The sequence below is a fragment of the Macaca thibetana genome, chromosome 16 (genome assembly GCF_024542745.1).
Source record: "Macaca thibetana thibetana isolate TM-01 chromosome 16, ASM2454274v1, whole genome shotgun sequence".
Classification (NCBI taxonomy): domain Eukaryota; kingdom Metazoa; phylum Chordata; class Mammalia; order Primates; family Cercopithecidae; genus Macaca; species Macaca thibetana.
In genome coordinates this window covers 28,581,608-28,653,696 of record NC_065593.1, presented here as the reverse complement: position 1 = coordinate 28,653,696, position 72,089 = coordinate 28,581,608, and positions in this window count along the sequence as shown.

Sequence of the window (72,089 nt, the reverse complement as noted above, 5' to 3'; positions counted from 1 at the left end):
ATTTCATGTCCTCTCTTATTTCATGTTCCATCAGATTTCCAAACCTTTGGTTCTCCTCTATTACTCAGTGGAACTCAGAACTTTATAATAATAATCTCAGTGGGTGCAGGTGCAGGGAAGGGCAGATCAGGGATGTGGATGGAGAGGACATATATGCCCCATCTCCTCCACTTCACCCCATCCTGCCACACTAACATCCTCCCACATCCTTCTGGGAGCTCCCCAATCTTAGTTCAAGTCTGGTTTCCTGGCCCTGTCTCTGCTACTCTTTCCTATATGTATGCCGATCTATGTCAGCTTTATCCATGGACCTTGTCCCCTGGCCCCACCTTCCCAATGGCCCCACATGGAACTGCCTATTCCTAGTGTTGCTTCCCTTCATTTTCACTCTGGGTTTAGTCTCTCTGAATAGGACAGCCTTCTCTATCTCTCTTTGCTCCCTCCCTTGCCAGCTGCAGTGAGCCCCACTAGCCTATGAGTCCTAGAGGGCAGTGAACATGTCTCATTCATTTCTGTATGAACACACAGCAGTGAGCACTGTGCCTACACACAGAGGATATTCACTGATTGTTAAATGAATCAATGAATGCACAAGTGAACAAATGAATAAGTCTTGATGACCATGCATTTAATAGGTCTTTATTTGTTCAGAAGAGGTCTGATTCAAGGCCAAGCTAAACACTTTCCACCTTTTTTTAGCATTCAAAGAAACGTTGGCACTTTTGCCACAGCAGAGGGCACTGTGACTTCCCTCCAGCCTCGGGCCCCTCAGAACCCCAACCTGTCCCAATCGTCTTTCACCCATAGTGAGATGACAAGAGAAGGATTCTCAAAAGATGGACAGATGGCAATATCACCAGCCTTCTGACTATCTCCAAATAAGAGATTTCATATACTTATACAGGTCTATGTGCAGGATCTTGAGCTGCAGTGGCCGCCTTGAATGTGACATGGAGATCAAAGCGATCAGTAATAGGATCTGGTCCCCTCCTCCAATTCACCACTTAGGAGGTGCATAGTGCCTTAATCACAGTTAATGATCCACCTGCCTAGTGGCATGTCATATGCTAAGGTCTGATGGTCTCTGACTTCCTTCTTGCCTGCTGGGGGATGCTTCCCAAGCACCATGAATGGGATTTCCCTGTCAGAATCTAATTATGGATCTTTATGCTTTAATCTCATTGTCTTGTCCACTTTGAGACTTGTGGCCAGTGGGGCATGAATTCCACTTATCGGGGCCTGCTTTATTGTTTCCGAGACTGCCTGCTGCTCTGGCCAGAAGCTGGCTCTGGATGCAAGCAAATCGTTGGAAAGTGGATTGATGTAACTTTGTGGGGAGCTGAGTCAGATCACGGAGCTTCTTGTTGCCAAATTTTCAGGGAGACCTAAACAGACCTGGCAAAGCTTTGCGAGATTCATTTAGGTCACCATGGTGTCCCCTGCCACAGAAGCCATATGCAGCCTAAATCAGGAGGCTCAAGGCTCAGAAGGCATTCTCAATCTGAACTCTGAACTGCCCTCTTAATCTGCTTGCCACGTCTAAGCCTGCTGATTTGGGCCTTCTTTGTTAGCAATATTGTTGCCCATTCTCCCATTTTTATTTCTCTTGTCCTTTGTATTTGTCCTCTAGTACCATTTTCCTGGCTCTAAACTTATTTTCTGCTAAACCAATTGTGCCTCCTTCTTGCATCTGAGTTAACAGCCCTCCTGGTTATGACCCTAGTGCTGCTCTGTATCAGTGAGCCCACCAGTCCTGAGACCACCAGAAAAAAAGAAAAAGGTAAGCCTTTATGCCTGTGCTGAGCTTTGAGGTTGTGAATGTGTTACCCATTTCACTCCTCTGGCAAGCAATTCTATGAAATCGACATTATAAACCCCTTTCTAAGATGGGAAAACTGAGGTTCGGAATGTTAAGTGACTGCGGATCAAGACTTCACATTGGAAAAGCAGCACCTTGAGCTTTCAAGCCAAGCTGTTGCCCCTGGCATCAGCCTCTGTCTTCTACAGAGTTGCCCTACAGCAGGCAGCAGCAATCACATGAGATCATACTTAATTTAGGCATCTGCTCAGCCCTTAAGAGCTGGTACACAGTTTCCAGTGGATCCTCAGCAACCCTTGGCAGGACAATGCTCTTTTTCTATTGATAAACAAATGTTCAACTTCAGGAGAGACTCAGAGAGGTGTGAGGGAAGCAGAAAGGATGGTGTCCCAGCCAGTCCATTTTACACAGTGGTGGAGATTACCATCAGATCTACCTCCATCACACTCCTCCATCACATGGCCAAGAGGGATGGAGCCACCACAACTGCAGCCTTGAGTCTGGTAGCACTTTGCAGTGTGCAATGGACTTTCAGCATGATTAGCTCATCTCATTCTCAGGACATCTCTCTGGCAGGGCAACCCTGAGGAGCAGGCAGGGCAGAAATGTTTTACTTTGGCACGGAAAGAAAGCATAGCTCAGCGACTAGCCCACATCACAAGCTCCTGGAACCCTGTTTTCTGGGTTTCTGACTCACCTTCCTCTCCCCACAGGTTCTCCTCTCTATACAGCCCTACTCGATTGCCTCAGCCTCACCTCCTTTCTCCCCTTCTTCCTACTTTTGTCTGCTTGCTTCTCCCTCTGAGCACCTGTGTCCTCTCTGAACCACTACAGATGCTTTGGTACATTCCTAATCATCAAGGCTCCTTCTTGAGGCTAATGAGATAGAGATATGAAAGTTCATGCTAAGCTGGCACTGTTTTTTCTGCTGTTGCTGCCCAGGGCTGGGTAATCTCATAGGAGTTCTCCTCCACACAAAGCTCAGACCCTATCGGGTCACACCCTCAAGATACAGGTGAATCAGATATTATCTGTCCATGGAAGTGCAAGGAAAATAAACAATCTTAAACGTAGGTATTGAGTGGAAGTGGTTGATAAATTGCTGCTGAAAATTCAGAAACATCAGCAAGTTCTTATACAGGTTTTCAGACAGAACTTGTGATACCACCTGAGTGATCTGAAAACCTCAAGACAAGAAGTTCTTTTAGAGTAACTCAGGTTGTCAAAAACTGACACAAATCCTATCTAGGATCCGCCTTCATCCTGAGACGCAAGTGGTTTCCACAAATAAACCTCTAAGAATTTTTATAGTTAAAAATAACTGAATTACAAGGAAACAAAACACTCTGAGGGTGAATCAGAAGCAGCAACTGCAAGCACTGAACTGCCTGAATCTCAGCTTCCTCACCAATAAAACGGGGATAACAATACTCACCCTACCAAGGTGGTGCGTGGATTAAGAGATCAGGTGCATGTAACGTATTTAGCACAAGGCCTGGTGTGTACAGCGGATGCACAATGAGAGCTAGCAGCTGTGGTTATTTTCTCCATTTTTTTTTTTTTTTTTTTTTACTATTATCTTTCAATGAATGTTGGCTTCTTTCTCCTATATTTTCACTCATGCAAAGGCAAAAGAAAGTCAATATAAATGGAAAAATTGCAGGATTTGGTGTCAGGAGGTTTAAATTTGAATCCAAGTCTCTTAACCTCCTAGGGTCTGCAGCCTCAACTGTAAATTGGGACGGAGTTACTTGCACCTGCTCTTACTGGGCAAGGTTGTTTTGAGGATGAAATGCAGGGAGGGCTGTAGAAGCACTCTGCAAACTATAAAGTGCCGTGCAAATGTCGCCTGATCATAGTCTTAATTTCTTCCATTGTCTCCCATTTTGTGTCTCTCCTGAAACATGTGGTGTAGGGAGTTTTCAAAGATGAAGTGGGGACATAAGGGCAGGTGGGGAATGGGTTCTCATTCTGTGGTTTCTCCATTACAATATCAACCTTCTTCCCTGGGCTTCTACTCTTTCTCCCTTGCAGGGGCAAAGACAGATAGACCAATACCTTATATTTTTACTGTACTGGATGATAAAAGAATAAAAGGCTGATCCAGAATTCAGAAATTCCATTCTATCATTTCCTCATTGTGTGACCTTAGATCATTTCTTTTTCTGGCCTTACCTTTCACATATATAGAATAGATACAATAGTACCTACCTCATAATTGCATGAAATTAAATGAGATTTTGTTTGGAAGATAAAAGGTTGAACTTACACCTTCTAAGATCTTTTGCGAAGTTAACATCCTGAGACTTTGGGAGGGAGAAATGCTTCCGGAATGGTGATGCCCAACTATTACTGGAGAGAGCCTAGGTCTGAAAGCCATAAAGGTGAGTTCCTCCTTGGGACTTTGGGGTCAGCCCTGTGACACAGAGCACATTTTCTAAAACTGGGATGGTAGTTGGCCTTCATTGCTCTGCTGATGAAGTTAAGTACAGCCCTTGCCTCCAGAGCTGTTCAACTTGAACTATGTCTTTGCAACACACACCATCTTCCTCTAGCAAAATGTGAAGTTGGAAATGAAAAAACTTGACCCCTGACTTCAGGGCCCCAATTTGTCTCTGCCACTTGTTTCCATAGTGATTATCACTGAGAGATGATCCACCACTCATTAATCTGTGACTTCGTGTTCCCTGTCCAATTCCTGCCTCCCTCACACTCTCAGGTCACCCAACCAGAAAAAGGGCAGCTTCTGTAAAGGAGAAAAGGAGCTGGAAGGCAGAGGGTCTGAGTTCTGGCCTTGGCTGTTCCACTGGCTATTGTATGAACTTGAGTTAGACCCTGTACTTCTCTGGGTCTCAATTTCTTCATCTGTGAAAAAAGGGCTCCATCCATAGGTGACTTCCGCAGGTTCTAAGACATTCTAGGATAGAGGGCACATCCCTATTTGGGCCTAGGAGGGACTGAGTTCCCCTCTTCAGCATGAGAAGGAGGTGAACAGTGATGATGCTGCCGCAGGAACCCACTTATCGAGTTGTGACTGACACTTGGATTCCCCAGCTCCCCAAGGGCTTTCAGGCATTGCTCAAGTTACTCCTCCCAGCTTTGGTACCTTTTCTGCCTTCTCCCTTCTTCCCCAACTGGCGACCTCTCATCTGTCCTTGGAAACTTCGCCCAACTGTTGTCTCTTCCTGCAGCCTACTCAAAACCCCTAGCTTCCTGCCAGTCTTGTCCAGACACGTCATTTATTTGTTCCTGGTAGACGTATATTCTAGCTCTTAAAATGCTCTGTGGGAATGTTGTGTCCATATATCTCCCCAACAACACCTGCCTTCCTAGCCTGAGTTGCCCGGGGTGGTAGTAACTGCAGCCAAACAGCCTTTCTCTGGCTCAATGTGGAAGCTGCAGGCTCACAGCTGCATCCTGCCCTGTCCCCGTGCAAGTGCCTTCTGATTTCGGACTCCAGCTATGAGCAAACCTCTCTCTTATGCCCCAGGCAGAAGTAGTACAGGGGATCCCCTCCCAAACTCCCTTTGGCCTCCTTTTTATTCCTTTATTATTCCATTGCTCCACTCTGAGCCAACATAGATAGAAATAGCCACTGCTATGTGGGCTGGCCTCTCTCTGGACCACTGCTGCTGTCCCAGTTTCTTTGCCCCCAGTGGAGAAGATGCTGAGCCAGAGACCCCCAGCTCCCTCTATCCACTTCCAATGGATGTAGCTGCATCTCTAAGTCTGGGGCTGAGAGCAGATGAGGTCTCTATTGGCCTTTCTCTTGGGGTCCCACTTGGGATGAGCCATCCGGGCTCCGAGATGCTGCTTTGAATAGGGTGGGATTCCTTTTCAACCCCAGGGAAGCCCCTGGTTGTGCAGTAGGGCTTCCTCCCTTGCAGTGTCTGCACCCTTTTTGCCACCACTCTGGGTTCATCCTGCATGATCCCATCTGGGATGGGGCAGATCCACTGCTTTTTCTCTTAGCGCGTCTGGGAGAGGGATGATCTGAAAGACTCTCCTATCAGCATGCCCTGCAACTGTCCTTCCTGCTCATCCCTGAACTGCTCACTAGGACTCCCTGGCAGGGTTGGAGGCTCATCTGGCCCCTCATGAGGTTCCATCACAGTTGAGCTCCCCCAGACTCCTGCACTTAGACTCCTAACTGGTAATGCTGCATCAGCTCTTGGCCCCACATTCTCCACTCTGCCCGACATCCAGGAAGATCTTTTCCTGCTGCTCATCTGACACTGCCAGTAGCTGCCCGAGCACTCAGATAGCTCTTTGCTGCATTTAGAATGGAATCCAAACACCTTAGCCTGGCCCTGGAGGGTGTGCTTGGCTTCAAGCCCACTCCTTCTGGACTATAGCTGCCTGGGCTTTCTTTCTGTTTTCTAGGGAGCAGGCCACGGGGCGGTCATATGCTCTACAGTGCACAACCACCCACCATCCTTTGAGTCTCAGGTCAAACACCAAGCTTTTCTTGGCACTCAAAGACTAGATCAGATCCCCCATTGTGTTCTTTAAAATACTCTGTGTTTTGCTTAACAGTCTTGTCTCAATTTGCAAAGATTTGTGTATTGTGATTATGTGAGAGATAACTATGTCCCCTGCTAGGATCCAAGCTCTGGGAAGCCAGGAACTATATTTTTGTCAACCGTTTTATCTCCAGCACTGCACCTACTACAGTGCATTGTTGTGTTCAATTTAATGTGGAAGGAAGGAAGGAAGGCAGGAAGGAAGGAAGGAAGGAAGGAAGGAAGGAAGGAAGGAAGGAAGGAAGGAAGGAAGGGAGGGAGGGAGGGAGGGAGGGAGGGAGGGAGGGAGGAAGGCAGGCCCTGCCCTTCCTTTGGGCAAATAAGAACTCTGATCTCCTCTGTGGTGACCAGCAGCACCAGCCACTCCCAAATGCCCTATTTACAACCTATGTTTAAAGGGAGCTACTGCAGGAGGGACAGAACTCATGGGTCCCATGAGGCAGATTCAGAGGAAAGCATTGCTGACCACAGCCCTGCTCTGCCACGGGCAACAGTGAATGGACACCTCGTTGAGCCACAGCGCTGTGGTTCCAGCTGCCTGCTTACCATCCTGTGGTGCTTCATCCCAGCCCTGGAGTCCACAGTGGGTCACACCAGCTCTGTGGAATTGACTCCACTGTGGAAATCCAGTACAGTCAGTTTGTCTCCAGGATTCGGAAGAGCCCACACTCTGTAGTGTGCATTTTCTTGATTCATTCACGCTCTGTTTGCTTTTTATGCAGGGGATCCAGGGAATTAGAGGAGTCTAGTTCCAGGCTTTCTCAGCTGACATGCTTTGTGACCTTAGATAGCCTCTTTCCTTCTCTGAACTTCAGCTCTCTTCTAAAAAACAAGAGAATGAATAAAAGAAAAATCACCAGGCCTAGAGCCAAGAGATATTGTTTCCAGTTCTGATTCAATTTCCAATGGGCTGTACTGCCTTGAGAATGTTACTTGACCTCTCTGATTCCTTTTCTCTACTGCACAGGGCAATTGGGAGGCTTCATGAGATAATCATGGCCTGACTCTATATTGAATATGAGGCGAATGGGAGATGTCCTCATGATATTTAAGGCAGCTTGTAGTTCTACTATCTTGTGACAACAGCTATGGAGAATAACAGAAAGTTCCGCTCCATCCCATGCCTGAGCAGTAAGAAGGGGTGAGGCCCCAACAGTGGGCTGGCAGGGACCATGAAGAGTAAGTCTTCAAAGGAGGACCAAGGCCAGCAGGAACTGCCTGGGTGGGAGGGCTGGCCCCAGGCAATACCCACAGAAGTTATAATAAGCACGGTCTGTACTGCATGGTTATTGACCCCGGTCAATGAGGAGAGAGCAGAGGCCAGAGTCTGAGCACAGAGGCACTTTCCAGCAGGGATGGCCCAACGATCAGGTTGCCACCTGGCATGGTGGGTAAAGACCCCAGCCTCCCAGAGTCACTGAGGCAGGGAGAGAGCCATGCAGGAGGCCTCTAGCTGTCCCCTCTCAGGCTTGGTGGAGGTGAGTGGAGGGTGGGAATTCACTGAGATTGCCAGCTCTTAGGCTGAGCACTTTCCAGGCACTACATACACAGTAGCCTGCCTGGATTCAAATCCCACTTCCAACCTATGATCATTGTTTGCCTTGGGCAAATAACTCTCCATCTCTGAGTCTTCCATTTCTCCCTTGGCAGATAGAGCTCATCTGGAGAAAGTTGTGAGGATGACTGGAGATGATACAAGGGACGTTTACCATAGCATTAAGGACAAGGGAGTGCTTTATAAATCTCAGATATTATTACTGAGAATATGGGGAACACGACACCTTTTCCAGAAGAAGGGAGCTAGTAGGAGCTGGTGAGGGTTCAGGACCCTCACCAGCTAAGTGGACTGTCACCAGGGTCTAGCCATGGTGGAAACAGCCTCTGGGGCTGGTGGGAGGGGATATCAGGGGCATTGGGTGTGGTAAGGGGCAGTGAACTTGAAGGTAGATAAGGAGGGAGCCCCCAGCTGAAGAAATCAGAGGCTCTGGTGCTGGCCGAGCTTCCTACTCCCTGATCCCCAGCGCCTTTTTGTCCCATTTTAGGGCATCCCTCCAAACTCCCACACCTTGACAGAACACAGGGAGGAAAATATAAGATTTAGTAAAGGAAGCCCCAGGCGGGTATTTAAAGTTCAGATAGCTCAGAAAAACCCTCCTGCCCTGGGGCTCTATTCAAACTAGGCCAGAAAAGGAGAAAATAAATGTTAAAGGCTCTCACTGATTCTTCCCAGGAGATATGGGCTTGTTCCCTAGGAAACTCTTTTCTTCTTTGTCCAGGACTCTGGAAACCCCAAGTCATCAGTAAGTTAATGGTGATGTTGCCCAGAAAGGACAGAAATTGCCAGCCCTAAAAGTCATCATCTGCTTTGTACCAAAAGCCTACTTCTGGCAGTCTGTGTTAAGAGAAAAAAAATTTTCTAAAAGCAGTGGAGGAAAAAAAAAAAAAAAAGCTCTCAATGAATTAAATATCCATGGCTCTTTGCTTCTAGAAGAGTGGGCATTTGGAAACTTCACAAATACCTGGCAAAGTGGACAGAGTTGACTAGGGAAATCTCAGGACAGCCATTAAAAATATGTTTATACCAACATGGGCAAGTTTGTGATAGCCTTAAGTAGAAAAAAGCAGGAAATGACATTGGATATTGAGAATGACCTCACCCACTTAAGGAGTACTCTGCATAGAAAAAGCACGGCATGCTCTGAAATGTTAGTAGAATCACAAGTGATTTATTTTTCTTCTTTTCTCCAATATGCTCCAACTTCTCTGTAATGAGTGTATGTTACATTCTGATGTAAAAAAAAAAAAAAAAATGCTCTGATTTAAAAGAGGCATTTTCAGCTGGGCACGGTGGCTCACACCTGTAATCCCAGCACTTTGGGAGGCCAAGGTGGGCAGATCACCTGAGGTCAGGAGTTTGGGACCAGCCTGACCAACATGGCGAAAACGCATCTCTACCAAAAATACAAAAATTAGCTGGGTGTGGTGGCACGTGCCTGTAATCCTAGCTACTTGGGAGGCTGAGGCAGGAGAGTCACTTGAACCCAGGAGGCAGTGAGCCGAGATTGCACCACTGCACTCCAGCCTGGGTGACAGAGTGAGACTTCATCTCAAAAAAAAAAGAGACATTTCCCAGCAGGGATGGTCCAGGTGCCAGTTGCCAGGCTGGCATAGTGGGTGAAAACCCCAGCCTCCCAGAGTCACTGAGGAAGAGAGAGAGACAGACAGGAGACCTCTAGCTCTCTCAGCTTGGGCTTGGTGGAGGTGGAGGGTGGGAATTAATTGAGTACCTACTGTGTGCCACAGACGGCCATTTCTAGTTCTGTTGTACACATGAGGAAATGGAGGCTCAGAGGGATGTGTTCATATTTGTCTCTTCAGGTCGTGTGGAATGATGGTGATCAGTATCGATGTGATCTCAGAGTTCACTCCCTTATCATACAGTGTAGGAAATGAGGCCCAGGGAGGGGCAGAACATTTTTCAGAGTCACACAGCAAGAACTCAGAGGCCTCTTGGTTCCTGCTCTTACCTTGAGGCAGTTCTGCGGGGCTCTCCAGAGCTCCAAAAAATTCTTCTGAAATTCGGTTCTCCACAGGACGCCCGGGCTCCTCCTCTGTCTGTCCTCCCAGCTCCTCGCAGAGGGCTAGTTTCCCTTCTGGCCTGCCTAAGTCTGTCTTTTCTTCTGGACTTCAATGGCCACCATGGACTTCCCAAGCTTTCTCTTGGGCTCTTCCAGTGCCGACCTCAGCTTGGCTGCCTCACACCCTGTCTGGTAGGCATTCACAGGGGCCATGTCCATGGACCACCTCGCCTGGGCTGTGGAGGCCCCATTCTGAGACCACGTGCAGCTCCAAGCAGGAAGTCAAAAGGGGTCGGGGGAGAATATCTTCACGTAGGTTGAGGGTGAGCTCAGTCTCCCTGTCCACTCTCTTTATCCTGACGTCCAGAGTTCCGGACCTTTGTGGGCACTGATCCCTGAGACTGGGCTCTTTAAGCCCTTTCACTGATCCCTGGGGTCTGAAACTTTCGACTTGCACTTTGGCTTGGTAAACCACTGACTGTCCCACCAAACACCCCTGCACCCCCCAAGCTCAGCCTGTGCTCTTCATGTGCCATCTCCTGTTTGATCCACACACTGACCCTCTGGGTTAGGGACTCGCATGTCCCCATTTTATAGATGAGGAGCCTGAGGCCCAGGGAGGTGAGTCACCTGCCCAGTATCACACAGCCTGAGATTGGCAGAGCCGGGTCTCATGGAATGAAAGCCCTGTCTCACTTCCCTAGAGACAGGGCTTCATTGATAACTTTGAGTTGATACTGAAAGGTCAAGGGAAGTGTGGCAGATAAGGGCTTCTGAGGAACTGGCTCTCTGGCACCTGTGGGTTAATTAATTCAGTATCCCTTTTTGGGTCCCAGAGAAGCACAGTGGCTAAAGAGCACAGCACAAGCTTGGAAATCAGATGAAACCATCTCTGCTGTTTACAAAAAGTATGACCCCAGGAGAGGGATTTATATCCTCTAAACTGAGGTTTCCTCATCCGCAGGAGTAGGATTTTAGTAAAATCCGTAGGAGTAGGATTTTAGAGGATACCGAGAGATTAAATGAGATCTTGCTTAGAGAGTGCTTAGCAAGGGGCTTGGCACCATGGATAGTAATATCATCATGATGATGCTGGTTATTTTCATTGCTATTCCTTATTATTCATCACTATTTTTATTCATTGCTATTGCTGGTTGTATTCATTATTAATAAATAATGGCATTGTTTATTAATGCTATTACTAAGTTCTCTGCTATGTTCTGGGGCTCACTGATGAATTACACACTGTCTTTGCTCTCTGAGAGGCCCAGCCTGGAAGTGGGGAGAAGCCCCCTGGCTAGTGGGCTGATGATAATGGCTACCATCACACAGCATTCTTTTCTCAGTAAGAGCAACTGACTGCCCAAGGGAAGTTATACAAAGGAGGTGACATTCGAGCGGGTTTAAAGGATGACTAGCAGGTTTGGGGGCTGAGAAGAAAGGGCAGGGTGTTCCAGACGTAGGGGGCAGCATGTGTAAAGGAGTACAGAGGTGGGAACAAGTGTGACACAATGGTTTGGGGCAGGGCAGGCATGCCAGCGTGGGTGGCCCTTGAGGCTTGCAGGCAGGGCTCACAGGGATGGTGCTGGACAGGCCGCCCAGAGCCCTAGACAGCCAGCCTCTGGGGAGTCTTGCCTGCTGGAAATAGAGATCCATGGTCATTTGCAGGTCAGTACGTATGAGGACCTTTCCAGCACAGTGGAGCATGGGGTGGCGGAGGGATGGAGCGGCGGGGAGTATGGTGCTCCAGGCCTGTGAGAATTGATAGGAGTTGGAAAGCTTGAGGGGGAGGGACAGGTTTGAGAAAGATTAGGCAAGGAGACAGAAGTGACTCTGTTTGCATATATGGGCACCCATGTGGGTGTATGCAAGTGTGTGAAAGATAGGTTAAGGTGCAAAGAAAGCATGAGATGATGATTTTGAAGTTTCTTGATTAAGATGGCAAATGGGTTTCACTAGAAGCATCTGTGAGACTTAAAGACTGAACTCCCCAGTAAGCAATGGGAAATTGGCAGCATTGGCCTTGCCTCCTCCAGGGTGTCCTCCCTGCGTCCCATGGGGTGGATCAGGTCCTTCTCTGTGCCCAGGGCCTGTGTCCTTGAGATCTGCCTTCATTCCAGCCTGGATCCTGCTGGGTTTTAATACCTCGCGGACTTGTCAGCCTTTCCACTAAGACTGTGAGCTCCCCGAGACCAGGGACTGTGTCTTGTTCATTATTCTGTCCTCAAGGTGTAGCATTGTACCTGGCACACACGAGCGCTTGAATTGATGTTGCTAAAGTAACAAGAAAAAGTAAGTTTGAGTTTGGAAGTCAGAAGAGAAGTCAGGCTGGCTGTTGTGAACTGGCATTACTCTGGGTGAGCAAGGAGAAGGCTGTGGCCTCAGAGAACCAGCCCCCGAATGGCTAAGCCATAATACTTGATTTCCAAATTGTCGCCTTGCAGGTCAGATCACAGGGCAGCCCTGCTGAGAGTGTGCTTCCTGGGAGGTTCAGCTTCTCAGCCACCATGACCTTCTATCTCAGAAGGGCTGATCTGGGGAATAGGAATTAGTCTGTTCAATGTGCCCCCAGAAGTCCAAAACTAGAACAAGTGTCTGAAAAGCATCAACTACAAGAAGGTCACTGCTGACCCGAAAGAATCAAATACGTTTTGTTGATTAAAATGAACAGAAAAACTAACAGCTCAGCTGCCTTGGAAGGAGTGAGCTTCTGATCTTGGGATGTGCCCAAGGAGCAGGCATGAAAACCTCCTGCAGCTCTGAGGCTCTAAGGCCTGTTTCGCACATCTAGAAGGACCTTGATTATTGATAGCCTATCTAGGTTGGCCCCATGTGCCTCTTCTCAAAGGATGCTGTGATGCAAGAGTATGAACGAGTGAGACCTCACACCTGCTCTTTCCTTTCAATCCCGACACCTGTTTCCCACAGGAAATCTCCAGAGCAAGTCAGAGTGGCCTTTTTCACTTTGCTTTATTTTCTTCCCTGCTAAGTTGGTCCTCATCCTCTGGATTAGGGCACATTCCCAGTGCATGAGGTCCCAGAACAGGTGACTTCCCAGGTCACCCAGCCACTGCCCCTCACAGCTCGGTGCAGTCACTGAAACCAATTCCTGCTCTGTCCTGTACTCACCTCTTTCCAAGCCTGAGCTTATTCATTTGAAAAATGGCTGGATCTCATTGGCCTTGCCGCACTGATGTTTGTGTTCATTGAACAAGCATTCTCTGAGTATCCAGTATGTGCCAGGCACTGTGGTAAACAAAAGAGACAGAGGCTCCCTATCTGGAGGAAACAGAAAGTAAATGTGCAATTCAATATCAGGGAGTAATAAGAATCTTAAAGAAAAACAAAGCAGGGCGAAGGGATAGTGATTGGTTCTGATTGGGATTGAGGAAATGAATCAGGGGTGGCTTCTTTGAGGAGGTAACTTTCTAAGTGTGCAACTGTCTAGGGGAGAGTGTTTTAGGCAGAAGGAACAGCATGTGCAAAGGCCCTGTGATGGGCATGGCTGGCTAGGTTGAAAAGCAAGGTCAGGTTGACTGGAGCTCCAGGAGACACATGAGGGCAGGAGGACATGGACCAGCCTATACAAGGCCTCCAGGGCCTTAGAGACCTCAGAGGTCTTGAGGAAAGAATCAGGAGGAGCCTTTAGAAAGTTTTGAGCAGAGAAGTGGCAGAATCTTCACCTTCTTGATCTTTATCTTTCCTGCTCTTCACCCAGAGTCTCAGCTCTAAACCTCTGCAGTCTAAAATGCTTCTAGGACAGCGTTGTCCAATAGAAATTTAATGCAAGCCACAAAGGCACTTTTAAAGTTTCCAATGACAGTATTTTAAAAATAAAACAGGGGAAATTAATTTTTCATTTTATATATATATATATATGCATTTTTTTTTTTTTTTTTTAGAGACAGAGTTTCGCTTTTGTTGCCCAGGCTGGAGTGCAATGGCATGATCTTGGCTCACTGCAACCTCCGCCTCCTGGGTTCAAGCTATTCTCCTGCCTTAGCCTCCCGAATAGGTGGGATTACAGGCATGCGCCACCACGCTCGGCTAATTTTGTATTTTTAGTAAAGACGGGGTTTCTCCATGTTGGTCAGGGTGGTCTCAAGCTCCCAACCTCAGGTGACCTCAAGTGACCCGCCAGCCTCAGCCTCCCAAAATGCTGGAATTACAGGTGTGAGCCAGTGCGCCTGGCTTTTATACTATATTCTATTTAGCCTCATATATCCCAAGTGTTAGCATTTCCACATGCAAGCAATATAAAAAATATTAATGACATATTTTACCTTTTGTCATACTGTCTTCAAAATCTGATGTGTACTATACACTTACAGCACATCTCAGTTTAGACCACACATGTCTCAGGAGCTCAAAGCCACATGTGGCCAATGGATACTGCATTGAACGGAGAGCTCCTGCAGCCTGGGGGAGTCACAGGGTTCCTCTGCAGGAGCACCTGGTGAAGGGAGACAGAGAGAGAAAGAGCCCATTCCAGATCACCCTGGGAAGGTGGCCTTGGAATTGATACCTGCCTATTCTGGGGAACTTACCTGCCTGGCTCAGCTCCCTCTTGGGAAGCAGAGAGGATATAAATTGAGCCCAGAAGTAGAGAGGATATAAATTGAGCCCGACAGACCCAGCATGGCTCTTGTCTAATCAGTTCTAAGACTTGAATAAAGATCCTTTTTAAAGGTCTACTGGAATCAGCGCCAACATTACTTTCTTAAAGGAAATGTTGAGAACGGCCTAACAGCGCTCATTCCCCGTGCAGTTGTGAGTAGATCCACTCCACCACCTCCCCCTCTGAAACTGATAGAGCCTGGCCCATGTTCAGAAGGCCCTTCCAGCTCATAAATAGGGATTCATCAAAGCATTCCTTTTTCCAGACTGCACCTTCCAGCTAGCTGGTGGCTTGGAGGAACCTGAGAACACTCCCAGTTGACAACACACAGAACAAGGGCTTGATAGGCTGGTGTCAGCTGCCTGGGAGAGCTTAAGGGGTAGAGAAGTGCTGTGCTTTGCTAAAGCAGGGATACCAGCCCTCCTTTGCATCACGCTAGAGGTAAGGGAGGAGACCAGCCCTTATATTGTCTTATGACCAATTCCTGCCTCAAAGAAAAAGTAGGAGTTAGAGAAAAGACAGAAGTGAAATCAGTAGTCAGACAGCCCGGTGCTGCATTCCAGGCCTGGTAGTTAAAAATCAACCCCTGACTTAACTGCTTGTGTTATCCATAGATTCCAGACATTGTATGGAAAAGCATCATGAAAATCCCTGTCCTGTTCTGTTAGGTTCTGATTACCGGTGCAGGCAGCCCCGAGTCATGTACCACCTGCTTGCTCAGTCTATCACAACCCTCTCACATGGACTCCCTTAGAGTTGTAAGCCCTTAAAAGGGACAGGAATTGCTCACTCGGGGAGCTCAGTTTTTGGAGATGTGAGTCCACCAATGCTGCTAGCTGAATAAAGCCCTTTCCTTCCACAACTCGGTTTCTGAGGGGTTCTTGTCTGCGGCTCATCCTGCTACATAGGAAGAGATGCTAAGTAAAACTGCACCAGGCAGCCAAAGAAACATGGGAGTTGTAACATCTGGGCTCAGGCTCTCCCCTGGTGTCACCTCCACCATCTGTGGGTCTGCTCCATTTTCCTGCTGGCACCAGCTGACTCCCTGGACTTACACATGGCTCCTGCACCCCCAGAACTCTGGCCCATTGGGGCCACTGCCAAGCTCACCTCGACACACCCCTGCAGTGCAGAAGCTCCACCCCTCAGGGTAGAGAAAGAAGGAACTTTTATAGTGGTACTTCTCAGCACTTTTACCTGGTTTCCTACAGGGAAATGATACTTTTGTTTGAAGCAAACTTTATTGTGTTGCTCACGGCATGAGGCGTATTCACAGACAGGGATGGTGGGATGGTGGGCCCAGGCTCCGGCCTCAGCCCCTATTCTACTACTTGAAGTACGATGGGGACTAACATCTCAGCCACTGAGATCCTGGATAGAAAATCTTAAAGCAAACTGAACCAGGGTTGTGAAAAGGTGGCACAATGTGGAATAAGAACAAGCTATAGGTGAATTTCTAGAATTCTGTCCCAAAAGCTTGACACAGGCAGTGACGTTCTTTTTACATATATATGGCCTTGGAGGCCCAAATGAAACACAAAAGGAGCCAGGCCAGACAATTCCTTTCCAGTAAATCCTGAAATATAACAAAGGCAGGGGAAACCTGTAAGTGATAGAATCCAGTCTTCCCTGCTTTGCGGATAAAGATGAATTACTGACGTTTGCAACCTCGGTTACCTAACAGACTTTCAGATTTCTATTACTATTACTTGCTGCAAACTTCCATTATCACAAGTTTTCTTTTACTAACCTGAATAATTGTAGAAGACTAAAGCAAAAAGTTGGTCATGTACAGCACCCATGGACAGTGAGGCCTGCTGTGCTGGTTTGAGAGTCTTATAGCTGTGACGCCCACCACCAATTAGCAAAGTGGAGACCAAGAAGTAGCTTGTTATGAGCCAAGGGCTGTCTGTGACTGTGTTCACAAGCAACCACACCTTTTCAATTCTGATATTGTGAAGTCTTTTATTGTATATTTTCTACTTCCCAAGCTTTGTAATAGTATAGGCACTAGATGGCACCCCCTGAAGCTTAGGCTATTTTAGGCTAAGGTGAAGGAAATGCTTTGCACAGCAGGCAATAAACCTAGAGATGGATTCACAATGAATTAATAGGAGACAGGAAGGCCAGGGTCAGGACACCTCCTCCCTGGACAAGACTGGCAGGACAAAGGGCACTTCCTGCCCTCCTAAGGCTGCTGTCAGAAGAGAACACTGGGCTGACCCTGCAGCGAGATCTTCTGCTCAGAGCCCAGGAGCTTTGTTGATGCCTTTGCCTAAGTGGGGTTCTCAGCAGGGAAGCCTCCATACTCTGAAATGCTTCAGAGCCCCAGAAGGTGATGAATGCAAATGCAATCCAGGGCTACTTGGTGAACATTGAATTAACTGTAGAAAATTACCTAAATGAGGTTGGTGAGTGAAATGTAAATGAGCCCGGGCTCCGCAGGAGCTGGAGAAAGGATCACAGTTGGAGACGCAGTCAAGTAGGAGGTTGGGAACTTGGGAGTGAGCACTAAGCAAATGTAGAAAGCCATGTAAACAGTTCAGTCGGGGGCAGTGGCTGGGAGGGCGGGGCAAGGCAAAGGGGCTGGCGAGCTAACTGGGGAACACAGCTAATGAAGGAACAGAACAGTGGAATGGTGAGCCTGAGCCAGTCTCCTGAAGCTTCTGACCATCCAATGAGGGGGTCTAAGGGGAGGCAGAGATTCACTTACTGAGGGAATTTAGGCCCCAGCAACTCAAATAGCATTCTTGTGCACCTTCGTTAAGGCAGTGCTATCTGGTTTGAGTAAAAGCATGAGAATGGGTGGGTTATGATAAAGATGCCAAGAAAAAAGAAGGAACATTTCATGAGAATCCAAGAACGAGCGCCTTCCTACAGGTAGAAACAGGGGCCAGGAGCAGAAAAGGCAGTGGGACCCTTGGCTAGTCCCTCAGAGTCTCCGCTCTTCCCTGGCATCCCCTCCTCCATCTGTGGATCTGCTCCATTTTCCTGCTGGCACCCGCTGACTCCCTGGACTCACACATGGCTCCTGCACTCCGAGAACTCTAGTCTATTGTGGCCATTGCCCAGTTCACCCCCATGTGCCCCTGCAGTGCAGAAGCTCCACCCCTCTGGAGCCCTGGCACTACATTTCCAAGAGAGGGGTCTGACAGGCACAGTTCATCTTTTGAGGTGAAGCTCAGAGCCCTTGTTTCCTGTCCAGTCTATGGTTTGGCTGCACTTGGGCCAGCTGTTGACCCTAGTCCAACCAGAGTGGGTCATATCATAAAGAGCATAGGAATAGAGGATATGGAAGGAGGCATGGGTCACCTTAGAGCAGTGATTCTCCACAACGGGTGGGAACCACAACAGAGCTGCACAGTCCTGGTCAGCTTTTACCACCCACCCCTGAAGTGCCCCTGCCCCCCACGCTACAGAGAGTCCCTGCCGTACCAGGACACTGTGCTGGTGGGAAGAGTTAGAACACCAGGAGAGCATCAATGGGTAGCAGGGTGGCATCTCTGAAATAACATGGATTTCCATGAACCAGAGCAGGTAGTTCTGTCTCAGAAATGCAATAATTGTGTGTTGTTTTCTTTTTCCAGTTGGCAGGGGGGAAAAAACCCAAAAAGCTAAGACATAGATAAGCCTCCCGGTTAAGCTTTTCTCCCATATGTTTTTCTTAAACCTTTGGTGCCTCCTACTGTTTGCCTGCTGTCACTCACTGGAGGATGACAAATGAGCACACAATTAGCAAAATTAGCAGACAAATATTATCAAACAGCGGATACCTCTTGCCTAGCTTTGAGATGTTGTTTGTCTGTGAGTCAGCCCATGTGTTGACGGCTGTAATTTGATATGGCTTACACATAACGTAGTCACATCTAAACGATGACATTGCCTCTAATTCTCAGGGTGAGCAGGGGAGGGCAGGAACTGTGGAATAAAAGCAGTGGAATTGATTTGACTTTCTGGGTTTGATTCACTGCTTCCCAACTTGCTGAATGACACTGGACAAGTGATCTAACCTCTCTGAGCCTCAATTGGCTCATCTATGAAATGGCAACAAATAATAGTGTCTTAATCCTTTTGGGCTGCTCTAACAAATACCATAGATTGGGTAATTTATAAACAGTAGAAATGTATTGTTCACAGCCCCGAAGGCTGGGAAGCCCAGGATCAAGGCAGCAGCAGATTAGATATCTGGAAAGGCTCGCTCTCTGCTGCATAGATGGTGCCTATTGCTGTGTTCACATGGCAGAAAGGGCGAAGCAGCTCCCTTCAACGTCTCTTATAACAGCACTATTTCTGTTCATGAGAGTGGAACCCTCATGGCTTACTCACTTTCCCAAAGCTCCCACCCACCTATCACATTGGAGATTCAATTCTTCCAACATAAGAATTTGGGGAGGACACCAGCATTCAGACCTTAGCGAGTGATCACACAGGCTGAGCATCCCTAATCTGAAAATCCAATATTCAAAATGTTCCAAAATTGAGGCCAGGCGCAGTGGCTCATGCCTGTAATTCCAGCAATTTGGGAGGCCAAGGTGGGAAGATCACTTGAGGCCAGGAGTTTGAGACCAGCCTGGCCAGCAAGGTGAAACTCCGTCTCTACTAAAAACAAAAATTAGCCAGGCGTCATGGCACGTGCCTATAATCCCAGCTGCTCAGGAGGCTGAGGCATAAGAATCTCTTGAACTCAAGAGACTGAGGTTTCAGTGAGCAGAGAGATTGTGCCACTGCACTCCAGCCTGAGTGACAGAGCAAGACCTGTCTCGGAAAAAAAAAAAAAAAAAAAAAAAAAAAAAAAAAAAAAAAAGCTGCAAAGTCCAAAACTTTTTGAGCACCTAGATGACAGTGCAGGTGGAAAATCCTGTGCCTGACCTCATGTGACGAGTCACAGTCAAAATGCAGGCACATAACACACGGTTTAATCAGCCTGCCATTGTTTGCTATTGCTCTTGTTTAATAGCGGATACAGGTATTCTGGTGATGCCACTGTACTGCTTGGTTATCCCAAATACATGATTTTTCCCACCGTATTAATAGTCTGTCCTATTTTTTACTCTTAAGTACTTATGCGTGAATCTGTGTAAGAAAATGGTTGCCTTAGGTAGCATCAAAATTCAGAGTCAGGAATAATGGTGACACAAAGCAACCACAGGTTGCCCACATGGGTAGCTGAGATAGTGACACCCTTGCTTTCTGATGGCTTGGTGTACACAAACTTTGTTTTATGCACAAAACTATTAAAAATACTGTATAAAATTGTCTTCAGACTATGTGTATAAGGTATATATAAAACACAAATAAATTTTGTGCTTAGACTTGTGGCTTATCCCCAAGGTATCTCATTATTTATATGCAAATATGTATTCAAAAGTCCCCAGAAAAGTCCAAAATTCAAAATATGTCTGGTCCCAAGCATTTTGGGTAAGGAATACTTAACCTGCAATACTTCCACAAGAGTTTTTGTGAGGATTAAGTGAACTACTCCATATAAAGCACTTAATACAGCGCTCAAAACATAAAAATAGGGTGACCTACATTTGTATTTTTATACCTCTCAATTGAATTAAATAACAGTATTTTTGCTTCCGTAAAGAGGACACAAACTTTCAGGTACTCAACCACCTCACCAAGTTCAAGAACCCCCTGACTTAGATGATAGTCTATGGGGCTCCCAAAACATCACTGCAAGAGATCTACTAATGCTGACAATAATTATTTTCTGTATTTGGATAATAATTTGTTAGAGTTAGAGCCTTCTCCATCTAAAAAAAAAAAAAATCTTGTCATTGTGGGGCACATATACATTTTGTGACTTCTTAAGATCTTTTAAATATTGATATAGCTCAGATCTTCCACTGGCAAAAGAAGTATTCTGAAATCCAGAGGCCACCTATGCAGCCTCGGGTAGAGCAGCGTGGACAAGGGGAGTGACAGTGCTGTCTTGTGCCCTCTATACCACGGGCACAAGAATGGCCAGGGCAGGTCAAAACTGAGCCCCAGTCTGGGAGGATTTGGAAAGTAGACACCCAGAATTGGATTTAGAAGAATCTCAGATGGACCGAACCTGGGCCATGGAAGCAGAGCTGCCCCAGCCATGAGGGGAACGTGGTGCCCAATCCCAGAATGTGGAGTGGGGGATCCTCAATCCAACCTTTCTAAGGTAGAGGTGAGGCTTTGAGGCTGAGGTCACATTGGGCAGCAGATGAGGCCACATGGCCACAGTTACGGGGAGAAGAGCACAACTGTGACTTGTACCATGCTCCCCTGAGAGGTCTAATCCCCATTCTGCAGTCTTGGGAGAAAGAAACTCTATGTGGCCTTCTCCTTTGCTCCATACACCAGAAGTAGGGACTCAATCTTCATTTGAATGCTGTGGTCCAGTGATTTCTGGGTTACCATAGGTCTTCCTAGATGGGAGGAGAAGTGTCATGCATGGGGTGCCTCCAATGCATTTGGCGCTCATATTCTTCTCCTCATTCAACCTTTGTGCAAGTTGGTATGGAGATATGAGCACCTCCCTCTTACAGATAAGAAATCGGCACTGGAAGGGTTAAGGAACTAGGCAAAGGTCACACAGCTGGACTTAAGTCCAGATCTGCTGCCTTCAACCCTTCCTCTGCCCATGCACTGGAAAGGCCTGAGGCATCAACCTGCAGCATGGTGGCCAGACAAGCAAGGAAGGCAGGAAGCCCAGCCCTGGGTACACTGGCCCTGAGTTCTTCTGCTCAGCTGAGGATAGAGACCGTAGGCTGGGAGGTGGGCATGATGGACCTCTGACCTCTTACTGCCTGATGTGTAGGGGTCAGGAGGCACTAAACAAGAAGTGACTGTCATGGCATGTGTCTGCATGGTCGTCACGAAGCTGGCTCTTCTTCCTTCACTGCCCACCACACCTCTGCAGAGTCTGGGTTCCAGTTGAGGGTAACTTAGAATGACAGGGTGCTCACTTGCCCAAGGCCACAGCAGCAGTGAATCGAACAGCCCAAGACAGCAGGCAGCTTTGTCCAAGCACAGATGGCCAACTAGCACTTGCATCCTCTAGCTGCTGTCCACAAGGCCCGGATTAAATAAAAATTCCTATAAGAATGGAAGAAAATGGGATGAAGGGAAAGATGACAATGTCTCCACAGTTCTCCACCTTGTAATGCTGAGAGTTTTGTCAATGTAGTTCCTGCCACACCTGGGGGACTCCATGTGTTCTGTTTCAGACACCATCCCGAGCCCCTGGGGAGCAGATTCTGGTTCCTGCTTAAGCCAGCAGAGCAAATGGGTGTGGCTGCTCTGCAAGCCTCACTGCAGGGTTGGGGAGAACCCCAGGAGGAGCACGCTGGGCTGTTCCTCACAGCACAGTGCAGGAGAGGCAGGTAATGTGATGTTCCCAGCAACAGTCGTGACAAATGCCATTTATTAGGGTCTTTCCTGGCCAGGCCCTGTGATAAACATTTTGTGAACTTGCTCTCTGACCTGCCCCATAAACCTGTAACTTCAGTGCTTCAGCAGATGAAGAAACAGAAATAAAGAGAGGGATGGGAGCAGGGGCCAGGGGTTCAGACCTGCTCAAGATCACACAGCTGGTGGCAGTGAAGCTGCCTGGCCCACTCTGCCTGTGAGTCCGGGACTCTCCTCCTTGTATCTTCTGCCATGTAGTTGCTGGGTGAGTATGAGGTAGGGAATGGAGTCATCAGTGGTGGAGTAGGAGTCTAAGACTCAAACTCCCTGTGGTCTAGCATGGGCTGAGAACTCAGGATGTCCCTCCTCCCCTCTCCTACTCTGCTACCTTCTTTCTGCCCTATCTCACACCTCGTTGTGGCTTAAGAGCATTTTTACACCTGTTTCACACATCAGACACTTTCCAGACTTCCCTTTCCAACTGACATTATTAGCCAGTGATCCCTGAACCCTGAGCCTCACTCCCTGGCCCCACAGCCTCCTTCTATAAACATGGAAAGTGTATAAGGGATTATTTTCCCTATAAATAATTGTAAGGTCCAGTCACAAGGGGAAGCAGTGCATTTTGCAGAACTGCCTTGCATTCTGAGTTCAGCAATTTGTGGCCCAGACTTGGTAACCTGTTTCTTCCTTGTGGTCTCTTCCTTGGTAACCTGTATGACCCTGAGAAGTCATCTTATTTCCATCTGTAAAATCAGACCCTTGGACTGGGTGATGAATAAAGTTTCTTCCAACAATGTTATTTCATCAGTTTCATATAAATGTGGTTGGGTAGATGGATAGAACAGTCAGCCTTGAGAACGGGAAATATTTCTCAAGCTCAGGCAGTTCTTGTTCATCAGCCTGTCATCTGCCAGGAGCCCTGAAGGTCTGAGAGAAATGGCCTCCATTTTCTCTTTTGGCACAGAACTCTGGCCAGCACTGGGGCATCACCCATTTCCCATCTTCTGCTGGTAGATGTTCTTGGCAGAAAGCCACTCAAAGCCAAAGAACTCCCGAGCTCCAGGAATCCTGCAGGTTCCATATGTTCTTGCTTTCCTGTCTGCTGGGTAAGCTGCTGTGGTCATCAGGATTCCCGACTAAACCTCTCTAGGATAGAAGTGACATTGCAAAGAAGGGCTCCAGCATCTGCACTGGTGCTTGGAGCTGGAGCAAATGGGCTCTAGAGGACCCTTCACTCCATCTCCCATGCAGCCTAGTGGGTAGGACAAGAGATCCCCAGCCAGCTGAGAGTAGGAAAAATAAACATGATCCTCACCCTGTCTAATTCTTACATTTGCCGTTCATGAGATGGTGGCATATCAAGGTTGAGAGCATGTGTGTTGGAACTCTGGGGTTTAAATAACTTGCCATTGACCAGCAGTATGATTTTAGGAAAGTTTGTTAATAGAACAAAGCCTCAGTTTTCACAGTGGAAAATGGGGTGGGGTTGGTATTGCTATCTATTTCCTAGAATTGTTTATAAATATAATGATGTTATATTTGTAAAACATGTAGTATAGAGCCTGATACATAGTTCACGTTTGTAGAATGTTCATTGTTTTATTAACTCATCAACATGTCCATGTCTCTCTTCACCTTATAGAATTACGATGTTTGCTCCTTGAGAACAGGGATCTTCTCTGAGTGACTGCTGTATCTGTAGCACCTAGAACAAAGTGAGGCAGTGTTATTGAACAAATAGGATTTGCCAGGGGGCAAGGGGTTTCCTGAAATGCTGGACTTTCAGTGCAGAAACCAGTGAGAGGTCTGCGTTTGTAGAAATAAGTTGGTTATCCTACAAAGAAAAGAAATAAGGAAGGAAGGGGAAAGAAAAGAAGGAAGGAAGGAAAGAAGGAAGGAAGGAAGGAAGAAAGGAAGGAAGGAAGGAAGGAAGGAAGGAAGGAAGGAAGGAAGGAAGGAAGGAAGGAAGGAAGGAAGGAAGGAAGGAGGGGAGGGAGGGAGGGAGTCCTCACCTTACAAATGAGAAAATGATGGGACAGAGAATGTATTGAACTTGTCTATGACTCCACCACTAACAAACAGCAGAGCAAGGATTCAATACTGGTCTTAATCGCCAAGTCATAATGGAAACTAGAGAAGTCAGCAAAGTGTTAACACTTTGCTCTGTCACATTGCCAAATTCCTGCCCGACTTGGCCTCAGTTTCCTCACTTGTGAGATGAGAGACTTTGACAGTGCAAAGTGGCCCTGGACCAATGAGGGACACATGCCTGAGAATGTTTCCAGGCCCATCAGCTTTTATGGGCAAACCCCGAGCACCAATTCTGTTGTTTATCATTTTCAGCATTGCTCTTGGTTGGTGGGAGGTAGGCAGGGGATACTTCGAGAGAGAGGGAGGCAAAGCCCATTTGATAACATTCACTCCTCCTTCTCCTGGGAAAATTCCCCATAATTAGCTTAGTTTGAGCCATTTATCTTGCAGACTCCCCATCTTGTCAGAGATGTATGCCAGGTCATCAGGACTGATAGCTCTGCGGTCGTAACTCCCCATCTAAATTCCAGAGTCCATTTTGCACAAGGATCTTTAAGATAATTAAAAGAAACTTCATCATATTCCCTCCTTAAATACTGGAGTGTTTCCCCAAACTGACCAGCACAGAACCTCTGTGTGGAATTCTCCACATGCACCCCACCTACCTATACTCCTCTGCCCCAATCCTGCCCCACCATCCCTCCAGGACGCCTCACTTGCCTTCTGTCTTACACCCCAGCCCCTCTTGCCTTGAAGCTCCTTGGAAATATATGGTCTGTAACACTGATTTGGCATTCCTCATGTATGATCCCATCCCCTAACCATATTGTATCTCCTGCAGAAATACTACTAAAAAGAATGATTACAAGTTATATGTTTTCCATACTGTTTAATTATTCAGTAAATAACAGGTATCATGGTAGGACCTCTGCTTGCATTATTTTATTTACTCTTCACATCAATACATCAAAGTAGACACCATTACACTGGTTTTACAGGTGAGGCTAAGAGAAGTTAAGAAACATGCCCCAAGTCATACAGCTAGTAAGTGAAGAGTCTAGACTCAAACTCAGGTCTCTCTGACTTCATGCTATCAACCGTTATACTCCTCAACCCTCTGTGGGGAGTGTCATTTCATTTCATGACACAATGAACATGAGACACAACAAAAAATAATAAGTGCACAGTGACATTAGCTAACATTTATTGAGGGCTCACATTAGGCCAGGCACCACTATAAGAGCTTTCTATGTGTTGGTTCCCTGAATCCTCCCATAAACTTTATGAGTTGTGGACACAGTCCTCTGTTGAAGACTGAACTTCTAGGGCTAGAACAAAAGCTGATGATGAGGGTCCGTCAGGGTCCCTGGAAACATGCAAGGTGAAACAAGCATCTGGGGATGATGATGTGTGGTGGGGGCTCCTGGAGGCCCTGGGCAGCCTTGAGTGGCTTAATGGTTTGCATCAGGGCGACCACAATGCCTCTAACAAGACCACTTTGGGCCGGGCGCGGTGGCTCACGCCTGTAATCCCAGCACTTTGGGAGGCCGAGGCGGGCGGATCACCAGGTCGGGAGATCCAGACCATCCTGGCTAATACGGTGAAAACCCGTCTCTACTAAAAATACAAAAAAATTAGCTGGGCGCTGTGGCGGGTGCCTGTAGTCTCAGCTACTCCGGAGGCAGGAGGCTGAGTCAGGAGAATGGTGTGAACCCAGGAGGCGGAGCTTGTGGTGAGCCGAGATCACGTCACTGCACTCCAGCCTGGGCGACAGAGCGAGACTCTGTCTCAAAGAAAAGAAAAGAAAAGAAAAGAAAAAAAGACCAGTTTGGCCCAGAACAAAGGTTTTTTAAAAAAATGTATAATTTCAAGTTTTATTTTAGATTCAGGAGGTACATGTGCAGGTTTGTTAGATGGGCATATTGCATGACACTGAAATCTGGGGTACAAATGATCCCATCACCCAGGTAGTGAGCATAGTGCCCAACAGGTCATTTTTCACCCTTTGTCCCCCTTCCTCTCTCCTTTCTCTGGTAGTCCCCACCGTCTATTGTTCCCATCTTTGTATCCATATGTACCCAGTGTTTACCTCCCACATATAAGTGAGAACATGTGGTATTTGGTTTTCTGTTCCTACATTAATTCACTTTGGATAATGGCTTCTGGCTGCATCCCTGTTGCTGCAAAGGACATGATTCCATTCTTTTCTATGCCTATGTAGTATTCCATGGTGTATATATACCACATTTTCTTTATCTAGTCCATCTTTGACTGCCACCTAGGTTGATTCCATCACTTTGCTATTATGAATAGTGCTGCAGTGAACATACAAGTGCATGTGTCTTTTTGGTGGAACAATTTAAAAAACAATTTTTTTTTATTTTTCCCTCCACAAGATTCTGATATAATAACTGTTTATTTCCATTTGGATATATACCCAGTAACGAAATTGCTGGGTCGAACGGTATTTCTTTGTGAAATCTCCAAACTGCCTGCCACAATGGCTGAACTAATTTATATTCCCACCAGGAGTGTATAAGTGTTCCCTTTTCTCTGCAGCCTCACCAGCATCTGTTGTTTTTTGACTTTTTAATTAGAGCCTTTCTGACTCATGTGAGATGGTATCTCATTGTGGTTTTGATTCGCATCTCTCTGATGGTTAGTGATGTGGAGCGTTTTTTCATGTTTCTTGGTCACTTGTTTGTCTTCTTTTGAGAAGTGTCTGTGCATTTCCTTTGCCCACTTTTTAATGGGGTTGTTTTTTCTTGTTGAATTATTTAAGTTTCGTATAGATTCTGGATATTAGACCTTTGGTGGATGCGTTAATTTGTGAATATTTTCTTTCATTCTGTAAGTTGTCTATTTGCTCTGTTTATAGTTTCTTTTGCTGTGCAGAGTGATTTCGTTTAATTAGGTCCCACTTGTCAATTTTTGCTTTTGTTGTGATTGCTTTTGAAGACTTTGTCATGAATTATTTGCCAAAGCCAATTTCCAGAATGGTATTTCCTAGGTTTGCTTCTAGGATTTTTTTTATATAGCTTGAGGTCTTACATTTACATCTTTAATCCATCTTAATTTTTGTATATGGTAAAGGGTATGAGTCCAGTTTCATTCTTCTGCATATAGCTTGACAGTTATCCCAGCACCATTTATTGAATAGAGAGTCCTTTCCCCATTGCTTGTTTGTGTTGACTTTGTCAAAGATCAGATGATTGTAGATGCGTGGCTTTATTTCTGGGTTCCCTTTTCTGTAGAACAAAGGTTTTCATGTGTGGTGAACAGCAATAGGGTTTTTGGGCTCATCAGCTACCAGGCTCAGGCAGGAATCCTGATCTTGGAAAAATCATAGGCCAGGCAGACCCTTTCCAGGACCACCCAGATCCAAATCTGCACCTTGTTTGTAACCCTGGAAGGAACCCAGGGTCCTGACAGAAGGTCTGAAATGGCCTGTTCTTTCTTCCTCTTCCATCCCCTGCACTGGCATTGCCCAGGGAGCTAGATAGCCAGTCCCCAGCCCAGCGCTGCTCAGGAACTCTGGTGGGGCAGATAGGGTTGATGGCACACGCCCCAACCCCCCACCCCAGGTCATCACAAAGCAACAGAGACAGACTGCCCATCATGACCCTGAGACCCACTCTTGTTGGCAGCCAGGACTCCTAGGCTAACTCAGCACCAGTGTCCTGAGACCCTTTGGGAAATCCAGGAAGACCAAATTTTCTTCCGCATGCATGACTCGTGTACAGTAGCATTGAGAGTTTACATGCCTGTGATGCCAGCTTCTCCAAATCAAGCCCTTACTTCTAATACAGGTTTTGTAAAGTAACTATTATGTCTTAATCTCATTTCTAAAAACTAGAATCCTGTTTCTTTAACAGCTTTCATGATCAGTGAAGATCTACCCTCTTTTCCTTTCTAGAAAATTATTAATGGGCAGTAGTTTCTTATAATTCTACTTTTTTGTTATTTCGTTAATTTCTCCCAATCCACAGATCTTTTCCAGGGTGGTAGTTGATAATTCATAACCAAGTTAAAATGAACCTGAAGATTTATTTAAAAGAATATGCTGGAAACATTTTTTTAACTTTTTAGGCAAAGAATCCTTTTTAGTACAAAAAGTTAGCCCTAAGTGATGTGTTGCTTCATATAGATAAATGCATACTTAGCTGTAATCAAGAATTGTTTTCCTAGTTGTTGGGGATGCAAGGATAAATAAAACAATAAGAGACTTTGCAATTTAATTGGACAGATAAGTTACAAAGCTAACTTTTTTTGAAAGTGGAAAATGCCAGGTGGAGATTCATATAAGGTGCTTTGGGAGATCAGAGGAGAAAAAGATTACTTTAACAAGATAATCAGCAAAAGATTTATGGAAGGGTTTCATTTGAAAAGGACAACAAAGGATAAACAAGATTTGGCCAAGCAGAGTTGGAGGGAAGGATTTTCCTGGAAAAGGAAACATCATAAGTAAAGTCAAGGAGGTAGGAAATCATGGAAAAGGATGTCATTCATCCTTAAGCACAAGGCACAGGAAAGCAAAAATAATATTGGGAGGGCAGATTGGCAATGAATGAGAGTTCACTTTATTCAGTACCTCTGTGTGTGTGTGTTTATGTGTGTGTGTGTACCGGGCTTTATGGTCTAGTTAACTAAACTACTGGATTATAAGGCCCTAGAAATATAATATTCATTTTAATTTTGTCTTCCTCACAATGCCTAACACAGTATCTGACACAGAGGAGATGCTGTAATTAATGTTTGTTGAATTATATTTATTTTATTCAAAAGTCAAGGTAATCATGAAAGTTTCTGGGGAAAGGAGGTTTACTATAAGATTTGCGTTAAAAAAGACTCATTCATGAGAATAGATTAAAGAGGAAGAAACCGGAGTATGGAAGACCATTCAGGGACTATTCAGTAGGCTGTTGCAAGGAAAGCAGGAACAAGAATGGTAGCAAGGGGAAGAGAATGGGGATGGTGTTGAGAAATACAAAGAGAGAGAATTGAAGATGACGAACCTGGAAACTGATTAAGGTGCAAACAATGTGAAGGGGTTGCAATGACTTCTAGGTTTCAAGCCTCACGGACTGAGGGAAAAAAGAAACCACTAGCAGAGTGAAAGTCAAGGGGAGAAGCAAGTTTGGGATTAAGGGTTCTGGGGAAGATGGCGCAAGGGAGATTTAAGGCACGTGAGGCCTGAGGCCCTGTTGGGACACCCAAGAGCATGATGTCCGGCACATTGTAGGGAAAGCAAAATTGAAATCCCCAGAGGAAGGAGACTCAAAATAGGATACAGCAGAGTGCAGGCCAGAACTTTGGAAAATACCAACATTTGTGGGGAGGAAGAAGAATGGAGAATATGTGATTAGAAAGGCAGGAGGAGCAATGCAAACAGCCCAAGTCAATTGGGTGAGGGGAGATGGGAGGGAGCAAGTGTGGGTCAGTGGTGGGCTTGTTCAATGTGGTAGAGAGATGATGTCATCAGGACCACCCTCACCACCACTGTCACCAGTGTCTGCCAATAGCATCCAAAGAACTACTGCCATTTCCTCAGAGCCTGCCACATACACTTCCCACAGCAGCCCCATTTACAGATGAGGAAACTGAGGCCCAGAGCAATGTGTAAGGGCATAAAAGTAACAAGTGCGGGAACTGGGTTGCAAACCTATGGTTTGGGTTTTGATCCTTCTCCTCTTGACTTTCACTCCTCTGCTAGTGGCATCTCTTTGCTCTCAATCCTTGAATCTTGAAACCTAGAAGTCATTGCAATTTCTTGGCATCCTTTACCCCCAGATCAGTTTCCAAGTTTGGGCACCGGGTGATACTCAGAAAGGAGACTAAGAAGAAGTTCTTGAGGCTGGGTGTGGTGACTCACGTGCACCTGTAATCCCAGCACTTTGGGAGAGACTGAGGCGGGCAGATCACAAGGTCAGGAGATCAAGACTATCCTGGCTAACATGGTGAAACCGTGTCTCTAGTAAAAATACAAAAAAATTAGCCAGGCATAGTGGCAGGCACCTGTAGTCCCAGCTACTCAGGAGGCTGAGGCAGGAGAATGGCGTGAACCCGGGAGGCGGAGCTTGCAGTGAGTTGAGATTGTGCCACTGTACTCCAGACTGGGCGACAGAGTGAGACTCTGCCTCAAAAAAAAAAAAAAAAAAAAAAAGAGGCTCTTGATTTTGGTATTTCAGAGGTCACTCATGATTGTATTAGATTTCTGCATCAGCTAGAATTCTTTCTTCTGAAAATCACATAAATCCCAGTAAACTGGCTTCAGCAAAAAGGCTCAGTTAAACTGAAAGGACTAGTGAATAGGGATGTCATCAGGTGTGGCATCATTCAGGGATTCAGATGACGTCAGCAGTATCCTATTTTGGTTCCCTCCACTTTTCAGCTCCACCTCCTCTGGGTGGGCTCCATGCCCAGCCCAGCTCTCTCTCCTTGAGGTATTAAGTACCTACCAGTACTTAGTAGCCCAAGGCCTTTCTTCTGTCAGGTTTAAATCCAACAGCAAAGAGAAAGGGTCTTTGTCTCAGCAGCCTCAGAAGAAGTCTCATGTTCCCATCCCTGCACAGATCACTAATTGGCTCAGGTCAAGATCATATTATCCACCCTGGAGTTGCATGCCTAGCCAAACCAAGTCTCATAGGTTGGGAGTGAAAAAGGAACTGGTTCTCTGGGAGGAGAATTGGAATACGGAAAAGGGAAAGGAAGCAGCATAAGCAAAGTCAAAGAGGTAGGAAAGTATGCATAGTCCACATTCTCCCTTCTTCTCCCTAGAAAAAGGAAGAAACACTTTGTGGTATCCTCTTGAGTCTCCCTTCTCTGGGGATTTCAGTTTTGCTTTCCCCACAATGTGCCGGACATCATGCTCTTGGGTGTCCCAACAGGGCCTCAGGCCTGGTGTGCATTAAATCTCACCTATGACATCTTCCCCACAACCTTTAATCCCAATACTTGATTCTCCTCTTGACTTTCACTCAGCTAGTCAATGGTGAAACCTAGAAGTCACTGAAACCCCTTCACATCCTTTGCCCTCAAATCAGTTTTCCAGTTTCTTCTCCATAGAAAAAGGGAAAATGCAAGCTATGAGGAGTGGCAGAAACATTAGATGTTTACTACAGTGGCCTCTGCAGAGAGCACTTCAGGAGAGTGGTGAGAGGGAAACTAGTGTTGAAACAGTTAAGAATTGAATGTGTGATTAAGAGCCAATAGATGCTCATTTGAGAAAATTAAGAAGCAGAAAAATGGGCTGTAGCTTGAGAAGAAATGGGCAAAAGTCATCTTAAATAGGCTAAATCTGAACATGTCTGAAAGCTGAGAAGAGGACCCCAAGGCAAGGAGGAAGACATTGAAGGTGAGAGAGATGCCAGGACAGTAATTGATGGAGTACTCGCTTTCCAAGAGAACCAAGAAAGGCTGGGGTAGAGAGCAGGAACAGCCCTGGAGGGAAGTGGGGCCCTTTCATGCTTCTGATATGGGGGAAAGACAAATACAAAAGAACAGAGAAGCCCCTGGCAAATGATGGGCTTTCTTAAAGCCAGGCACACCTGTTAAAGGTGTACTGTCTTCTTGCTCCTAGGTCTCAGATTTGCACAGCTGTTGAGCCTCACTTCTTGGATTATTGTTCTTGTCACCGTACATTCACACAAGCCATTTCATGTGAAATATGTGGCCATTCCTCCTAACCCTTCAAGGAAATGGAGCCATTTAATTTCATTGTTGATGCCCTTGACATCTATCTGGCAGGCCGAGGTGAGGGCAGAGCACTGTCCAGTCATATGTTGCCTGCGTACGCCAGCTGTCTTTGGTGCTAACCCTTCGGGTTGAGTTAAGACAGCCACAGCAGACCATATGAAGAGTTCTAAACATGATGGATCATGCCCTCCCAAAGTGTCTATTCTTAAGATATAGAAAAGGACAACACAGGCCTATGGGCATTCTTGTCGCCTGATCGATCACCTGTGACTACTTCATAAGCATTTATCTGCTCATGGCCCTGAGCCAGACAGCTCCGAAAACCATGGCTCCCTTTCCCAGCTTACTTAAAATCTCAGCAACGCAAGGCATCTTGAGGTCATTGAAAAATAAAAGTGTTGGAGTCAGACTGACCTGGGGTTGAATACCAACTCTGCTATATACAGTCTATGTAACCTTGAGCAGGTCCCTACAACACTCTGCATGTCCTCAACTTCTTTATGTGCCACCCCACATCCAGGTGGCCCCGTATGGCCTTCATTCTTGGTCACTTGTTTGGCTTTCCCATCAGAAGACACTACCTAACCCTTAGCCTGCTCCTGCAGTTGTAAAACTCTGGCCACGATCTCTGTCTCCTGATTCCCAAACTCTGCAGATTCACTGAAGCTCCCTGAGACTGAACTGGCTTTGTCAGGGCCTCTCTTGCACACGACTTGAAGGGAACCACAGACCTTCAACATCCAGGTCCAACCCAACTGACTCACAGAGGCTCTGGCTTCCCCACTGGCTGCCCTGAGAGGCTGCATAACATAACTGAGAACTGCAGAGTCACCAACCTACAGGGCCAACTTTCGTAATGAAAGACAGGAGCCTAGAAGAAGCCAGCCAATAAATTCTCACCTACCCAGTCCACAGTAGACTGTTTGCAGGGTAGATGTCCTATATGGCCTCTCCAGCATCATCTTGTGAAACGGAGCAACCAGTTGTGTTTTTTTGCAATGTTGTGGCCAGCTCAGTTGTGCATCACCTTGAACCTGCTTCTCTTCCTACCCTACTCTACATCCCTTTTCCCTTATTTATGATTCCCTGGGATTATGGTCTCTCCCTATGATAAAGTTTAGTAAGTAAGCTTGGCCCTGAGCTCTATTTTCTGGACAACCCAGACTTAGTCTCTGAGGTTTAGTTTCCCGATTTATAAAATAGAACTAATGGCGTCTATCTCACAGGGCTGTTGGGAAAATTAAAATGAGATTGTGTGTATTAAACACTTAGTCTAGAGTGGCACATTGTAGGTGCTCAATAAATATGAAAAGTATCATCAATTACAACATGATAATGATGATTACCATTTATTGGGTATCTGACATACACTTATCATTTTATTTATATTGTTGGCAGCAAGAATGTCTTATATATGCAGAATAAGACTAAGTATACTCTTTATGATAAATATGAAGAGGAATCTCCATGTAGTTTATTTGTGAATTGTATTGAATAGTTAAGGAAGAAGGAGCTGATGTTTCAGATTAGTTATAGAGATATAATTCACTAGACCAAGCTAATGGTAGCAAAGTCCTGGAATTCAGTTTATCATAGAAAATATTCAGAAGAATTGGCATGGGCTAAATGGGAGGTCTTTGCACCTTTTGATGCCATAATAAACAGAATAACAGGAGATAAGAATCAAGAAAAGTTCCTTAGTGAAGAATTTAACTAAAAAATAAATTGTATTTTATTAGTCATAACTTAGGGATTGCCATGGGATAAACACAACAATTTCACTATTAGGCCATTTTGCTTTAAAAAATGTTTAAAGTTGCATTATTACCTAAGCAGAATAAATTCTGAGAAAATAATAATAGCTAACATTTATTGAAAAGGTATTACACATCAAGTGCTGTGCTAAGCTCTTTACACACTTCATGCCATTTCATTCCTCTAAACCTGTAAGGTACCTGTAAGTAGTCCTGGCTCCTCGCAAGCCCAAATAAAGAAGCTCAGGGATCTGTGAGAGCTGGCAGAAATTAGGTGGTGGGGAGGGGGATTTATTAGAAAAATGATAAGCTGGAAGTGCTGCTCAAAAAGGTAGAGCAATTAGAATACAATTTTTATTTATTTATTTATTTAATTTATTGTTATTATTTTTGAGATGGAGTTTCGCTCTTGTTGCCCAGGCTGGAGTGCAATGGCCAATCTCGGCTCACCGCAACCTCTGCCTCCTGGGTTCAAGCGATTCTCCTGCTTCAGCCTCCAGAGTAGCTGGGATTATAGGCATGCGCCACCACGCCTGGCTAATTTTGTGTTTTTAGTAGAGACGGGGTTTCCCACGTTGGTCAGGCTGGCCTCGAACTCCCGACCTCAGGTGATCCACCCGCCTCGGCCCCCCGCCCAAAGTGCTGGGATTACAGGCATGAGCCGCCGCGCCTGGCCTAGACTATCATTTTAAAATGCGATTGACAGTCTCTGGTTTTTCTGGGCAGAAATACTTGACAGTTCCCTTAAGTCAGAGGTTTCACAGGGGGCTCCCCAGGGATTCTGGGGAAGAACTGCTGTCAAAGGGAGAAGATGGTAAGGGGTGCTCAGAATTGTCTATGAAGATTTATTATTTTTATTTTTTTATTTTTGTTTGTTCGTTTTGAGATGGAGTGTCCTCTGTCACCTAGGCTGGAGTGCAGTGGCGCCATTTCAACTCACTGCAATCTCTGCCTCGTGGGTTCAAGCAATTCTTCTGCCTGTAGCTGGGACTACAGGCGTGTGCTGCCATGCCTGGCTAACTTTTGTGTTTTTTAACAGAGACGGGTTTTTGCCATGTTGGCCAGGCTGGTCTCGAACTCCTGACCTCAAGTGATCCACCTGCCTCAGCCTCCAATGCGCTGGAATTACAGGCGTGAGCCACCACATCCTGCCAGAATCACCTATAAAGTTTATTAGAACATAGTGATTCAAAGCTTTTTTTTTTTTTTTAACGAAGTCTCACTCTGTTGCCCAGGCTGGAGTGCAATGGCGTGATTTTGGCTCACCACAACCTCTGCCTCCTGGGTTCAAGCAATTTTCCTGCCACAGCCTCCCGAGTAGCTGGGATTACAGACATGCACCACCATGCCTGGCTAATTTTGTATTTTTAGTAGAGACGGGGTTTCTTCATGTTTGTTAGGCTGATCTCAAACTTCCGACCTCAGGTGATCTGTCCACCTCGGCTTCCCAAAGTGCTGGGATTACAGGTGTGAGCCACTACACCCAGCCCGTGAGCCAACGTGCCCAGCCGATCAACTGCTTTTAAAATGCAAAATGATTGGCATGGCATAGTATTCAATTGATAAGTATGAATGTTAGTTAGCCTGAAAATACATTAACCTCTGGTCCACGTAATGATTTCTTTGCACATGCCAAGGGCAAACAGAAATTTGCAAAGGCCTGGGTCTGCTATGGTCTATCCCAATACATGTTCCAAGTTATTTTAAGGTCCGTGGGTTTTAGCTGGGCACACAGTCTCCTATATGAAGATCACATTCCTCAGCCTCTTTTTATAGACAGGTAAGGTCGTATACCTAGGTCTGGCCAATGGAGTATAAGCAGAGGGCTCCAGAAGCTGTTTCTTCCCCTGTCTACTTCAGTCTGATTCTTGGAACACTGAGGTAACAGTCAGAGTTCATTCTCGACCATGAGGATACCTCAGCATGGGGCAGCCGAAAGCTGGAAGCTGCCTGGTCCCCAAGGACTTGATGGGACTGAGCTGCCATGGCCCAGGACTGCCCATCCCGAGCTTGGACATGATGGAGCCAGGAGTCCATCCTATTTCAACTCCCATGAGTGTGGAGTTTTCTACTTCTTTCAACCAACTGAATTCTAACTGATATGTCCATTTGTAGATTACACAGAGGTCCCTAGTCAAACTGTTATCTTCTTTCTCTGTGGATGATAAAGAAAAAAATCATTCTTTCAGTCTCCCTCAAAGGGATCCTCAAAGGGCTTTTTGCAGTGTGAAGACTCAGCCCCACGTGGGAATAACCTTTTTCCCAGTAGGCACTTGCTCTGGGCCAGCCTAAATGGGGACCTATGTGGTTTTACTGGGCCTGTAACTAAGGAAGCCAAGACATTTCTGACACTTGCCCTTCCCTAGGCCGGGCTTCCTCTGTTTTCTCAACTCCCTATGGCTTTTCCTGGAGACATGTTTCTGCACATGGTTGAAACAGCCTCCACTCCCTCTCCACTGCACACGCTCCCCCATCCTTCTAGATCCACTTCAAACATCACCTCCTCAGAACAGCCTTCCCCAGCTTCCTGAGATAACCCCATGTGTTTCCTTCATGTTATTTTAGCATTTCAGAAGACATTATAACTTCCTACTTCCCTCCAGAGAGGCAGTCCATGACAGGTGGTCATTCAGTAGTATTTATTGAGTGCCTGCTCTGTGTCGGGCCATGTGCTAGTCACTAGACAGGCAGTGATGAATGCACCAGATCTGCTCCCTGCCCTCATGGAGTTTATAGTCTGGGGGAAAAGATGTCCCAAAAAACTGCAATTAAAATTGTGACAAATTCTATAAAGGAAAACAGAATGGGTTAAGGAAGAAGAGTCAACCTGGGGATGAGATGTTTGCATCATCTCAATGGAAGAATAATGCAAGTTCTCTCTGAGGAAGTAGTATCCATGCTAAAAATCAGCAACTGAGAGATCAGGTGGTGGTATCAGGAAGGCTTGGGTTTGCACCCTGGCTACACTTCTTCTTAGCTGTGTTACATTAGGCCGGTTGTTTAACCTCTCTGAGCCTGAGATAAGTAATAGCATCTATCTCATTAAGCTACAGACACAATGTCTGCCACACAGTGAGTGCTCAATAAATATGATATATTGTTATTTTCTAATGTCTGCCATCCAACCGGAATATGGATGCTCTGAGGACAGATATCCCCTTATTCATCTTTGCATCTTAGTCACAGAATATGTAGCAATATCCCCAAAAGCTGTTTGAATATTAATAGTCAACATTTCCTGGGCTCTTGCTACATGCCAAGCACCACTCTTAACACTGCATGGGTATTCACTCATTTAACACTCATAACAATTCAACGACGATGGTGCTATTATTACTCCTATTTTAGTTCCTATTTTAGTGGTGAAGAGACTGAGGTCTGCAGAAATTGAGTAACTTGCTCAGGATCTCACCATTAGCAAACAGAGGAACTGGTGTTCCATCCCAAGCAGCCAGGCCCCAGAGCCATTACTTCACATTTTATCTTCAGGGGGTGAAAGAAACATATCCATCATTTCAAAGAAATGCAGCCTCCTTTGGCTCATGTCTTTATCAAATAAGAGAATTAGATAAACGAAGAAGCAAAATAAATAGAATGAAATTCTTCACCTCTGAGTTGTGGTTAATGGGGCTCTCCCAGGAGCTTTGGACTCCAGGGCACAGGTACCTAGGCAGAACAAGGCATCTCCCACTATGTGCATATCCCCCAAGCCCTCTCCTGTCTCCTCTTTCTTGCCTCCGCCCAGCCTATGTGCTCCATAGCCCATGCTCCATGGTTCCACTCTGCCTATGGAGAGTTCTGCTATCTTCTTCCCGCTTTCTCTCTTATTAAAACACCTTCACCCGAAGGCATCCATGAGATGAGAAGTGTGCCTGCCAACTCACCCCAGGAAGCCAAAATGCTTAAATTGCTTCTTTTATTTTCAAAAAAGTATATGTTGTTTGGAATGGAGAATGGCCTCACCTCGTCCTTGTGGGCCTGCTGTTCTGGGCTATGTTGTTAGAAACAACGGGAGAGGATAATGCCTTACATCCCCACAGCTCCTCTTGTTACAGGAATTGTAATAAACTGCCAAGAGCGCAGGCACCACTGCTGTTCTCTTGATTAAGGTTTTCCGAGGTATGGAGATGCCTCTGCCTTCAGCTGCCCCTCCCAATTATCATGGAAGATAGTTGATGATACAGGACCATAGGCAGCCCCAAATGGCAGTGTCAAAATGGTGACATAATCTTCAGGGTCCCCATTCAACAGCTGACGGGTGTGCTCTTTTCTTGGCTGAAGGCTGATCCTGAGCCAAGGAAATGACTAAGAAAACAGTCAGGGGACATCAGGTAAGCAGCAGGGAGAAGAGAGGAAGGAACAGGGGATTAAGGCTAGAATGACCTGGACCAGTTCACCAGGGATTAATAAGTATTAATTGAAGACCTACTAGGGGTTTAGCTCTGGGTTAGGTTTTAAGCATAGGGCAGTATATTAGAATCCAAAGGCCTGCTTTCAATTTCTAGTTTCAATCTTTGACTGAAAGATAGTGGGACTCACCAAGGATCAGTTATTTAATCTGTGAAACGGAAAGGTAACGTTTCTCATTGTGTGTCATAACCAGGTGTATGTGGTGGGTGGTAATAGTAACTCAGGTAAGCTGACTTCATTAAGCCAGAAACTGTTGGAAAGATATAGTGGTATGTGTTTCAAGGGCAGGAAGTACTGCCAGCTCTCACAAGGGCAGGAATCAGGAACCAAGACGCTGTTATGAATGGAGTTAGTTATGCTTTCTTGATCTCCCCATCTTTTTATCTTTCTCACCATCTCTCTCTCCTTCTCCCTTTCCCTCTGCTTTTCTCCATGTTTGCTGATTCATCTCCTCCCTCCCCTGTCTGCTTCTCTATGTATATGGCAGAAAATAGATAGTCCAATATGGTGTCCTTGACCCCTGGCTCAATATTGTCACAAGTCCAACAGACACTGGACTTTTTTAGTCCAAATTACAAATACTGAAGAAAGAGAAACTGGTCGTCCCAGCTTTGGTCAGTATCAGAGTAGGGGGCCACAACTAATGGACCATACCATGTGGCCTACTGCCCACTCAATGTGGCCATGGGTCAGTGGCTCTGAGAATACAGCATGCACAGAATTTCTCAAAGGGGGTTCCAGGATAGAGAATGATAGAAAGCTGCTGTGCATACTGGGATACTGTAAAGAGGAAATAAGATAATGGGAAATTTCTCAGTACAGCCTGTGAGAACCCAGTGTTCAGTGAATGCTAGCATGATGTACTGTGAAAGAAGCTTGAAATTCAGCGTGAGGGAAAAATCTTCCCTGCACTGAGTAGGTGCTATTTTTATGTTTGCAAGAACTGTCTCCAACTTAATGTTCTGGCCCATTATCAATATTCAAAAATGCTTGTTGAATGGAGCAGAATGAGAAGGATGACATTAAATAAGAGCCTACAATTAAAGACAGTACAGAATTAAACTCTCAATTTTAGAGCATATTGTGAAAGTACTATAAGCATTCAGGGGTACAATGAAGTGGTCAGTCAACTACTGCAGTTGGCAGATGATTTAAGGAAAAGACAGATATTCACATTGTCTTCAAGATGTACAACTTGGGGTGGCATCCAGAAGAAAGAAAAGAATTCCAGAAAAACAAACAATAGGAATGACAAGAGCAGAGCTGAGATGAGCCTGGTGGGCTCATGATAGAGAGGAGGGACAAGTGAGACCAAAGGGAGAATGAGTAATGGGTCACATGGGAAGCAAAACTAGATGATAAAGAGAGATCATTTTCAGAGACCATTGAGAAGCAAGCAGAGATAGTCCAATGGGAAGAGCATGGAAATGGAGCACCACTGATGACAATTGCAAGGTGAGACTGCCAGCCCTTGCCTTCTCCAATGCTTCTTAGCTGCAGGGTCCAATCTTGCAGGATGTCTATGTTGAAGAAAACCAGAGCTTAGGACATCTCACTCCCATCAGCGGAAGGATGCTGGAGTTGTCTTATTGCCTGAGCCCCAGGATCCCAGTGCACACTGAGCAATAGTCTTCACCTCATCTATCTTTATGGGACAAGGGCATAAAACAGGACCTCCACTTCTGGAGTTCTTGGTTTCTCTTCCATTCCCACTGTCCTGATGCCTGACCTATTGGGTTGCAATCCTGACTCCCTGCTTCTACTTGGCCAACACCCTCTCCCAAGGATTTATCTTAGCTCTCTATACCCAACTCTTGTTAAGAGCTGATTACATCCTAGATAGAACCTAAAACCCAAAAGAGCATCTTTCAGCTGATTGAAAGGAGACCCTGCCCAAGAAATCAAACAGCCACGAGCATCAGTAAAGCCAGTGGTGTCCCAACTTAGGTACATCCCATGGACCAGAGTAATTAGAATTCAGTGCTTGTAGCCGTAGCAGTCAATCTATCCATGACTTTGCTCAGTGCCAGCGGGTCAGCCTCCCCAATAACATCCCAGTGGGTCTTGATGCCAAAGCCACAGAGCTGATGTCAGATCCTTTTTCACCAAAATGATGCAAAGACCTAGAGAAATGTAGAGTCCTAGAAGATACTTGCATTCCAACAGCCCCATAGAAGAGGATGAATGAAACCAGCAGTCTCAAGAGAGATTGGTGATGTATTGTTTTGTTAACAGCATGAATATACTCACAGGTGTTTGTAGAATACGATGTGAAGGGAGGGCTCTTGTGACTCCACTTTGAACCTATTAATGTACCATCTGGTTTCTCATAAGTGAAGGACACATGTTGAGCCTCAGAACTGGTGCATTTCCATCATGCCAACCTCTCCTCTCAGCTGCCCAAAATTTTATGGGTGGAATACTTGCTCAGCATTGAAAACAGGCCCAAGCTTTGCCTGGGAACTTTTTAGGAGATTTTCTACATAACCTAAGATTCTCCACCCAACTGAGGATGTCAAGATGACTTTGACCAACTCCTAGGGAAAGGACATTCTGTAATTAAGGCTGTTAGCCTTCTGGTTGGCATACAAGCCGCTTACAAGAAGGGTGTGGTTCTGACAACATACTGAGACCCGGAGAAGACCATAGGTCTCCTGGTTACAAAAGCCAACCAGGCACCTAATAAGGAGCGGATGCTTGTCAAGCAACAGCCTCTTTTAAGAACATCAGGGCCAGGTGCGATGGCTCATGCCTCTAATCTCAGCACTTTTGGAGGCCAAGGCTGGAGAATCACTTGAGCCCAGGAATTCGAAACCAGCCTGGACAATATAATGAGAACTTGTCTCTACAAAAAAAAAAAATTAAATTAAAATTTAAAAATTAGCCGGGCAGCCAGGCATAGTGGCCTGTGCCTATAGTCCCAACTACTCAGAAGGCTGTGGTAGGAGGATCACTTGAGCCCAAGAAGCAGAGGTTGCAGGCAGCTGAGATTATGCCACCACACTCCAGCCTGGGCAACAGAGCCAGAACCTCTCTCAAAAAAACAAACAAAAAAAGAACATCAGCCTGCCTGTGACCACCCTCACAGACCTGCCCCTGGTCATTCTCTCATTTGTCTGATGTCAGACTAGCACATTTTCCTGCCCCAGCAGGGTGGGGAACGGCTTCAGGACATACTAGTGACAACTACCTTTCTCCTGTTTACAACTGCAGATAATAGGTGGTTGACTGATTCTCTATCTACAGGTTCAAACCCCATATTAGCATTTTACTTTCTCTAGCATCCCTGCTTTGCATATTATCTGTCCTCGCACATCACTCTTCTAGAGTACAGGCACTGAGCACTCCTTATCTATGTCAGCACATGCCTCTGAAGCCAGCAGCAGAGGACAAGTTATGATGCAAGGGAAAACATTACATGGCTTGATGGGTAGCTCTACCCTCTGATGAATGAGAATTTTCCAGTTGTCTGAAATCATAATTTCCAGTGAGATGTGGGATCAGTCATGTCTGTCCTGAGTCTAAACTAGAGCCGGTCTGTGTGTCCCAGTGCTCTGGTCAGCAGTGCAGTGGGAAAAGCAGGAGCTTTAGAGCCATGCTGGTATGAATTCCAATTCCAGTTCCACCACTTAATAGTCAGGAAAATAATTACTTTCCAGGAGGCTGGGTTTACTTTCCTAAGGGAGGAACGCTAAGTGAAAAAAAAAAAAAAAAAGGTCTTAAACTAGTCAGCTCAAGCAAATTGCCTACTACAGGAGCTACTTAATACATTTAACTATTTTTATTCTATAAGAAACATTTGTGACCAGTAATGGGATACCAAGCCTGTGCACATTTGAGGTGATTTCCCTCTCTGAGATTTTCTACATAACCCAAGATTCTCCACCCAACTGAGGATGTCAAGATGACTTTGACCAACTCCTAGGGGAAGGACATTCTGTAATTAAGGCTGTTAGCCTCCTGGTTGGCATACAAGCCTGCTAGCAAGAAGGGTGTCGTTCTGACAACATACTGAAACCCGAAGAAGATAGAATGGTACAACTCCTAAACCAACTTTAGGGAAGAAGTTACAGAAGTAACTGAGCCTAAAAGGGTGGTGCAGCTTTTGCATCTGATAACATCTATGAGGAGTCCTTCTAAAAGGCCATGGATGCTCTTCAGGTGGTTCTAACTTATTACAGTGAACCATACGGCAGGTTCCAAAGGCAGCACTCATCTGTGGAAAGGCTCAAAGTGGTGGTTCTTATCATGTCTCCTGAGACTCCTAAATCCTCATTATCCATGGCACTCGTCTGGGTTAGACCAGTGGTTCTCAACCTTAGTTGCATGACAGGGAGTTTTTAAAAGCACAAATGCTACAGCTCTGCCTCAGGACATTTGAATCACAATCCCTGGGGACAGATCTCAGATACCTATATTTTTAAAGTTCCCCAGGTAATTCTAAATTATAGGCAGTATGGAGAACCACAGCTTAACACCGGTGCTTCTCAAATGTTAATATGTATACAAACCGCGTAGGGATCTTGTTAAATTGCAGATCCTAATTCCACAGGTCTGGGATGAGGCCTCAAACTCCACATTCCTAATAAGCTCCCAAAAGATGCTGCTTGCCTAGGACCATGCTTGAGTAGCAAGCTTCTCTATCTTTTCTCATCATCATAGCAATAATTCTTGTTTTTTTTTTTTTTTTGAGACGGAGTTTCACTCTTGTTGCCCAGGCTGGTGGAGTGCAAGGCACAATCTCGGCTCACTGCAACCTCTGCCTCCAGGGTTCAAGCAATTCTCCTGCCTCAGCCTCCCGAGTAGCTGGAATTACATCCATGCACCACCACACCTGGCTAATTTTGTATTTTTAGTAGAGACGCGGTTTCTCCATGTTGGTCAGGGTGGTCTCGAACTGCCAACCTCAGGTGATTCACCTGCCTTGGCCTCCCAAAGTGCTGGGATGACAGGCATGAGCCACCACACCCAGCCCAGCTGTAATTCTTTAAGCCCCACCTGCTGATTTAGTCTTGTACTCCTTTTCAGAAATAACCTTGGGCAAGAGGAAGCTACTCAGTTTGACTCTGTATTAAGCCCCTTGGCTATGAGTCTCACCCATCAGCAGCAGTTGTTTTAGAAATTGGAATCTCATCTCATGTCCAGACCCCTGGTTGTTTAATTGAACTTTCTATTTTCAAATGTCATCATCTACTCAAACTTGCACCCACAGAACACTGTTGCACAGAATTTTAATAGCTGGGAAGCAAACAGAAAACCCTCCATGTTTAAATAAACTGGGAGATTCTGGGCTAAATAAATTTGAAATTTGAATACATTTCTTGAGGATTTGTCAGAGCCTTTAATATGCAAATATGTATTCTGAACTCTAAAGAAAGCATGCAGTGTTTTCCAAACTTACTTGACAACAAAATACTTTATTTGTGGGACACCTAATAACATTTCATAGGCCTGGTGAGCTATAAAACACATTTTGGGAAATGTTATTTTGGATTTATTTCTACAGGCTTGAGATGAGCAGAGGGACAGATTAGTATGGAGATTGCTGGCTGGAATTTTCTATCAGTATGCAAGAAAGGAGAGCCCTCCATGGAACATCATAAATTGTTCATGTGTCTGCACCCATGAGAGAGAAAGACAGGGCCTGAGAAAAAGAAGGTCAAAGGTGCTAATTTGCCATGGTTTTGAGAAATAAGGGAGATAATTTTTATGGCTGCTGGAAAGGAATAAATTGTCACTGCAGTGTTTATGGCGCTGAGGAGAAAGGTTGAAACTAAAATATTCTTGCAAAGTCAAAGGTCTCGGGAGACGGGCCAATGGAATGGATACTGCTTTGTTGAGGATTTCCTCTCTTCAAATTTATTATTTTTGAAATAGAAAAGATTCCTGGACTAGGGAGGAATGCAAGCAGGGACAAACATTCTAGGCAGAAAGTGACAGAATGCTTGCTGTGATGGTTGTTTCTTCAGATGGGTTTGACATTGATTTCCTAGAAATTGATGGTTTGGGGAAATGGCAGCATCTTAACGGTTCTGGCTGAATTTCTACTCTTATTCTTCTTGAAGAATTGGGTCTTCAAGAGTTAGGGGTTCCCCGCTAAAAAATCATGGGTTCCTAGTGTACTCTGGATCAGTGGCTGGAAATCTGATACCCATCGATAGAAAACCCAGATGTTGACTGTCTTGCATTGACTGTTGGAGTCCCTGTTAATTCCCTTGACTGAGGCTGGGCAGTGCTGGAACCTGCCCCAGCCTGGCATAGAATGCTCATGTCTGGGCCCAGCCATACCAGCTGGATGCAAAGCCACAAGGTTAGGAAAAAGATGTGTCATCGCTATCCACCACAATGCTGAAGTGGACATACTTCTTTGGAATTTTGATATCTACTTTAAAACAGAGATGACCTCAAAATTAAGAGCCTCTTGCATCAGCTAAATGGGAAGATGTGTATTTTTTAATACACTCTATTTTAGTGTAAACTGGATTTTGTGCTGTTATGCTGGATTTATTTTCCTTCTAGGTCCTCTGTTGGTTAAGGCTTAGTTGCACTTAATAGAAACAACTCTGGGTAGTTGAAGGGAAAGGGATTTATTACTAGGTTTTAGGTAGCTTACAAAATAATTGGTAGGGCTGAAGGAATAGGATTAGCTTTCAGTAACAATTCTCAATCCTGAGTCACACCTCCTGCTGTAGGAGATCCTCCTTACCTCTCCCAGGATCTCACCTCTCCTGCCTCTTCCCCTGAGAACTCAGATTCTAATTTAGGTCTCGTACAAGTACATTGATCGAGAGAACCTAGCTCACAGCCAGATGTCTAGGTGCAAGAGAGTCTGGGACATGTCATTTCTAGCTTTTCTAGTTTCTGCTGTATTAGAAGACATAATAAAAAGAAAATCTGAATGGTTGCCGAGTGAGAAAATCTACCATACCTGTCAATGGAGTGATCGGGCATAGTCACAATATCATTGTCATTAAATGACTGATGAAACATGGAACCATAAGGCAAACATTGTACTACTGATTGGAATTGCAGTGGTACTGATCAGAACAAAGCTTTCAAGACAATTTTGGAAAGTCCTGGAAACCAAATCAATATCCCTACACCTCTATTTATCAAGATCACAAGATTTTCTATGCCATCAAAATTCTACAGCGTTAGAACTATGGGACTTAAGGAGACTCTGGGGATGAACTTGTTCAGACCCTTCATTTCGTAAAGCTTGTCATATGGTTTGCTAACTCTTCATTTTTAAACCTGCTTTCGCAGCTGAAATGTGGCTTTGCAGGAACTGTGTCTTATCCATCTTTTTACCCCCTAGTACTGAGCTGGCTTCCAGGAATATGGTAGGTGCTACCAAATAAAAGAAGAGAGGAATAACGGAGGAATGAAAGATGAAAATCAGTCCCATATAGGAGAATTCACCTAACCTGAGCCCCGCCCACCTTAGACTTTGGGGAAGAACCATGTGAAAGTCTAGATACTCTATCTCTGTAGGACCCAGGTAAGGAAAAACTGGCCACTGATGATAAGGCTGCTGAAGGGAGTATTTCTCTTCCAGAACTTGCTGTGGCCACTGCTGCTGCTGCAATCCCAGAAGTAAGAAGGGAGTGATAGTATGCAAGAGGCATGGATGAGCCAGAGGCAGGAGTGAATGGTGAGAAGGAGACCCCCAAAGAGATGCACAGGATAGAATGCAAGGACTCTGAGAGCCAAGGAGAGGAGGAAAAGGGCAGACAAGTCAGAAGCACAAAAGGGAGGACTTTGTCCTAGAAGGACACCTGCAAAGGATGTTACACTTGGTTAGATTTGTTCTGAGTTTGTTTGGGCCTAATGCACAAAAGAAACACCTAAATCAAAAGAGCCATAGCCAAGGACCAGGAGCCTAGAAGCTGTGAGCCAGTCTCCCCATCTCTCCAGCTTGCTTTTTAATACACCCTGCTGTCTTTAGCCAAGGCTACTTAAAGGCATACTCACCATGCATCCTGTTTGCAGGTGGAAATTTGCATCCTCCTGCATGGGAGTCAGCTGTGGCTCACAGCACAGCTCACATGACAGTGGAATGGGCAGCCCCCACCCTCTTCCCTAGATACCCTCCCACCTCCAACTTCTTCAACATCTTATGGTCTGTTTACACCTCACTGAGTATGTATAAAACTGTCATTAGTGAGTCTTTATTGCACTTTGGTAAGAAAATTGTATTAAAATAGACCAAGCATTGCTGTTCTGAGGTTAAATACTTTTCACTAGGCTGATGAATAATCTAATAGAGATTTTTAAAATTTTTTTTACTTCTCATGAGTCAAAATAATACAACTAGTAATTAGATTTTTATTCCCACCTTGGCAGTATAAATAATCCACAGTAGGGCATTTGTCTTAATGAGTATGTACAGATTCTCAGTGTTGGGAGGGCATGCAGATGGGGTATTTGCTAGATCTAGAGTCTTACATGCTCCACTGGGGCCTGGGTGTCTCAGCAGAGACCCTGTGGAATAATATTCAGAACAAGAAAGCAAAACCACTAATAACTTTCCCTCACTGGCATGTCCCAGGAGACTCCATCTGGGGGACAAGGATGGTGAAGTCTGCCCTTCTCTCCAGATTAAACTGGCTGGTGAACACACATCAGCTACATGCCTCTCCCATGCTTACAGAATGCGTATGATACTTATTAATATATGATGGGAGTGGTGAGGAATGGAAAGAACTAGTTTTGCTTAGTGTCTACTATGTGCAGTTACCATGTGTCACTTAGGTTAACTTCTTGAAATGTGTGATTACCTTGGAGAAAGGGATTGCCTTGCTCATGTTACCAGGAAGTAACTGTAATTAGGGTCCCAGAAGTTAGCACAGGATACTCACCTCCCATAAGATAATGTACCATTTACTCATTCAATCACCTATCAGGGCTGCTTTGTACAATTGTAGAGGTTGTGCACTTCACAACTCCACAAATCTCTATTCATGTAGACTATTCTGAAATTTTAAAGCTTATAACCTGCACAATTGTATGAAATAAGTTAAGTACTGGTTGTAAGGAAGAAGGAAGATACAACCTTCTTTACAAAACATGAAGACATCTATCTAGCATGTCATGGAATATTGCTGTGATTAAATTTTGAACGCAAGTTTTAGTATTTGAAATTTAAGTAAAATGGTCCCTTTATGTATCTGATACCGGATCTCCAAGGCCCTCTTACAGAGAAGGGTCTTAGACCTCTTTATCAGAGGTAGTCCACATAATCACATGTCCAATCTCTCTCTCCAGCCTCCTCTGGCCTCCTCCTCTAGGCTTTGACCCTCACCCATCCATTGCTCAGGTGTAGTGCCCCTCTTCTGTTTTGCCTGTTTCAGACCCTGGCCACCCTCTGGCGGTATTGCCCCAATTGACCAATACTCATCAAAATTGCCAAGATCATGAAAGACAAGAAATAAAGAGAAGTGGCCACAGATTGGAAGAAACTGAGTTAGCGTGGTACTCACATCCTCCTAAGGCTTACTCCAGGGGTCCACCCCACGGTTCAGCTTCACTACTCCCATCTCGGTGCTGACAGCTGGCAGCAGCATCGCCCTGTCATGTGGCTAAGCTAGGATGTGGAGAGGTGAAATACTTCCTTAAATGGAGCTGCCTGTGCTAAAAACTTTTTACAACTTCTCTTGGGGAGTTTCTTTAGAGCTTTAACTCAGACTTTTGTTTCTTCAAACTTGAGGATCTTTACCTTTGAGGAATGAATATGAATTTGGCCAATGGGCAAAAGCCATTGGAGGAAGAGGGTAAGTTGAGTTAATCAGAGTAACATGTGACTTACTTTGGAAGTAAGTATGGAAAAATGGAAAGTTAATATTCTTGTGCACCCTGTAACCTGCCAAGCCTACATATTTTCTTCATTTAGAATCGGGGCAAAATTAAGAGACAGTCTATAAAATAATTGACCAATACTCATCAAAATCACCAAGATCATGAAAGACAATGAAATAATGCAAAGCGGTCATATATTGGAAGACACTAAAGAGATATGATGACTAAATGCCATGTGGAATCTTGGACTGGATTTTGAAGCAGGAAAAGGACACTAGTGGAAAAATGAATAAAATTCTAATGAGAGCTATAGTTTAGTTAATAATGTTATACCACTGTTAATTTCCTGGTTTTGATTATTGTACTATGGGAAGCTAGGTAAGAGCATACATGAGGCTGGGTGCGGTGGCTCATGCCTGTAATCCCAGCACTTTGGGAGGCTGAAGCTGGTAGATCACAAGATCAGGAGATCAAGACCCTCCTGGCTAACATGGTGAAACTCCGTCTCTACTAAAAATACAAAAAATTAGCTGGGTATGGTGGCACACACCTGTAGTCCCAGCTACCCAGGAGGTTGAGGCAGGAGAATAGCTTGAATCTGGGAGGTGGAGGTTGCAGTGAGCCAAGATCCTGCCACTGTACCCCAGCCTGGGTGACAGAGCAAGACTCAGTCTAAAAAAAAAAAAAAAAAAAGGAGTATAAGGAGTATACAAGAACTCTGGGCAATTTTTGTAGTTTCTCTGTAAATCTAAAATTATTCCAAATAAAAAGTAAAAATAAGAAAGAAAGAAATATGGGCAGAGCACCTCCCCTTGGGGATAAAATGAGATTAAGTATTGTCTTATTTGGAATCCTGTTATATGTCCAGTTGCAAGGGAACTTTCATAGTTGCAAGGGAAATATATTTTCATCTCATTCACCCAGGACATATTGCTGGCACTGACTCCTTCAGTTTGAGAATAACTAGTTCCCATTACCATAACTGTCCCAATAACCTATATTCATCATCCATCTTCGATTTCTGCCACGGTATCTCTGGTGTAAATCCACTTCCAACTTTTTGTCCTCACTCTTAGACTTCTTTTAACAGTTGCAATAATCATTCACACAACAGGCCCCTTTCCTGGAGTTTCCAGCCACTGGTGGGCTCCCCTCTCCCATAGCCTCCACCTGAGCCCTGCAGCTATGAAGACAACAGCTAGGAAACTAGAATTTCAGATACATCTGAGCAACGGTAATATTGTTGGAAGTAGTATGTAACCTTCCAAGGATATTAACTATTTTGAAATGAAGCACATGGGTACATTTGTTGCAAGTTCAGTTTTACCACTGTGCCGCCATGGCTTTTGTGTATTGTAAGTTGCTTCAAACTTGATTTCTAGCTAAAGTCAATATGAACCAATTACAGAAATCTGGATAAAGATGCATTTCATTTCATTCTAAAACATTTGTTATATACCACCGTATAGCAGATGCTGTGCTATGGTATGGGTGCACAAAGATGATTAAGAGGTGGTCTTTGTCCTTGAACCATGCAAAGTGCAATGGGGTGAGATGCCATAGTACAAAGTTTAATGTGAAACGCAGAGGGAAGGAGAGAGAGGCTTTGGGGCAAAACCATTATTTCTTTTGGAGCAACCAAAGAACATTTGATAGATGCTGTGCAAAATATCAATGAAGTTGGAAGGAGGAAGTGGTCTCTGAGTAAGTCTCATCTTGACACACAATACTTGGAATAGAAGCTCATATTTCTCCAAAACCCCTCCTTTTCAAAGTCTTCCTACTGACCACACACACATGTAGCCCATTTGGTAATAATATCCCTTTATCATGGTATAAGCCCTGTTTCCCAATGTGCCTACCTATGGGCATCTTTTGGGGAGCTTTAGTAAAACTTTATAATCTTGAAGCCCCCACCTACCTCAAGACTGTAAATCAATAAGACCAGCTAGCTTCTCCTTTATCCTGTCTGGTTCATTTTTCCACCAGGATGTCTGACTCTTAAAGAAAGCAGAGTGATGAGCAATGGGTGGGGCTGGGGCCACCATGTTGTGCAACCCCAGGGGTACATACACACAAAGTACAATGTAAATGTTGCCTTCTAAGCTGGGGACATGGGACCCTGGGACACAGGAGACAGTGTGGATTGTAATCTATGGGGTAAACTGTTTCCCCTATCATAAATACTACACACAGGTCCTGAGAGGATTCAGATTAGTGAGATGCCCAAAGGGCCAAGACTCTGTCATGGTGACGTTGGAGTCGCTCTTGAAGCCAAGGGGTGACTCCTAGAACTTACAAAGCTACAGACAGCCCCCGACAGGAGCCAGGCCATTGGGCTAATGCATCCTGCAGGCCAAGCGAACAGACCCTGCCTATCCTCCTCTGTCAGCACTTCTCGTCCACTGCACAGCTGAGGAGTGACAATGAATATTCATCCCCTGGCTGTTGCGGAGTCGCTAGACTCTCTGCATATGCAAAATCAGAACTTACTTGGGCTGCCAGGAAGGGAAGATTCCCCCAAAGAAAACATCTGATGGAGCAGGTTGAACCAGTGGGGACCGTAAAGCAGGCGATGAGAAAGGGAGGAATATTCTAGAAGTTATTCCATTTCTGCACCGGCTTGCAAGATGCCATCCTCAGGGAAGGAATGTTCTAACCAAGAAGAAAAGACACATCCTTGGCCTGAAGTCAGGCTAAGTAGAGCTCTTGCGCATGCATTCATTTGTCCTCTACCAGGCTCTGAGGCAAAAAGAAAAGGAATATAAATAAATTATTAACATATCTTTGCCTAGAGAAAATTAAAGGTTGACTGGATAACAATATAAACAGAGTAACAATTCACATTGGAAAACATTGTTTCTATTGAGTGCCTACTGAATAAGTGCTTTACTTTTTTTTATTAAATATCCTCATACTTACTCTGACAGGGCAGCTGCTGTTGTCTCCATTTTACAGATGAAGGAACTGAGACTCAATAAGTTAAATGTCTTTGCTGAAAAGTTATGCACCTCATAAGAGGTGGATTCAGGATTTGAATTCTGGTTTTATGGGACCTAGCGTCCATGTTCTTGCCTTACAACTGTTCTGCCTCATAAGACATGATTTAAAGAGAATCTCAATATTTCAGGACTTGGGGGATAGATACCAAATCACAGCATGGTGGAGGATAATCAGAGAAGATTCCCTACCAGGATCAACTCAGCCTGGGAAGACATCCAGGTATCAGTCATGTTTGAATTATGAAAGATTTTAATAAGCTATTTGTCTGTTGGCTCCAAGTAAAGTAGGCAACCCCTTAAGAGGCAAATTTGGCTTTATTGTCTCTTAAGAGAAGGACAGTCTAGCATGCATGGAGGTCTCTGTTCGGGCACTATAAGCCCAGAAGGGCAGGCCACATGTCTGTAATCCCAGCTACTTAGGAGACTGAGACACGAGGATTGCTTGAACCCAGGAGGCAGAGGTTGCGGTGAGCCAAGATCGTGCCTCTGCACCCCAGCCTGGGCAACAGAGTGAGACTCCATCTAAGAAAAAAAAAAAAGCAAAAAAACTTCAACGCTTGCCACTAACCCCCAATTATTCAAAAAGACTGGATCCAAAGGAGGACTGGATAGCATAGGTGACTTGCTGGTAGTCACTTATTTAAGTAAATGCAGAACTTGAATATGAAACCCAACAGTCCAACGTCAAAGTCTGGTTTCCCAATATGGGCTCGAATTGCAGGGTGGGCAGCAGAAAGTATTCATCAGAGTAGTTCAGGCATTCAGGATGCATGGTATGCATCCTCCCTGTACTCCAGGAGTGCAGACAATGTTTATCATTTATGCCAATGGTCAAAACTAGAAGGGGCCTGGGATTTCATTCAGTCTCCTTCCTTTGTAGGCTGCTGGGGAGACCGAGGCCCAGCAGAGTCAGTGCCTTGTCTCTTTCATGCGGTAACTTAAGGCTAAGCTGAAAACACATCAATAAGGTGTCTTGAACATAACATTTCTCTCACACATTCACTTGCCAAACACCAATGGATTTTCCACCCCACTATTTATTAATCTCATTTTGCAGATGAGGAAACTGAGGCCCATCAAAGATTGCTCAAGTGCATGTAGCTAGTGTGAGTATTGAGGCTGAAATTCAAACCCAGATCTGAATAACTGCAAAATGTGGGCTCCCAACCACTCAGGGACAATGATGTGACTCTTATAGCGGTGGCATCAGGCAAGAGGTGAGGGCACCCAGGAGAGAACAGCTCGCTCTGCTGATGTCTGTTCTCTGCTTGGAAATACGTAATACTGGAACATCATGAGGCCCAGAGAGCACATGAACACACACACACAAACGCGTGCGCATGCATACACACACACACACACACACACACACACATGCAGAGCTTCTCTCATTCTGTCCTCCCCGCTTCTCTTCTTCCTCCCCGTAAGCCCAGCAGGCTTTCCCACCCATTATCCAAATGTACTCTGGGTTTGCACCCAGAAGCTTAATTTCACATCTGGCAGGAAGCAATTGTGCAAAGTTGCTGAATCCTCTTCTCCACCCCCTAAGGGGGTTCATCAAACCCTATCATCCCAGAAGTGACGAAATATTTTCCATTCCCAGCAAAAACAAAAGTAGCACAGAGTTGGAAAGTCCGTAACAGTAAAACCTAAAGCCAATCAGCTTTAAAAACAAAATTCTCCTTTTGGAATCTGTGGGGTTTCAGATGATGCTCAAGGGGCATGTAGCTGAAAAAGCCCATGTATCTGACTTTGACTGAGGTGAGGCTTTGGAAGAGGAAGTTCTCCAAAACCCTCAACAAATGGAGAGGGTCACCAATTAGCATGGTTTTATGAGGGTAGGGTGGAAATGCTGAAGGATAGGAATATTTGTTGAGTGTCTTCTGTTGCAAAGCACATGCCTTATGTAGCATTATTGAATCTGTACGACACCATGTAACTTATGGCCCACTACACCTGTTTTATAAATAGGGATTATGGACTCAGAATCCAGGATCCCAAGACTTATTCCTGGGTTTGCTACTAACTAGCTACACAGCCTTAAATTAAACCACAAATCCAGAATGCACCTTTGAGACCATCAAGCCCTGGGATAGTGAATACCCAGCCCATGCCCTCCATCCCCCTAATTTGTGTCCCCAGCTGATACTGCTAATTGATCATATTGCTCTTTCCCAGGAATCCTAGATGAAACTTCAGAAACCTCAAAATAGCCTTGTAGGTGACTACCTCCTATAAATTGGAATTTGCACAAGAGATTAAATCTATTTGCCATACCTGACCTACGTTGTCTTTATTTGTAAGATGAGTAAATGAAGACACAGAGAGGGGAAGTAACTCATTTAAGATCACACAGCAAGCCAGAGACAGGTCTGGAACTCCGGACTCAGGGCCCAAAGTGCATTATGCAATATGGCTCCTCAGAAAGGAAGTGCTCCTGCAAGTCCCATGTGGCAGCACAGTTAATTTCCATTGTTTTTGACCGAATGGATTTAAATCCTGGAAACAGCTCCCTCAGGCTCTCCCTTCCAAAATGCCCCTTCCTCTGCACCAGCTGAGCAGCCAACAGGAACTTGGTCTCCTTGGTGCCCAGCCAGTTAATGTGTGCCTGGCATTAGCACAAAACTAACATTTTATTTCCCTTCCATAGTATGTAATTTCTTTGGAAGTTGAAGTGTAATGAAATTGGTGTTTATTATAATTAATAAAAGCCCCATAACTTTAAATTGGGTCATAAATCTTGCAGGGAAATCCAATACTGCCTTAAGAGTCATTCCTTTCCCAGAAGGGGCTCTTCAGAGGAAGGAGGCAGCAGGTTCCCTCCTCCCAAACAGGAGCTGGCTATGCTCCCTTGGTTCGCTGCTGCTAATCTATTCAGGTCACAAGCAGAGCACAGGCAGCTTGGGACTCTGCAAATGGAAAAACTGTACCTTCGCCCAACACATGCGGATATGACTCCTGTGTGGGCACTGCCTGCATTGTCAGTTCAGCTATGGCTTATTTTGAGAAATAAAACCATGTGCTTTCTGTGTGCCAGGAACTGTGTTGGAAAGAAGGAAAATGCTATTCTTGTCCTCCTTAAGAACACGGATGCCCCATGTGCCTACAGTCCAGTGAGGAAGGCATGCTGGTCAGCTGCCAGGTACGATTCAGTGTGGATTGTACAGGTATGGAAGGCACGAAGTGGTTGCCCTTCTCTTTGAGTGGTGTAGAGTGATGGGATTATTTCAAGGAGAAAGTAGATAAAGGTGAGAAGGGTTTGAAAGCGGATGAGGAGGTTGCCAGGTGGGCGTAAATATTCTTCCAACACAGCATGCTGTCTCCGCATCAGTGCCTTTGCACTTGCTATCTGCTCTGTCTGGGATCCTTATTCCCCAGACCTCTAAGTGTCAGTCTCCTCCTCATTCAGATCTCAGTTCAAATCCCACCTCCCAGAGAGGCCTTTCCTGCCGCCTTACCTAACATGTCTCCTTCCCCATCCCTTGCTGTCATATTTTCTGTTTCCTTTACAAAGCTCACCATTCTGTGAAATTACATTATTTATTTGTTCTGTTTCTTGTTCATTGTCTATTTCTCAAATGAGTACAAACATAAACTCTGTTACAACAAGAACCTTGCCGAGTTTATTCACTGTTGTAGTCCTGGCACCTAGAACAATTCCAGACACCTACTGGACAATTAATAACTCTTCTAGGCAAAGATTCATGAAACTGCATGGTTCATTAAAATAAACAAAGCAGATTACAAAATTGCACACAATGTCAGAAGGCAAAATGGTAGACAAAGATGCCAAGTAAAGAAAAAATAGAGCAGAAAAATAAAACCACCACCCAGATAGCTCCAGGGAGGGATGTGGTGTAGAGACATGCCTAAGAAAGAAGTTGTAGTTTGTTTGCTGTGGGATGAGTACTGCAAGTCCCCTACTCTCACCCCTCCCCTTTAAATGTTTAGTTGTCTTCCTAGCTCACTAAAATAAATAAATAAACTTTAAAAACATGAAGTCAGCAGTAGGATTAGCATTTGCACATCATATGCCTTAACATCTTGTTAGAGGTGGGTAGTAAATTTGGCTCTGAGCTTCCTAACAGACAAAACAAGAGGGAAAAATGAAATGTGATAACTTTCAAACCTCCGTGTCTATGAGATTAACCTAAAGTGACTGCTCAAAGAAAACTTAGTTTTTCCTGGGCCTGAAACCTGAGAGTTGGTCCTGCCAAGGAGAAAATGTTATGATGTAGTATCCTCGACAGCATCCCTTCAGTATATTCAGAAGAGAGGTTCATTATAGCATCTTTCCTCATAGCAGGCTGATGACCTCATGCCCAAGTATAATTTAGTAAAAGCCTTTCTACAAGCAGACAGACTATGCTCTCTAAGCTTGCCTCTTTTGAATGATCTGACCTGAATGAGATGGAGAATGTCTTACAAAATTGGAAGGACTACGTGTCCTTCAGATAGTCTTCTGTTTCTTTCAAATGAGTTCACACTAAGACTTCGGTGGTAAGGAGAACAAGGTAGCCTCCTCTTCCTGGAATGTGGGGTGATATATCATGTTGCCCGTTGGGGCTAATTTCCTGTTCAGCTGTGCACAGGGTGGAGTGGGCACCTGCCTTTGAAAATTGAGATCCTGGAGGAATCTGAAGAGAGAACCAGTCACCCACTTCTCTACCTGGAATGGCAGACGTTCTCCTTTGCAAATAGTTTTTGCTCTGTTCCAGCCCACATGTAAATGGATCATCAGGCACCAAAGCTGGAAACCTATAATCAGCATTCTTCAAAGAGGGGCTCAAGGATTCCTGTCTCAGACCACCCAAGGCACTTGCTATACCTGAAGACGCCTGGCTCTGGACTCACACGGTCTGAACTGCTTGGGGTAGACCAGAGTGTCTGCATGCTTACCAAACTTTCCAGATGATTCTCCAGCCCACAGAGTGCTGATGTGAAGGACAATATTTGCAATATTTTTGTTTTTCATAAAGGCCCCTAACAGTCAGGGCTTTAAAGTTCAAAAAGCACTCCCCCTGTACCTGATCTTCACAAAGCCCCTGCAGAGAGTGAAAGCAGCTTCTCCCATTGGAGAAGAGGACTTAGTGAGAATTGAAGTGCTTGTGTCTTTCCTAAAGGAAACACCCAGCACAGGGTAGGGCCAGGATTAGGCCCAACTCTACATAGCACGAATGGTGGTTCAGATCTGGGCTCTGAAGCAGCATGCCCAGATCCAACTCCTGGGTCCCTACCCATGGCTGGTGAATGTGGACAAGTCCTTTACTGGGCCTCTGCCACCTCCTCTTGGTGTGCACAGGGTTTCTTGAGGATCAAAAGGAGGATTGTATTGAAAGCACTTAGAATCATGGTGGCATAAGGCAAGCACGTGATGAATGTTGGTTTCCACTATTACTGGGTAGAATACAGCTGCAATACAAGACATGCAAAGGCTTTTGAAGAAATGTAAATGACCCACTCAGGGTGGGTGTTTATCCCATCTCACCTGGAGAAAATATAGTCAACATGGGAGCCAGTTGGTGTTATGATGCATGACAGACCAAATTCTGGGGTCAGCAAATAGAGAGCTGTCCAATAGAATTGTCTAAGTGGCAGCAAGGATCTAACCCTGCACAGTCCAGTGGGGTAGCCACTAGCCACAGGTGGTCATTGAGCCCCCAAAATTAGCTAATGTGACTAAGGAATGGAATTTTTACTTTTTTAAATTAATGAATGTAAATTTAAATAACCACCTGTGGCTAGTGGCTACCATATTGAACAGTGCGCCTTTAGAGGGAGAAATGGAGCTCCATACTGTGGTCATGGGACACGGCCTCACCCAGGACTAAGTCTAGATCTATGTAAATGCTGGAAGGAGGACATGCTTATCTTGGAACATAACCCTTCTTCATCTGCCTTTTCTGATTCTCACTAGGCTAGCCAGTCCTCATGAGGTGGTGAGCTCCAGAAGAATTATTCCTAATGCTTCTGACTTTTGCAGCCTCAGGGTCTAGCCCAGCACCTGGCACTTGATGTCCATTAACTCAGGTTCAGCCTAGCTAACTCTCCCGCCTCTTTGCATCTGCACTGGAGTGAGGGCTGATTATCTGTCCTGAGGTGCCCAATCTAACAATGGACACTAATGAAGATTTTAAGGACAGGTGTGAACATCTGATTGAAAAGGCAGACATAGGCAAGGAATTGTAACTTATGTTACTATTATCTTGGTGAGAAGTTAAGCTGCTTTCTCATTGTGGAAATAAGTTTTTTTTGTTTTTTTTTTAAACTGAGAATTGTTTTCCATGGGCTAAATTAAACCTACGTTCTGATATAAAATGCAACATAATTCAAGTCAATGTTAATAATGATGGCAAATCTTAAGAATTATCTTTCACAGTAAATTACCTCTGAGATTGCAGGTACTCCTTATCAAAAGTAAATTTAATATAAAGAACACTAAACATGCACAAGTGATAAATTATGGAGAGAATTCACTTCGCTCACTCAATGCCTCTTAGTTTTGAGTTTCAAGTAGCAACCGTGACTTTAGGGAAGTCATTTCCTATCTCTGGGCTGCAGGTTCTTCATCTCAAAATGAGGGGGGTTGAACCAGATGCTCTCCGAGGAGCCTTCCAGCTCTGAAAATTTATCAGTCTCCAATTCCATGAAACTGATCCATTTGGCATTTCATTCTCCAGTGCCCTCACCACAAGAGAGAAGCCTGTTAATTTAATAAACTGAGCAGGCTCCTAGGAGGCAGCTATAAAGAGTAGGTTCCCCTCACCTCATCCTCTCCCATCCCAAGAAGCATTTTTACTCAGCAACGTGATTTGCAGTTGCTGAATCTCTTCTTAAGGCCAGGCCTGGGGAGGGAGGATTGAAGAAAGGAGGAAATTATTTTGGGTCCCTCTGCTTCCCCATGCAATGGTTCCTATGCTATTTTGCTGTGGACCGATTGTGGGACAGAACCACAAAAGTAGCCAATGGCCTCAAGGAAAGGTTTTTCTCCTGCCACCCTTATCCTACAGCCCCTCCACTCACAGCCCTATATTTAACGATCTCCAAATCTCTTTCTGATGTGCACTCAGAACTGCAGTTCAGCGAGGTTAATTGTATTTTAATTGCCTCCTCATCCAGGGGCACCTACATTATCACTTGTGACTAAGAGGCTGGTGGACAGGTGACTCACTCCTCTGGCCCCTGCGTTCTTCTAAAGCAGTCTCACTACACCCCGGTCCCCCCAAGCATCACATTTTCAACAGCGCTCTCCCCTTCTGGTCTTCACCTTCCTGATGTTCCACGTCGTCAGTAATGTTCTTTTTGTCCTTGCTGCTGGAAGTCCCAGCCCTGGAGTCAAACTGGGGTACCGAGTGGGAAGGTTAGGGTTAGGAGGTGAAGAACAGCTTCCGTCACTTAAGCAGAGGCAGTCCTGGAATCTTATGATGCTCAGAACCACTTGCTTCTGCCTCTGACTTCAGATTCCAGCCATATGAGCTTGCAGCACCCCCACACTTGTTATGCTGGGCCTTTGTTCTCACTGTACCCGGCCTGTCCTTTACAATTCATCTCAGGCATCACATCTTCCTGCAAGCCTTCCCTGAACTCCCCAATAAGCTGGGTTAGGTGGTCTGTCTCTGTACTCTTACACTACCTTCTGTTTAACCATTACATATATGTATAAATAGGTGCTTCTCCATTTATGATGGGGTTACATCCCTGGTAAACCCATCATAAGTCAAAAATATTTTAAGTAAAAAACGCATTTAATGTGGTCAGCACAGCAGATGGGCTCCGATTTAGGATGGGTTGACTTACAGTTTTTGACTTTACAATGGTGCCAAAACAACGTGCAAAATCAGTAGAAGCCATAACCCCGTCCTAGGTTGTAAGGAGTTCCCTGAGGAGCTCAGTGAGACTATGACCAGATAAACCCATCCTAAAGTCAAAATGTTAAGTAGAACTATAGCAATTCAAGGACTATCTGTGTATATACTTGCTCTAGATTAAAACAATGTTTATCTAAAGGTTACACTAAAAATCTAAAAATGCTGCCTGCAATGTTCCAGATTAGCTCAGAAACAAGGTAGGGTCTCAGCCTACAGGTGATCAAAACTGAGACACCTAGAGAAGGGCTGACCCAGTGATTTTTCTTAACAAGAACTCCTCATCCCATCAGGTACCAACACTTAAATCTTCTAGAAATTTACACCCAGAACCACAAAATATCTCACCTCTCCTCCCGCCAACCCAAAGCACCAGTCATACCCAGTATTGCTTTTCTGCCTCAGTGGTATCTGACCTGCGGTCCCTTCCCAGCCCTTGCACAATGAGCTTCTGTTCACATCTTGAAGACCTTCTCCTGTATATATTTCCTCCAGGAAGCCTTCCTTCATACCTCAATACAGTGCCTTCTCCTTCTAGGACCCCAAAGAGCATTGTTCACTCTTCGATGAATCCTGATCATAGTGTATCCATTTTTATACTGTCTCACTCTTCTAGAGAGCAAGCCACTCTAGGACAGAGACCCTCGTCATGTCCAGTGCTTGGCACTGTTCTGGTGTGTAGCAGTTTACAGTACAATGCGTGTTTGAGGACTTAATTAATGATGAGATTCAGGGAATTAGGCAAAGTGTTGGAAGATACAATTAAGGTCATGGGCTTTCGGCAGCATCTGTTAATGCTGCTCCCACATGGGTACTAGGAACAGGTTTTATGTCATTTTCTCCTGTTTCAACAAAATTAACTTGATGAGGTTTTCAAACAGTAGGTAGCACCACAGTCGGCTCTCTCCTGCTCCCTGATTCCAGTCAAGATGGGAAAAAATGCATTTTTTGGTATTGTTTGTTTGTTTGTTTGTTTGTTTTTTGCCTTTGGTATCTACCTCAGTGCTTCTCAATTTGGAATATGCCTTCGAGTCACTTGAAGGTCTTGTTCAAATGCAGATTTTGATCCAGTAGGTCTGGGGTGACGTCTGAGCCTTCATGTCTAGCCCGTGATGCCAATACTGCTGTTTCCAGGGAAACACTTCAAGTACTAAGGATTTAGTCCATTTTTTTGGTAGAAAGACTGATGTATTCTAATTAGGAGCCTTAAAACCCTAAGGGGACAGTGTCATTTAGGAGAAAGTGAGTTTGGAGTGACTTAGACCCAAGTCAGATCTGGGTCCTATTATTTTTCTATGTTATCTTAATATATTTGTTTAACTTCTTTAAGCTTTTGCTTCTTTGCCTGTACAACTAAAACAATAATCTGTAACCTCATGGGTATGTGTGTGTGTATATGTGTGTGTGTTTGAATGAGGATTGCATGTCAGACTGTGTAAGAGACTTCCGATTCATCACAGTCTTCTCAGTAACTAGCTGTTAGTTCCCTTGTAAATGGAGCCAGTTTCCAGATTCACTGTTGCTCTTTCTGATCAGATTTCTCTTCCTTTACAATCGGAATCCCTCTCCAGAAGAATGTTACATTCCTTGCCCCCTGACATCAGAAAGGGCCGTGTGTCTTACCTTGGCCAATGAGATGTGGATAGAAGCATGTATATTATTTCTGAGCACAAGCCCTAAGGTCTATCGTACCTTCTGCCATCTTCCGTTTGTCCATCTCTTCAGCCAGGGTCCCAAAATAAAGATGATGGAACTTGTAAGGTGAAGATAGAATGAGTGAGAAATAGGTCATTTTTTTGGAAAGCCACTAAAATTTTGGGATTGTTTGTTACTGAAACATAACTTTTATGTTTTTATTGATCCTGACTGATAAATTCTGCTGCACATTTACTGCCTTGCTATCTACTTTATGCAAGGTACGGAGATGGTCACTGAGATTGCACCTATGAATGTGACAGAAGTTATGTCCTCAAAGCAATCAAAGTTGAGTGAAGAAGCCAGAAATGTAAATTCCCAAGGATAATACACTACTGAGTTCAGTTCATCTGAATAGGTCTATAATTGGGATGCTTCCAGAATGCAGAAGAAAAACTGATAAATCCCTCCTAAGGAATTAAGGAAGATGTCATGGAGGAAGGAGCATTTGAATTAGGCCTTGAAAAGTGAGCTGACTTTTAATTGGACATAATAATACATAAATAGTACATAAAACATAGAAGAATAGCATATTTTTGAATCAGAAGTCCCATATTCCAGTCTTGACTCCAGCAGTTGTGACGATGTGACCTCAAGCAAGACACATAACTCACTGCATGTCAGTTTTTTCTTCTGCAAAGTAGAGCTAATGATATATCTCAGTATTCTGGGAAGGTTTAAATTTAAAAGTCTATGTATAAGTACTGCTAAAAACAAATAGCTTATACAATAGACATAGTAATGTGTTATATAGTAATCCTGCCCTATAATAGGGTAGTTGGTAACACCTACCCACATTTTTGAGAGCTTACTTTGTTCTTAGTACTGTGCTTAGTGATCTGTTAGTATCATGCATTTAATCCCTTCGAAAATCCTATGAGGTAAGGACTATTGTTGTCCTTACTTTACAGAGAGAAGGATAGACTTTGAGAAGTCCAGTCATTTATTTACATACACAGGACAGCAGGACCTGGATGTAGGCAGTTTGACTCCAGCCTGTGCTCCCAGCCATGCACAACCTTGCCTCCCTGTTAGGAAGGAGAGAGGCCTGAAACTCTACTGTGTGTGCAGGCAACGGAGCTGGTAAGTGGGGGGCAAGGGCAAAAATAGATGACGCTTTGAAGGGTTTTTGAAGCTGCTCATTTGGGGACTGCAACGCTGGTTGTGATTATAAAATCTTTGAGGGTGTTCTCACTGCAATCCTGTTTCCCTGTGCTTTACACTTTGTCGGAACTCCCCAAATAATGATAATGGTTTCTTCATTCAACACAACATTTATTGAATGTAGGCAATGGCCCTGGGAGAAATACAAAAATGAATAAAACCTACTGCAGGCTTCAAGTTTGATTTTATTCTTTGGGCTTCAGGGAACCATTGAAGGGTTTTGAAGAGGCAAGTCAAAGAGTGAATCTAGCTTAGGTGGTGTGTGGATGGGGTGGGGGGGGGTATCTGACTGTTGTGGCCGATACATTGAAGATATAAGAGCCTTCATGGAAGGAGGCCAAGTGGGAAGCTAAGGGGATAGTGTAAGGCAGAGCTAGAGGGATAGAGAGGAAGAACAACATGCTGGAGATACTCCAAAGACAGAATTAGGGTCTTCATAATGCTGGGATGTGGGGCATGTTGGGAGGAAGACATCTCAGCTGACACTGAGGTTCAGAGTCTGAATCCATCAGGATCCAGCAGATAAAAAGAAGGAAAGCGCTACTTACAGAGGTATGAGCAGGGATCAGGGAACCGACAACTATGGAGAAGTGTCCAGGAACAAGCAACAGTGGGAACTATCACTATCCCTAGGCCTGAAGGAGTAATGTGGGGAAATGAGGTTCCCAGAGCCATGCAGGAGTTGTCACCATAGAATTCAGCTCCTGCTAGTGTGAGAGCGACGCAACGAGGGAGCAGGTTGGGGTGGGGGAAATAAATATCCTGACCTGTCTGCCTTCCAACCTTCTAATCTCCCACTGGCCACAACCAATCTTCAGTCAAAGAGCAAGAGAGCCCAGATGGCATGGTGCAGAGGTCAGCCACCTGACACCCAGTGCAGGACACAGAGAGGCAGAAAAACGGCCATGACCATAGGTGTGCAGTTGCAAACAAAGAATATCCACCACGGTGCCTGAGCTTCTATGTATTCTCATGGCTACACATTGCTCTCTGGAGCCAGACTCCCTGAATTTGAATCCCCGCTCTTACTTCCTAATGATGTGACCAAGGGCAAGTTACTTCACCTATCTGAGCTTTGATTTTTCTCATCTGTGAAAAAAGAAATCTAATTGTTGCAAGACAGTGCACAGTACATTGACTACAATAAGTGCTAGATATGTGTGAACGTTGGTTTTTGTTGTTATTGTTCTTCTTCTTTGTTTTACAAAAATAGAGGTCCATCCACGAGTTCAGGGGATGCAGGAGATGCTGGTTGAGGGGGCTGGGAAAAGGAAATGTGATCTTAAACCTTGAGTCTTGTTCTTACAGAGTCTGTGGTACTTGTGGGCTGTTCATGAGGAGATGGCCAGCAGGCAACTGACATGTGCATCTGGAGCTGAGAAGAGAAATTCTGGGGCTAGAACAGATTTGGAGTTCATCTGTGTGGGGATGTGGCTCAAGACAGGGCACTAGATGGGGCTGCTTAGGGACAGCCTGTGGAAAGGGGGAAGTCCAGACTCTTTCTGTGTCTGATGAGTCTACTGACCCATTTGCTCTGACTTAATCTTCTAATTGCCATTAACCAACTACATGATTCTCCACCTGGTTCTTCCTGGATACAAGTTCAGTTTTATGTTAATTGGATGATGCTAGAAGCAAAATCTGCAATCTTGTGTGGAGCTAAGCCAACTGACCCACTTGGGGCTGTTTTGTTCATTCATTCATTCATTCATTCATTCATTCATCAGACTTTTATTTAGCATGCAGATACAGCATATCGTAACAGGAAAAAGGGAGAAAAAAGAGAAAATAATTAAGAATTGGCCTTGGCCTCACTAATAGCTTTCTATTACTATTGTAATTGTTTAAATACTTTGGTGCTTGCTGTAGCAGAGCACACATTCCTGGACTTTTGTGAACTTAGAAATAACAGAGAGCTCTGCTACCAGGCTCAGGAAAGCAAAAGTAACCTGAGTGCATGCCAAACTCAGATTCTATCCATAATGCATGGGTTCCTGGGTGACAGGAATGTTTCAAGGGAAGCTGAAGCTCTCAGCTGGATGCATGGAGAATCAGTTCTGCTGAAGCCCGTGGATACCATCTGTCCTTTAGATACCACAGTCTACCTGTGAGGCTGGACTGGACTTGCTCTACTTCCTTTCCATCCAACTGAGCATGAGAAGCAGATTTGGTTCAAATTTTAAGTTAGATGACTGCTGGACTATGAGCTCTGTGTGTGTGAGGGAGGCTTCTTAACTTTTATGTGATTCGTTTTTCTCATTTATAAAATGAGGATAGTAATTATACTCCTCACAGAGTTGTTGGACAAATTAAATGGAGATAGTACAATTAAGTGGTGGTCCCTGGTAAATGGTTAGTAGAAAAGGAGCTCAAAAATACAAATTACTCAAGTCTGTTTTGTTAGAGTTATTTTTAAGACATTTGCTCAGTCGAAAATATTGTGGTTTCAAGGGGATCTTCGAAGTCTTGGTTTGTATCCACATCATGCACCAAGTGACCAGGTATCCTAGGCACCCACAGTAACAAGGTCTGGAGAGTCTTCCAAGGTGGACAATTCCATGTGGGGGACAGTAAGACTCCTCTTCTCTTCGCACAACTTCTCAAGGAGTGACATGAGTTTACCTTTCCTGTTTCATTTCATTCTCACTATGTCCCTATAGTGTTAGAGAAGGCCGTAACTTTAGTCCCATTTTACAGATGAAAATGCAGAGGTACAAAGAAACAAAGATAATAGAGCCAGTAAGTGCCAGTGCAGGACCTTGAACCAAAGTCCTTTGAGTTTTGATCCCATGTACTTTGAATAACGTGCTCCCGCTGCTCGTTTAGGCCCATTTTTATTTTTTTATTTTAAATATGTTTGATATGAAGTTGTTTTCTTTTAAAATATCACAATCGAGAATCTTTTTCTAATTGGAGCATTTTTCTCCTTTTTTGTGATAATAAAATTTCACTGCTCTTCACTGGAATTCAGAGACCTCCATTGAGTGGTATTATAAAAGCTGGGATTACACCACTCACTCTTGGGTCCTTTACCCTTTCAAGGAGATTATTCTTTAAAAAAATCCATCCAGTTAATCATTTTCCTGTGGATCAAGCACTTTGGCTTGAGTGAAATGAGACAGCCAAGAGTTTTTATTCTGCCATATTCATTAAGTGTCTTCTTAGTGTGCAGATGGAAGTAGGGGAGGGCAGGTCAGGAAAAAGATTTAAGGAGAGGTGCAAGAAAATGACTAGCCCAGAAGTTCAGAGGTGACCATGGCTCCCCAAAGTCTCTGAAATGGGGCTTTGGGAACTAAGTGGCTGTTAAGTAAAGGAGACACAATATCCCATAGATGACAAAGGATTCTGCTTCGAGGGCAGTGGCCTAAAAACCTTGTTTTCATTTTCAGCTGTCTCTCTCTTTTGAGAGTTCTCTCACTTTGAGCCACTTTTGCCAAAGCAACTACATAGTTTATAATGTGTTGTTATAAAAAGCACTTGCAGCAAGAGGATGCTGGGATGGTGATCTGGGTGAAATTGGCCAGCAATATTCTGGAAAACTCTGCTCATCCATCAGGGGGACTTCTAGTTTTAATAATAATAATGACCATGAGTCCAATTGCATCTGAGCCTCAGTTTCCCATTCTATTTCCATTTATTCAGCAAATACTAACTTAGCATGTACTACGTGACTGGTACTGTTAAGTGATTGAGTTCACTTTTTTCTACTCCATGGGAAATCATCAACCCCCACAGCACTGACATTCCAATCCCTGCATCATTCCTGCATTCCTGGACTCCCTCTGGCTCTCCAGTAGATACTGGCTCAAATGCATGATCCCTGCCCTCTTGGAGCTTAAAAACTAGCTATCTTGGAGCTTTGTCACTGGAGCTTGTCATTGGACATGATGGGGGAGGGCAGTTAATTTTATCAGGACAGGAATACTGCTGGGAAGGAGAGGCAAGACTGGTCATAGATGTGCTCTCCAGTAATCAGCCAGCCACACGGTTAGAACAAGATACCCAAAAAGCATGTGGTGATCAGCAACAGGAGACTCCCACCAGAGGTAACTTCAGGCAGTGGAACAAGGTGCTGGAAAGCTGCAGAATAGGAACTGTTGAGAAGCACTGGCCAGCAGAGATTGGCATGAGACCAGCAAAGGAGGCGGGGGTATGCCAGTGGGACAGTAATAGAAAGAGGAAGTCAGGATGCTTGGGATATGAAGAAAGGGGTTACCATCTAGCAGCTCGGTCGCAGGGGAACAAAGTCACATCTCTCCAATCTGGGTGCGAGGCCCAGTTCCAGACGAGGGTAAGCCACTATCAGAACTGAGGCTCGGGGTCAAGAGGACATGGTGGGAAGAATGGTTGGCTTCAGACTAAGGTTGCTTGGTTTAGCAAATGAAAATACAGAACTCCCAGTTAAATCTGAATTTCAGATAAATAACAAATAATTGTTAATATAAGTATACCCCTGTTCAATATCTGGGACATACTTATACTAAAAATACTTATTGTTTATCTAGAATTCAAATTTAGCTGATGTCCTGTATTTTATCCGGCAGCCCTATTTGAAGAGGAGGTCTAAAGTCCTTTCATCCCTTCTGCTCATATGGTCAGCTCCAAGAAGGGTAAAATAGACATTCTAAGGAATTCTGGGAGCCGAGGGGGCCCAGCCAGCTGTGACAGAGGCCAATGTTCTCTCTTTTCACCAGGGCATCGCTAAATGGTCACTTCTACCGAATCCTAGGAGAAAGGGTGAAGTTGAGTAGTGCAATTTGATTAATATTAGAACCCAGGAGAGGCCAAGCCCGAAAACGTAGGGCTAAAATCCAGGCTCCAGGCCATTACCTGAAAGTCTTATGAGATGAGAAAGACTAAAAACAGGATTCAGCCTGAAAGAACAGGTCCCAAGTGGAAAGCCCCAGCTGCCTGGCTATGACATAGGTTTTAGCCCCTTCCTCCTAAGTGCCAGAGGTAAGACCAATGGAAGGGAGTTGGGGCCATAGACTGCTCTCACGAAGAGGGGAGCTTGAGCCATCTGCTTCTAGGTATCGCCACGGTCAGGCATGATTCTCATACTCTCTGGAAGTATCACTAGTCCCTGGGGGCTGGATGAACTATGCACAAGGTTAGACAGGCGTAGGCTTGAGTCCTGGCTTTGCCTGAGTTTTAGAAGTTTGCATTGGGTGCTTTTGTACATGGCATTACCCCCTTTTAATCTTTACAACAATTCTCTATAAGACTGAAATCTGTATTATTACCCCATTTATACAGATAAGGATTTTGAGGCTCAGAGAGGTAAAGAAACCTAACTAAGGTCACTCAGTAGTAAGTGATGGCCTCAAGAATGATCCCAAATCCTTCTGACTTTTTCTCTACACCTCAATGCCTGTCAAGGACGTAGTGAGAAGAATCCCTATCACAAAGCAGAAGGTCTTGGCCTTTGTCCTGACTGAGAACTCAGCAGGAGCCAGACCACTGTATCTTAAGTAGGCTTTCCTCCAGTCAATCACACCATTCCCATTCTAGTTCCTGCTAAGCACTTATCACTGTCCGAAATCAGTTTGTGTGTTCATGGTTTATGTATAATTTGTCTGTCTCCCCATCATACTGTTCTATTAGTGGGAAGGGGGAGAATCCTCATCTTTGTTGTCTTGGGAGAAATATTTTGACCAAGAGACAGAGACAGTTTAGCCGAAAAGATAACATATTGAAGGAAAATGGAGAGCAGAGAGTTTATTTAGAGACTCAGTACACTCTGAAAGATGAGGCAGAGTGGGCTGCTGAAAGAGAATGGGCCGGCAACAGCCCGAGAGCTCTGTGTTGGGCTTTTATGGTGTCAGATTTTTCTTGAAGTTCTGGTCTCTGTCTTAAGTCTGTGCCTTATTCTTCGTCTAGTTTTCCTGCTTCTGCCTTCAGTCCCCACCTTTCCCCCCGCCTAGTTCTCAACCCAGGCTTGTGGGACCCTCCTTTACTATTTGTTGGTGCCCATGCGTGGGCCAGGTGTTGGCTACGAATGCTGCCTTATGGCTGCGTTGCTCATTACTGCCACCCCAGGAAGGTTGTATAGCGGTCAAATCCATACTTAATGTGCCTCTGTATCTCTAAGGAATTTCTCCTTTGCCCTCTTCTCCTCCTTATCAGCATGTAGCTAGCGACAATCTGACAGGTGAACTGCCAAGTGAGCGATTACTGGGCGTCTTAAGGGCCATTCCTTCCTGCATAGATATTTCCCCTCCTCTCTGCTCATATCTAGCTTGCAGGTTTCAGGTGATCTCTGGGATGTGAGATTTTCCAGACCTCCATTTTCTCAGGGGCTGCCCATCCTGCTAAGGTCTAGCTGTTAATATCTGCCAACTCTAACAGTTCCATGAGAATAGCTGTCTCAGCTCTCTTGTCGATCTCTGTATCACTAGAATCTGAAGGAATACCTGGCTCATAAGAGTACTCAGAAACCACATACGGGTTGAATGACTGAATGATTGAGCTAATCCTTCTGTCTATCTTGGTGTCTCCATCTCTTTGCACATCTTCCTGCCTGATCCCTCAGACTGACACTTGGTTCAGGCTGTGTGTAAGGTCTTGGCTTCCCTCTATCTTGGGCTTCTGTGGCTCGATGTTCTGTGGCTTAAGTTCTGTCATCCCCACTCCTTGCTTCAGGCTCAGCTCCAAGATTCTCTGGCTGGTCTTAGAAGAGGAGCTTGAACACAGGAAGCAACAGAAGACTATTTACACTCCCTCCCTGCTGAGGGGAGGGAAGTCCTAATGCCCTCCTGGCTGAGATCTGGCTGGTCCAGGCGAGTCACTTAGAAGGGAGCTGGGATGGTGACTCTTGGGTAGGGTGGCGGAGGGGCCTGAGCCTGCAAGTGGGAGGAGAGGAGGGATCTCAAGAACAGCATGGCTCACCAAGAACATGAGTCCCTTCCTTGTTTTTCTGAGGTCCAAGCTCTGTCTCTCTCTCCCTCTGCAGAGTGTGACTCAGCCCAAAACCCAGAGGTGTATACAGCTGACAGACTAATTACCCCCTTTGCCATGACTCAGAGCCCAGTGCTGCCTGTCTGCTGCCAGCTCATCATCCAGAGACTGTTTACCATCACCTCCAACCATACATAATTCATCAGCCTCCCTCTTTCCGGTAGCCATCATCCCTCCTCTTCCCATAATTCAGATGGCAAAGTCGTCTTCTGAGGACTCTGAGGACACAAAAGCCTCCACCTTACTAAGGAGGCTGCCCTGAGAGAAGACACCTTTAGGCTAGAATAGAGAGGGCGGGAGGGTCCTCTCTCCAGATCCCAAGCAAGACAAGGGTATATGCTTGGAGAAAAGCATCGCACACACCCCTCCTTCCTTCCTAGTCACTCCCTGCCCACTAGGACCTTCTCCGCTCATTGTCCATCCTGAAAAGTGGGAAAGTGAGAAAGTGAAGATGAGCAGGGAGAAGGAGGCGGGATTGACACTGTGGAGAGAAGCTGGAGGGTGTGGCAGAGCCTCTGCTGTCTTGCCACAGGTAGTTAGGTTTATGTGTGTTATTTCTTCAAGTACTGCCCAAAATAGTTTCCATTTGTAGAGCGCTTTTAATGTCTTCAAGGTGTTAACTTGCTGCAGTCTGATTCTCCCTCCACCCTGTGACATCCACCCTCTCTGAGTGCCCCAGCCTCACCCAGCTTCTGAACGCTCCATCCTCCCAGGGCACAGGAGCTAGAAGGAATCTGGTATCTATCTGGGAGAGCCTGAAGCTGGATGCTCAGTGCCCATGCAGGAGGGAGGGAGGGGAGGAGGGGACAGTCACTCTGCGCTTGATCATGGCATCTCACATCTTGCACAAAAGGAAAACCCACTCCGATTTGGCCGAAGCCAAGATGCCCAACTTCATGCCAGCATCTCAGGGGATGGGGTGGGCACAGGCAAAGTGCATTCAGGGCAGTTTGCAAGGCAAGGGTCTTATCTCTCTAGCTCTTGTTTTCCTACTGAAGCAGCCACCAGAGTCTATTATGTTTAGCACTTATATTAAGCCTACATATGACAAGCATTGTTCTAAAAGTTTTCCCAATATTAATTAATTTAACCCTTGTAACAATCTAACAAGCTAAGTATTATTATTGCAATTGCACAGATGGGGAAGATCTGTTCTAAGAGTTGTTGACAGTTAGACCTTTCAGGTGAACCTCAAATGTATGAGAATTGATGAATGAATAGCTCCCTTTCCCTATTTCTAAGAGGCTCTGGCCTGAGATTTTCTCCCCATACCCACCCACTCACCCAAACAAATAGATTCCAAAAATTGCACTTTCCTCTGCTCAGCTGCTTAAGCTAGAAAACTGGGGTGACACCTTGAATTCTTCCTCCCCTACCCTCACCAAATTCAACCCACCACGATGACCTTTTGTCCTACCCTCTAAATGCCTGTCAGCTGAGAGAGGAATGGACCAAGTCAAGCAAAGCCTTGTGTGCTGTGATGAGGAATTATAGGTTTTAAATTTGTTTATCATTATTATTGTTGTTGTTGTTGTTTTGTCTAAGCACTTTATCAAAGGATCTCTGGCTGCTTCTTGCTGGTCTCTCTGTTTTCGTTCCTTCTCTCTCCCAAACCCATTCCCCAAACAGCAGCCGCAGAGAGCCTTCAACGGCATGCTTAGACAAAAAAAAAAAAGGAATATCTCATCACGGCCCACAAGGCTTTGCTTTACTTGGTCCATTCCTCTCTCGGCTGAATTTTTTATTTGAAGCATCTATTATAGTTTCTAATTTGGTATCAATTAGCTATGATTCTGTGTTTGGCAACTGCCTTTATCACTAGACTATGTTCCATCAGAGCAGGGGATGCTTTTCATTTTTTTCTGCTATGCTCCCTGTGTCTAGTACTATACCTGACATCCTGTAAATCAGGGGTTGGCAAACTACAGCCGTTGGGCCAAATACAGCCTGCCATCTGGTGTTTTGTTTGTTTTTCAGTGCAACACTTTTATGGAGATATAATTCACAGTACATATAATTCGCTCATTTAAAGTGCACAGTGCAATGGCTTTTAGTATAAACACAGAGTTGTGCAATTATTATCACAATCAATTTTAGGATATTTTTATTATCCCAAAAAAGAAATTTACTAGCAGTCACTCCCCAGTTTTCTCTCACCCCTCACTCTTAGCCCTAGGCAACCATTAATTTCCATTTGGCCTCTACAGATTTGCCTAATCCCAATATTTTATATAAATGGAATCATAACATATGTGGTCTTCTCTAACTTTGTTCTTTTACTTAACTAATGATTTAGAAGTGCATCCACGTTGTAGCATGTATCTATACTTCATTCTTTTTTATGAATAAATAATATTCCATCACGTAGGTATACCACATTTAATTTATTCATTCATCAGCTGATAGACATTTAGATTGTTTCTACTTTTTGACTATTATAAATAATGGAACTATGAACATTCAGGTACAAGTTTTATGTATGCATGTGTTTTTTTATTTCTCTTGAGTATGTACCTAAAAGTGGACTTGCTGGGTCAGTTTTGAGGAACTGCCAGGTTGATTTTCTAAACACTTGTGCCATTTTACATTCCCACCAGCAGTGTATGAGGGTTTCAATTTCCCCACATCTTTGCCAACAATTAACATTCTTTGTCTTTTTTTAATTATAGCTATTCTAGAGGGTGTGAAATGGCATCTTCATTGTAGGTTTCGATGTGCATTTCACTGATGGCTAATGATAGTGAGTGTCATTTCATGTGCTTATTTGCCATTCGTATATCTTCCTTGGAGGATTATCTATTCACATCCTGTGTTTTGTTTTGTTTTGTTTTCTCTTTTGAGACAGAGTCTCACTCTGTTGCCCAGGGTGGAATGCAGTTGTGAGGTAACAGGTATGAGGATACCTGTGGGATTGCAAGTATGAGCCACCATGCCTGGCCCCTTTGTATATTTTTATTTATTTATTTTTATTGTTGATTTGTAAGAGTTCCTTATATATTTGGGATACAGGTCCTTGATTAGGTATATGATTTACAAAAGTTTTCTCCTATTCTGTGGTTGTCTTTTCTCTTTCTTAATGGTGCCCTTTGGGCACAAACGTTTTAATTTTAATGAAGTCCAATATATTTTTTCTTTTGTTCCTTGTACTTGTAGTGCCATATCTAAGAAACCGTTCTCTAACCCAAGGGTTCAGAGATTTAAGTCTATATTTTTTCTAAAAATTTTATATTTTTGGCTGGGCACAGTGGCTCATGCCTATAATCCCAGCACTTTGGGAGGCTAAGGTGGGCGGATCATGAGGTCAGGAGGTCGAGACCATCCTGGCTAACACAGTGAAACCCCATCTCCACTAAAAATACAAAAAAATTAGCCAGGCGTGGTGGTGGGAGCCTGTAGTCCCAGCTACTCTGGAGGCTGAGGCAGAAGAATGGCATGAACCCAGGAGGCGGAGCTTGCAGTGAGCCAAGATTGTGCCACTGCACTCCAGTCTGGGTGATACAGTGAGACTCCATCTCAAAATATACATATATATATATATGTATATCTTACATTTAAATCTATGATCCATTTTGAATTAAAATTTTTTTAAATGGCGTGAGGTAGGGGTCTGACTTCATTCTTGTGCTTATGGCTATCTAGTTGTTTCATGTCATTTATTTTTGTAAATAAAGTTTTATTGGAACACAGGCATACCCATGTTTTTTTACATACTTTCTATAGCTGTTTTCATCCCACAGTGGCAGAGTTGAATAGTTACCAATTGTATGACTTGTAAGTCTGAAATATTTATT